Below are 72,089 nucleotides of genomic sequence, written 5' to 3'. Positions count from 1 at the left end.
AAATGAGAAGAAAAAAGGAACATGTGAAACATAGACGCTGGAAGGGGACTTGTTTTTTTCTAGAGAGATGATTTTCAACTATGTTTTGCAAAATCTCTGTTGTCTGTAGACTGTTGCACAGGCATTAAAATAAAGGTTTGGAGGAAATTCACGTTAATTTAATTTCTAAAGCAGTTTGTACATCTACTGGAGAAGTGCTAGGGATCCATAAGCCAAATAGTTGAAAACTGCTGCTCTAGATATCGGGCATGGAAACATTTCTCTCGCTGGTCATGCAGCTGTAACAGTGATAAATGAGAAATGGAAAGAAACAGGCAGTTCCATAAGAATGCAGATTATCTCTGACAGGGAAGAGGCAACTCAGTAGTAGCTGAAGTAAATGACAGATAGAAACAAAGAGAGAAAATAGGTCTTAAAGGAGGGGAAAATAGCTCAGCACAATAATTTTTCTTGATCTATGGCTTTCATAATGGTGCAGTAGGCAACGCAGCCATCTCTGAGCACCTAGAAAGAGAGTTCAATAATGAGACAGCTCCGACACTGGCAGCAGCCAGAAGCTGGGGAAGGCAGAGTGATCATTTGTTGGCACCTGAAGCCCAGATCAATGCATGCTGCACAGGGTGAACAACAGAGTGATGGAGGGACAGGAACCTTAATTGGAGCTCACGGCAGGGTGAAATACTCTGGCTAGATTTATGAGTTTTTCCCATTACTGTTAAAAGTTTGAACAGTAAAAAATTGTGTTCCCTCCTCTGTCTCTACCTGTGGGAGAAGAGGGACCACCCAGAGAAAGTCCCCTCTGGGGCATCCCTTAGCCCCTCCTGTTGCTTCCTGAGCTCAAGCCCTTAGCATATGTCTCCACTGGTGCAGTTAATTGTCTCCTGAGTATTTATTTCTGCTGCTGTTTAGCTGTAAGTTAAATACAAATCTTAGTTCCTTTTCAGACTGCTGAACTGCCACACTCCTCTCTTACCCCCAGAGCTGAAGGAGCAATTTAACAGCCTTAACTAGATGTTATCATCATTTCTGTTTTGATGTGTTATTGCTAATTTGCATCCTGATTCCCTTACCTTCAAATTTAATAGACGACAAGAGCTGTTCCCTTTTATCCCTTTTCCTTTTTTTTTCCTTCTCTTTTCTTTTTTTTTTTTTTTTTTTTTTTTCTTCCCAGGGAGAAAGACATAAAGCAAGCGAAGAAATAAATACAAATACTGAAACAGCTCCAGATGAAAGGCAGTAAAATGACTGCCTGCTGCTCCCTCTTGAACTGACTGGCAGCAACTCCAAGTTTCTCCTGCTACCCTGGCGTGCAGGATTGGCTGCTCATGGTAAGGTGGGACTCCTCTCTCTGCCCTGCTGGATCCTTTTAGCTCCTCCAGGTCTGACCAGGAGACATGGCTGCAGCAGCAGCAAGGTTCTCAGAAGCTTTGAAGACAAAGCAAGATGACACAGGGTTGTCCCTTGAACTTTCCCAGGAGCATTGCGGGCCCAACCTAGCTTCTATCTCATCCTCCATGACTTGAAGGGGCTGGAGCTGCCACACAAAGACGGAGGGGGTCTCATCTATTTTGTCCTTGTCACCTTCCTGGTGTATTCCTTCAAACCCTTTCCAGGACAAATGAGGCAGAAACAGCTGGCCCTTGCAAGGTGGCACCAAGAAATAGCAGTGGCAGAATTAAGGACAGAATGGAAAAGCCATATTTCACATCTTCTGAAGTGTCCTGAGCCACCTCGTACATCTCATAAGTGCTTGTGTATGGAGTCTTCCTTCCTGGAAAAATACATCATATGTGAGATGTGATCTATGAGACCCCATCACGGGGGTAAATGCTCACATGGCTCCCAGGAAAGTTCTCAGCATTTGGGCCTCAAATCTGCCTGGTGAGTCCTGCTCCAGCCCTGCCTTTCCTGTCGCTGCATGGAGGTGGAAAGAAACCATACATCAGGCTGGATTTGTGGGAGGGCGTGAAGGTATCTGAGGAGCTCTCTCCCCCATTTGTGTTGCCTGGTCTCATGGGGTGTGGAGACGAGGGAGTAGCTGCACAGCCCCTGCTCTCCTCTCTCTGTCCTGAGCTGACACCAGTGGTAGCCACATCAGAGAAGTCTCCACTAGAACAGTGCTGCCCTTTCCCCCCCTGTTTGGATTTCACCTGCCTGCCGCTTGGGCTGACTTTGCCGCCCTCCCGACACCGGGAGACTCATGATTCCCCATGCACATCATGTGCCTCTGCCCCAGAGACGGTTTGGAGGCCAGCGAGGAAAACTCTCTATGCAAATTATACACTTGTTAATGCTAGTGGTGTGCAAATTACACAAAGCAAAGCTGCTCTTTGCTGAGCTCTAACTCTCTGGGGTGCAGGACTCCTGTATGGGGGAGGAACAGACCAGCTGCGTCTGACCCCAGGCCACAGCATTGCATGCAGGTTAAGCCAGGCACAAAGAGGGAGTGGGAGACACCTCTGTCTTTGAACTGAATCCTCCCTGCCTATGCCATCCCTCCATGCCTAGTCCAGCCTTCCTGCCGATGAAACAGAGCCCTGTTTAAAAACGCAGCTGCAGCCATCACCGGGGCTTTTCCACGAACACAAATATTCCTTTGACAGTATGTCTGTGTCGAGTTAACTGGCAACAGAACTGCTGTTCTCTCCAATTTAAGTGAAACATGTGAGTCCCTTCATTTAGGACTTTGAGCCACAGACGCAGCCCTGCTCCCCCACGGTTCCTAGTCTGCATCCCCACCCACAGGCCTTGCCATTCCCTTTTCCTTTTCCCTGCCATGTGGGCATCGTTCCCCCCTTTCCCTTCCCAATCCCTCTGGACTTCTCCTGTCTCTTGCATTTTCCCAGATCAATCCCAGTGCCCTTGCACAGCATCACCCATTGTCCTTTTTTTTTGTGGCTAATAAAGCATATTCAAGTGACTGCCTTTGCTACCTATTGAAAACCATGCATTACAGACACAATGAGCTTTATCTTTCTTTTTTTCTTAATTCTAATGGGAAAAGAGAAAAAGCCAAAACACTCATTTGCTTACTGAGAACTCGGGAAACCTAAACCTCAGGAATCCTTAGAGAACCAGGAGATGAGATATAAATTAAACAAATTACCCCAAACTCTTTCCTGACACAGCTCTAGGAAGTCCAATGCGCACAAGGGAGGTGAGCTGTGGGATGACAACATCTCTATTTATTTTCCTTGCCTTATACAATCACTGCTGAAAGCAGAAGGGATGTCCCAGCAGAAACTTCTTCAACAAAGAAACAACTAAAAAGTAGTCAACTCCCCTCACTGTTCTCCAAACACCCCTAAGGTCTTCCCTTGGGAAGGGGAAGAAGGAAGGTCTCATCCAAAGAGGAAGACACTCTGGTGCCTGGGACAGAATAAAACTCCCAGACTTCTGCTGGCCTTCTACAAGTCCTTGCTTGTTTTGAAAATGGAGCTGTCTTTGTTGCCTGGTAGTTCTTGGAAACGTTTCCTGAGCTAACTCTAGAACCACTAAAAGCCCCACAGTACAAAAGTGTTTGCATCCCACAGGTGGTGGTAGGGATCAGTGAAAGCAGAGCTCCAAGCTCCATGAATCCAACTGGCAACAGGTTGCTTAGGAGATGTGGTAGACTTGGCTTGGAAGAGCAGGTGGGAGCTGTCTTAGCTCTTGCATCTGGTGACGGACCTGGGTCACCGCAGCAGATACCCAATTGCTCATTTCATAACGCCTGCTTTTCTTTAACACTGTGGTTGACATACCAGATATCTTTGCTTGGGTTGTCTTTCCTGGTGTGCCTGAGTGGCTGCTAATGAGCTCAGAGCTCCTGTCCCATCATTTTCCTCCATGTGACACTACAACTCAAATGCATTTTCTGAATCATGAAGGTGCAAACACTAGTTGAAGCCACAAAATGCCATTCTTCAGTTAGGAAGAAAGGCTGTTCTAAATGGTGGCAAGAGCTGCTTTCCTTGCAGACACTAACCAAGCAATGCTGGGTCATCCTCCCTCCTGATCTCGGGGGAGCAAGAGGCTGGGACCTGTAACTGAACTCTTGTTCCCTCCTGGCAACGCAGCATGCTGAACCCCTCACCCACCACTTGGCTCAGGGAATAGTTTCTGCTCTGTGCTCTGTCATTAATAATTCATTTGTCATGTCATGTAATAACTTTCTTGATCATTATGAATTCATCTGGGGCTAATGTGCATGTCATATCCACTGTGACTGGAGACAGTAAAGCAAAACAAATCAACCAGCCAACCAATATCTTTCTGTCTCTGTGTTATCCATTTGTATGTAATTGATTTGCAGTTGGTTGATTTTTCAATTCTGCTTTTTGAGGTTTGTTTGCAATTATTAATATCTTTCTTTTGAGTGTTGGGCTTTTTTAAAAAGAATCTGATTTGCATCTTTCTGTGACTCCCTGCTGGGCATTCTCCAGATATGCAGCATCATCAGACAACATTTTTCCTTCCCTTTTTTTTTTTTTCTTTACTCACAGATGTTTACAAGAACCAGAATCAAATGTTCAAAGGGATAAATCTATAGGACCAGATTTTTTCCAAAGTAGATTATCTTTGCACTGACGTACTACAACAAATAGCCAGAACTTCACAACACTACTCTGCACAGACAGCCAAACTCCTTTGGAAATGTGCTTATAGGCAGTCGTATGCTGGTGAAGATGTCAGGCTAATTGCTGTGTCTATGGAGTACTTTCCATTATGCAGCGCAAGAATCCCTTTGTCAGCACTCCCCAGCAATATCTCATTGATCGGACTATCTCTCAGAATGAGTAGGCTACAAAAACAGCTTCTTCTTTCTGCCGAGAACTCATCAGAAATGCAATCTGCATCATGGTCTTTTGTAGCAAGGATGCCTTTCTGCTACAAGTTTGACCAGGGCAAGCCAGTGTGCAACTGGCATTGACTCCTAATCTTTGCAGTACTGAACTACTTAAAAGTGGTGATAAAACAAAACAAAGTTAAGGTAAAAGGTTTGGCATTATATTGCTACCCCCCAAGCTATTCCCTGTCTCTGTTTCTTCTCAATATGGGGAAAAATAATCTTTCAGAACATTTAATCAAGTACTGCTAGTTAAACTGAGGTGAAGCAAGGTGCTTGGTTAGCTGGTAGTAGCTAGAAACTCAGGATATGATTTACCACTCTGCTGAAGCCTGCAAAATGTAAGAAAAGTCTTGGTTTGAACAGTACAAGGCAGAAATGTCCCACAATTTAAAATCCTATTTCGTGGGCCTTCATTACCTGCCTCCACAATTTTCTGAATCATTTTCTCTACATTTCCCCAATAAACTAACTCTGTTGCCTTCTCTTTTTCAACCTTTTCCCTTCTCACTATGGAAGCAGCGGCTGGCTGGACGTGCTGGGTGGCTAGACCGATGAATGAACATCTCCCAGTCATGAGTGAATGGAAGACAAAGGCAATGTCTCTAAGCCCATAGCTTGAGAGGGAAATGGAAACAGTGGCATGTGGAGCCCCAGCATTGACAAGGGCAGAGCTCAGGCTTGCTCCTGTACTAAGGTTGTGCCACCCAGACACAGCAGGCAGCGGTCTGACCAGCATTGCTGTCAATGAAATCCCGCAGGAGGCTTACATCCAGCAGTCGGGAAAAGTCAACAACAGACCAAGACGAAATATCTACGTCCCATGGTTCATCTGTAGAGTACGCTACATGGTGATGGGTGTGATGGGTTTGGGTGTCAGGAATGTTTCTGCTGGGCAAGGCCCTTAGCCTGCAGTGCTCAACTACTGCTGCCAGGTCATCCAAGTACCTGACCTGAAGTGAGGCAAGCCAAGACCCTTGCAGAGAGCCACTCTTCCTTGAGCTTCATCTTCTGTGCCCCAAAAGCCAGATGATGCAGGGCAAAGTGGTTGCCAGCAGGCAAACAACCCTGACAGTCACAGCATTAGACCTGAATGTCACAACTGCCCAACATACATATGCATACATGGTCTTTTTTCCCTTGTGAAATTAGAAAGTGAATCAATAGGAGCTCTGCCTTAAGCAAGGCACAAAGATACATCAGGGGCATCCAAGAGGAGTTCTCCAAAGTTACGTGAGATTTAGGGTTGGGCTGTTTCCTCAATGGTTCTCAGAGTAGAAAAAAATCTTTCTATTCAAAATTCCTGCTTGGCAGGGATTATGAGTCACGGCCAAGAAATCCACTCTTGTTTGACACCCATTAGGTCCCCGAAATACATCCTCCAGTCTGAACAGAGCGAGCAGAAACAAGGGGAAGGGATACACACCTACACAAGCACCATAACATTGAACTGCTTCTTGCATTGTGGTGGTGTAAAGAAATCCCCATGGAGTAGCTGAAGTTTTTGCAAAAGTACTCTTAGCAATACATCGCTGGTAAAGAGCTTTCTGTGATATATAAGGTCTGAGAGGCTGCAGCATAATTCACTACTTCTGCTTGAAAATAAATCTTACTCCAAGTGGCATGAAATGAAGGTAGGGAAAGGCAGGGAGAGTGGAGATATTTCAAGGAACAGAAAAGGGATAATTGCATTTCAGGACTGATTTTGTCTTAATTCAGCTTATATTTTACAGACTCAGACTCATCCCTCCTTCACCAGCCCTACCGGGTCACAAGGTGTCAGATTTCTTGCAGACAAGATAATGCAGATATTGCAAAAGGACCTTACAAAAGGACAGTCTGGACTGGGTAGCTGTTGTCTGGATTCAGAAGATGTGAATTTGTTGGTTTTTACACAAGATCCCTTGTGTAAGCTTGGGCAAGACATGTCACCTTTTCTTTTTCTCCATCCTTTTGGGGTAGGGAATGTTTCTCATTAGCTTTGTGCAGAGCTCCTGGCACACACAAGCTGTGATCTTGGTGAAGGTCCTTGGCTAACAGCAGAACAACAGGGATGAGAGGAGCATACAGATAATAAAAGCCATTGTTCTGAGTGAGTGCATATGATGATAGATATTGAACACTTAATTCACTCCCCCTGAGCATAAGCATTCAGGAACATTTGAAATGCCCCGGGAGTATCTGAAACATTCACAGAGAGCCGGCAGACATGGCGCAGGACCTGTGGGATACCCTGAAGCAGCAGCTGGAAGCCAGGCAGAATACTGTAGGGCATCCCAGATGGCTTTAGATGTCTGCAGTGAGAGAAATGAACAGAGCCCTGGAGCCTTTTCTCCTTAAGCTGGTTTGGAGGCCCTCTGTACAATGAATTGGCATACACTAGTTTACTTTCCTAGTCTCTTTTCTACATATGGCAACTAATATGCCTCTACCTACCTCCAAACCAAAGGAACGATATACTGTGGCTCACTGAAAGGAAGAAAATTCATAACTTCTTCTCCAGGCCATATCATAATAGGCAATATCTAAACCAGGGATGATCCTGCAAGCACCACTCTTTCCATTCCATATGGCCATCCTGTAAACAAGGCTGTAACTTCCAGTGTTAAGCTCACCTTTGTTGTAGAGGACTAGTGCAGCCTAGAGCCAGGGTAAAGGGGCAGCAGAAGGGAACCATGGGTTGAGCAGCAGTGGTGAGCACTCATTCTGTATGCAGTGAGTTGGCCACAAACTTGTAGGTCATGTTAACAGGGATACAGTAGACACAAACTCTCATTTTTCCCATGAACTGAACCAAAAGAAAAGGTGCTGCTATTCTAGCCCAACCACCAGCATAGAAGATACACGAAGAAGAAAAGTGGGTCTATTCCTTATCCCATAAAAACAGAGGTGAAGATCAATCATCCAGACTTGCCATCACCTCTCTGTAATTGGATAATCTTATGTCTAGGCTCAATAAGGAACAGGAAAAGTCTGTTTGTGTAAAATGAGGATGTCATATTACATATTTATATGAAATAAAATAAATTAAGGATCAATAATCCTTGAGGGGAGGAAATGAAGAGAGAAAGGAAGTTAAGAATCTACATGTAGCTCCAAGGAAACCTGGAGGGAATAATTAGATATAAAATCTAACATACTTTTGTAGCTCAAAGATATCTCCTCTAAATGTAAGTTAAGATGTAGATTGTCCCCAAGGACTGATTCCCTAACCACGTGGGTTAAATAAGTGTCTAACAGCTTGTCAGCTAGATGCAAAGGAAGAGACCAACCTTTAGATTTAATCTCAGGATAAGTAGATTAAATGTAGTTTCCTTTCCATTTTGTCACACAAGTATTTATAAATCTTTGTAACGGTAGCGTCTATTTCGAATTTTGTAAATAAATATTTTTTTACTTGCTTTTACCTTCAAGACCTGCTTTGAGCTGAGGGTGACTTCAAGGTAACTGCATAGCATCAGTGTGGTCTGCTCCAAGAGATGATGTGAGCCGTATAGGCCAGTTCCTTGCCCAGCCTGAGTACCCAGTACCCCAGTGGAAAGCCTTGCACACCAGAGGCTTAGTCAGGCCCTTCACCATGGGCTTCCTCAGCTTGGCTTGGGAGTGGATAATGGAGAAAAGCCACGAAAAGGCCATATGACCACCACTAGCCCAGAGGATCCCTTGGTGCATGTCTGGTTAGTGGGAAAACTCCATGATCCCAGGAGCTGCTGAAGAGCTTGCAGTATGGATAGACAGGGAGCCCACTCAATGCAGGGAGGGAGCGTGTAGGTTTAAACATTCCCAGGCCTTCAATGTGCCCCACCTCCCCTTATAAAAGTGGCTGAATTTTCGACACAGTCTCCAGCAGAGGCAGCTTACAATCTCCATGCTGCTGTGAAGTTGGCTGGGTGAGACCACGGGCTCGTTGCTCCTGGGGCTCTTCTCACTTAGCCTGGTCCAGTATAGATCCCCAACAGCTGGCACAGCTAGTTACATCCCATATCTACTCACCCGCCCCTGGTGCTGTGACGAGCCGCCACTTGTCCCTTGGTATCAGCTAAAGAGCCTTAAATTGCCGTTGCAAGTGGAGTCAGTGTACAGGCCTCACTGAAGCAGTGATCATGTGCAGCCCACACATGCCCACAGAGGCAGGTGCTTTCCCAAAGCTAGAGTTATGGGACCTAACACTGTGAAGAGTAAATGGGTATTGTCTCCCTCTGTGCCAAGTATTCCCTGCAGCATGGCAGGAGAGAAAAAAGAATAGAAATCATGGGGCCAGAATCTATCTCTTTGTGTTTTTCCTGTCTGTGAGGCATTATTCACACCTTTGAAATCGTACACAAAGGTTTCCCGATACTAATTAATAACCTGTAGAGTTAGTTTATTGCCAGACAAGGTCATCGAACCAAATGCAGTGAGTGTACTTTAAAAAGGAATGAATGCTTTTAGGGCCACTGACAATATTTATAGTTTTATTAACCCAATAAAAGGGAGGTTGAATCTCATCGGCACAGGGTCAGGAAAGGTTCTGGCCTTTCATACATAGCACATTGCAACTGGTCAAATGCATTAGATATTGCTTCCTGACTGCTCCAAGACCATGTGACATCAGTGTGGTCCCATAATGTTACACAGTGCTGATTTTTTAGTGATAAAAATAAGATAAATTCCTTCTTGCATTGCATGTAGATGAGCAGAATTTAAAACAACTGACTTCTGTTTTTCATATGGTGGCAAAAAGACAGCAGCTGTAATGAAGTGCGGTTAGAGTTTAAGTATTTGTTTAACCCTTCAAACAAAGACCTTAACTCTAGAGCTTTTAACCTTCATTAACTGTTAATGAAAGACATACTTTTCAGTTAGGTAACTAATATGTGTGAATCATCCCAGGAAAAAAACGTGGCACAGACTAGACATTTTGGTAAACTAAATCTACTCATATGAATCCATTTGTAGGCTCATAGCCTGAAGCATGAGATACAACACTATGTAAATGACAAAATATCATAAGTAAGTGATTTTGTATGATGATATTTACAGCCACCTTTTCAGAAACTCCACCCCAAAATGTAGTGTTTTGGCATGCAAGAAAACTGTGGAGAGATAAATCTAACATGTCTCACCTCCTCCATCCTAATCTTTGCATTTTTATAATATGAACATTGAACTTTCCTGGAAATAAGCTCTAGAATCCAAATTGTCAAATTTTAAATAATTTCAGTTATTTTCATTCCTGAAATATTACACGGCAGGCAAGAGCACCACAATAGTTCCCCTTTTTTTTTCTTTTCATGATTTTAGAAAAAAATGCACTGGATGTCATATCTGGTGTTCCACATATCACTGTGGTTAGTTTATGAAGATTTAAAGCTACCCTGTGCATGGAATTACTCAGGAAAACCTATTCCACAATTTCTGAACAGCTCTGTATTTGGACATTTGAGACAGGATTAATCTTTCTTACCTTTGCCTTCTAAACAGTAAGTGATTTCTGCAGCCTGGTTGCCTAGATTTGCTCTCTAGCCAATAGTGACTCCCTTAGATGCTGTCTTAGAATAGGATGAATTGCCTTTAGGCATGGCTATATCTCTCCACCACTTTTACAGGCTATTGAAGAAACCTAACTTAGGCTAGATGCCTAGCTGAACTGCCTAGTTTTGCCTGAAAAACTGATTTAGGTAGAGACCTACTCAAGAGTAACAGTGCCTCACTTCACTTTAATGTAATCTGCTTGGATAGTGGATTTAGTTGAATGGATGTAAAGCACTATATGTGGACACTGAGTAAGCATGTCCACATACAGGTTATGGGCAGAAAACCACTAATTTTCATATCATCAGCTGATGCTCAATATTAAGCCTCGTTACCTGACAAGCAGCAAGAGCACAAACTGCCCCACTGGAGGTTTAGTGTAGCTTGACCAAAAGTCAGTGACTTGTTAAACTACCACAGGTTGCTGGTGGTGGATCATATGCTTGCATTCATAGATTTATTCCAGAATATTTCCTACACTTCAAATGTACATGCTACTTTAATCTGAATTAACTTTCAGATGGAGATATGTCCCTAATGCTAAATACTTAGAGTAACATTTTCACATGTGCTTGCTTAGATTCAGAGTTCATGTCCTCAAAGGTATTTCCATTCAAATGAATAGAAATTACAGGACTAAATATCTTTGAGGATCTGGAGTTAAGTCCAATTTTCAAAATAACAGGTACTTAAGAGATTAAGCTTTATTGAGAGTCAATGGAACAGAGGTTCCTGAATTCTCTTGGTAAAGATACCCAGGTTATAAAGTTTGTGCTGACATGCTGGAACATTTTTAAAAGATTTGTTTTAGTTGATTCCCAAGGCACAAATTCAAGGAGTGAAGACATGCACCTCTTGTCTCTACCTTTTAATATCTTCTTCTATATAATTATAGCTCATCTGAATGTAACAAAGACTTATCCTAGAAATAACCACAGAGTTAGTCTTCTCAAAAACACCACCTAAGGATATGGTGTTTGAGTCTAATGCCACACTCTTCCATAAAGCAGCCATACCCCTAATTCCAATAATATATATAGACACATACACACATATATATACTTAAAAATATACACCCATAAGCCATTTCAGTTGTCAACATTTTTCATGCTAGATCTCTGGCACTTGAGCTTATTACTATAAATGTAAATAGTAAAAATTATTTTCTTTAAGTTCACTTCCATCAGCAAGAAACTCATGAAAGATTAATTTCAGCTGTGGCCAAAGGAAGGTGGGATTGCCATCTTTACTCCTATTCCCACTGCTGTTTGCTGGCTTTTATGAAAGATGTGTCAAAAGTGCTGAAAAAAATGTCAGTTTGACACTTTTACTGCCAAAGGTCAGACAAGATACTCTAAGCTACATCCAACCTTCACTGTAGCAACAAGTTCTATGTTAGTGGGATTTATCTGATGGCCACACGGGAAGTTATTGTCATCCAAATATAAAAGCAAATTAAACTTGTAAGACTAATGAGCAAAGTCCTACATTCCTTTTTGATTTTTATCTTTCTTATCCCTCTCAGATGTTCAGGTCTCATGGTTTATAAGTAAGTCCATTAGGAGTCATCAGGACATCTTGTCTTACCTTCTGTGTAAGCAATTTTACTTGCTCAACAGAGGCCCAGCAACAAGTTTTCTTTTTTTCATTGTTCTGCTTTTATTTTGCATATTTTGCTCTCATGGGGACAAAATTTGCACCTAAGCCTGATGGGATCACTCATGGTGTAAGACCTACTCTGCGCAAAGTAACAGCAATAGATGCAAATTAGAGTGGAAAAATGAGATTAATCATAAATCTCAGTTTTCAGGCACATGATCAACTTCTGCTGGTCTACTGAGTTGTCAGTCATCTGGAACTCTTCCTGTGTGTGTCCTTACCTTATGTAAAATGCAACATCATGATGGAGCTCAGTCTACTTTTATTGCATTAGCCATAAGCTCAAGTGCACAAGTGTGGACCTTTATGGCCTCTGCCATGCCACAACATTTTTACACTGTGGAAATGTGACCATTTGCATGAACCATCAATGTGTTTTGCTGGAAAGAAACGCACTGCATTTTTCCATGAAGAAGCTGGATGTGTGTTTGCCCCTGGAAGAAAGGTGAGCCGAAGGTCTGACTGTATCTCTCTACAGTTAGTAATGCATCGCACACTTTCCTTCAGAACTCTTCCAAATAATGCTATTTCACATCCTCCTGATGCTTCCTGGTTTGAATTTAATTTGTATGCAGTTCATGTCACTTAGGAACAAGGGGAAAGGAATAACACAGTTGTAGTACATGATAATAATGCCTTTCTCTCACTTTTTTTCTGTCTTGACTAACTGAACTAGAAATTCTCAGGGACAAGGAATGATTCTTAACATGTCTATTCAGAATGGGCAATACCCCTCAAGGCAGAGGCTTCTGGGACTACTGGAAAATATGCTGTGAAAAAGTGGGAAGAGGAAGAATTGCTATCTAGTCTCCACGAGCTGTATTGACCAGGTCTCAATTAGCTATGAAGGGAAGCCAAGGTCATTAAGTCAGATATATCCAACTGCGTCATAGACACTGCTCTTTAGTCAAATGGAAGTTAGGTAAGATGAATCCCTCCAGAATGCCTCCTTCACCAGTATTTAGGTATAAACCAGCAGATTTTGTGCTTGGCTGGTCTTCCAAATTTGCAATGGGAACTTTTTCCCTCTAAAGCTATTCACGATGTCTTGTGGTAGAAACTGACAGCTCATCTCGATCCTGTGTGGAATTAGAAGTAGCATGACATTGCCCAAGGTTATAAAAAAGCCACTATGAAAACAAAAACACATCATCAGGGCTGGCACAAAAACTAAGGCCTTATTTGATCTTTTTGTGTAATTTCTGCTTTGTCTGTGAATCTAGCTATTTCTGGACAACCACGCTTGTGGATGTGCCACAAAATGTCAGAGGATATGGAGACCTGGGCCATAATAGTGGGGGGCAAGTTATTAAACTACTAGGTCTACTGATGTTAGTGGTCCTCAGAAATATTATTTTTCTATCTAACCACACAGTTAACCAGGTCACACTTTTTCTTCTCACCTGATTTTCTATTAAATACCCTTTCCTCTAGTCTGTGTAGATACAATCTTCTGCCTTTTCCTAATAAACTAGTCATCTCTGGTGTGGAAGTGAAAGAGCTGAGCTGGTGCAGTGCCATTCATGAAATAATTTGCCTTTTTCTCTTCACTTTAAAACTCGTCCTGTTTACCTTGTTGAATTTTTAATTGTGTTACCAATCTCTTTTTTTTTTTAAAGGATATTTGCTGCTTTATTTATTTGCATGAAACTGATCAGTGCTCTGTTTTGTAAAATGTAGCTAACCTCAAATAAAATCTCCTTCAAGAGTGGGCCCTTGATACAGTGTGGGCCCTTGATGCTGTAGCTGTTCATCCCAAGATACTTGACTTCAATCCTCCTTTGTCTCCCATTGTGTCAGACTGACAGTTCTGTCCTAAACCTTGTTTGTGCCCATCACAGAATTAAAGCACTTGAAGGAAAACAGAGAGACCCTCTCTGTTCAGGAGAAGTCCAGATCTGCAATAGCTGTGAGCTGAATTTTGCACGTCTAAGGGTGAGATGCTGGCCACTAATAGTAAGTCCAATTCAAGTGTCAGACAGACAACAGCACTAAATTAATTTTATAGGAGTTTCCTGGGTGCTGCTTCTCAACTCTGAGGAGATCCTCTCCACCTGCAATCTTGTGCAGATAAATCTGTTCTATCAACTCCCACTCTGTGAGCAGGAGTATTTTCTGTGTTTTAGCCACATTTTTCTCATGAATAAAGGGATGTGGAATGTACTAGGAAGAAAGTCTACCTTATGGCATCCTAAATCAGTTTCCTTTCAAATAGCGTTTTTCCTCTCCACAGCAATTTAGAGAGCTTTCAAAGAAGATTAAGATGAGCAAAAATGCTTCTGCAAGTATTACAGTGAACATCTGTATGCTCCTCCATAGCCAGATTGCCAAAGGAAGGAAAGACAAGGGATGAATACTATCAAGCAAACTGTGAGCAAGCAAACGTGACCATAAGCTGGCAGTGACCAGCACTTCACTTCCTTTTCCATGTCTGCAGCAATGCCTCATGGCTCTGATGATGCACTGCATTTTTGACCTGGGAAAGCCTCTGCAATTATACCAGCTTAGGTCTGTTTCAAAAACAGCTTCCTCCATGAACCACCTGCAGTGGTCTTTGACAGTCTTTAGTTTATTTGTATTTTTAGTCAAAGCCATAATTCTTGTAAAGTCACAAGTGAAATACTGAGATAACTGTTGTCTCCACCTACCAAATGTTTCCAGCCCAGATAGGAAGACCAACAAAGGAATAGTTTTGCTTAAGTAGAATCCATTTCTTGAGGCAAATGCAGACAAGCAGCACCTGGCACAGTCTGCCAAACAGTAAGATACTGTGTTTCCTTCTGAATATAGTAAAAAGAGAGGTAAAAAAATTGACCTCTTCCACTTGATAATTGATTAACCTCTCCAGCTTTTACTAGGCTAGTCAGCAAGGCCTGGCAACTGAGATCCCTCTGCAATTTTCATTGCAATATCTAGGGCTTTGTAGATATCAGATCAGAAATTCCAGGGCAGAGGCTTTAGACTTTCAAGATCTGTCCATGGAAAAATTAGTGCACTGCAAAGCAGGGTTTAAACTTACAGCCGGCAATCTACCTTGTGCTAACGCTTATAGAAATATTGTCCATACAGTGATATTCAGAAAAAAAAAAAATCTGTGTTTGTTTTTAAAGTCCGTTTCACTGCATTCAGACCTGGTAAGGGATGCTTCTCCAGAACAAATGTAGCCTTTATTCAGTTCAGCTTACTCACTTCCATTTTCCAGAGGCTGTGCAAGGATTTAATGCAGTTTAACTAATCCATTATAAAGGCACTTGGTTTTTAAAGCTGGATTTAACTTTCTTCAATGTCACTGTGTCAACAAATGCTCTAGTCATGGTTGTATTTACAAGAATAATGCTAATATGGGGCAGGCCAGCCTCACTTTACAGCCTGTGGAGAGAGAATGGTTATACTTAATGTTAAATGCCATGAGGTGGCCTGCTTAGAAGAGTTCTCTCCCTTCATTGACTACGGAAAAAGTCTGAGCAGACTGATTTCCTTTATTTTTACCTAAATTAGCCTTTAGGAGTACCCTGCAGTCTGCATGCTAATATCTTAATGTACACACATAGGTTACTACATTTTGAAAGTAAATAGTCTCTCTATGGATCTGTTGGCACTAGTATAATAATATCAAACAAATCGCAACTGCATTGAATGAAAGAGTATAACTACTGAAGAGACAAACAAATTATTCTGTGCTCTCGGGAAATGTAATAACTCTCAGTACTCCAGATGAAAACCTTTTAAGATGTTTGGCAACAATATTTTCTGCTCCTATTTGTCTTTACCCTAAGCCCATCAGCTGCATTAATAATGAAAGAGGAGAAAATAGCAACTAAGACAATCTTTGTCTTCCTGAAGACATTGATTGCAATTCTGTTACAGCTGATTCTTGACCTTATAAAAGCTTTTCCTCTCCTGAGGGCTGGCATCTGAAGATTAGAGAAGGTTGACATTTAAAGTAAGTTTAATGAGAATTTTAACTTTAAAAAACCACACTCGAAAAAATATATTTGGAAAACAGAGTTTGTAGAAATTTTATAATCTTCCCAATCAGCAGTGAAGTTATTGGAAATTCATCCCATTTCCATACCAAATATCAGCTGGTTCAGTCTTTGCTGATCTGGAGAAGAAAGGGTGATCTGATTCCCATTACTCTAGGCATTGGGTGGCTGTTAGAGGCAGAGCACGTCTTCCTTGGCTCATCAAATGTGTTTGTTTTAGCCTTATAATTACATATATATGCCTATGACTGCTTAGCAGCATATGGACACCTCTCCAAGACTTCTGTGGATTTCTGCCCAGAATTCCAGGGGAAAGCCATTTCCAGCGCTGGTTAGGAAACCTACAAAGAAGCAATTCCTTAAATGTTGTTGGGACAAACGACCTATCAGTGATGATTCCTGCAAAACCTTTCTCAGCGTATCTTCAACTGTTTTTCTCCTGCAGTATTGCTGAATTCCTATAGTTTCTGCTTTGTGACTTCTGTTTTCTCAGTCACCCACTTAGCTCCTGAGTAAGAAGTTTATGCTTATTATAATCATTAGGATATTACTGCATTGAGGTCATCATCACTGCAGGGACTTGTCCTTGCATTTTGACATTGTATGTTCCTAAGTTTTAATTCCCATCCCAAAAGAGCAATCAGAAAACAGCTATAAGAACAATCTTGAGAATCTGAGCTATAAGGCTAAAATAAATACAAAAATTGGACAAGGGAAGGAAGCTTTATTTCAGGTATAGAAAGATATAAGTTTTTCCTTCCAGTACATCTTTGAGCATAGGGTAGTTCATAAGCCAAACGACACTGAGAAGTCCTTCGGTCGTTGGACATAGACACTTTTCTGACATATTCCTTTCTAGCTCCTCAAAGGCTGTAGCTCAATGGCCTCTGCTCTTCCCTCTTACCTTGCATCTGGCTGACTTTCCTGTCTAGCATGCAAAAGAGCTCTCAGAACCTGCCAGAAACAATGTTTGGCCAGGTCTCCCACCAGAGTTTTGGAAAGGGGGCACGGCACTCCTCCCCCAGCTCGCAGAATGAGACTGCCTCGCCCAACACAAAAGAGATGTGGTCACAAGATCTGTCAGCTCAAACTTCCCTCATATTTCAGCAGGTAGACACTTTCTAAACACTGATAACAACCTTCTGGTGAGTGAGGTGCAATGGACTTGATTATCATGGCAAGGCCTTAAAGACTATGTTTTCCTGAGAAGAGAAACTGTACGCATCTGTGTCTTCAATGATGATGCTTTGTGGGAGGGTGTGGGGTGCTGATGCCATGAGGGACTCTGGGATGTCAGAGGTGATGTCCTTGGGAGCTGTGGGTAGTAGGACATAGGTGCACCTCTCCTGGGCTGGGAAATGTGAGTGCTGAGAGAGCAGTGGTGACCGCAGTCAACCCAGGTCCCTGGTGCATGGAGAGGGGAGATGCCACCACCACATTTCCAGAGAGCTTCCCCACAGGGCCTTTGGTGATGGCTGTGAGAATATACCAGAGAGATCACTGACAGCAAATGCCTACTTGATGGCTGGTGCCCTCCTTTGCCCATTCAGGACCTTGCTAGTGCCTGGGCCGCCAGGTCTCCAATGGCTCACACAATCCAGCAGGCCCCTGGGACAGGCCAGCATTGTTAAGCATTGCATGCTAGCAGCTCCACTCGGAGGAAATATGTTCTGGGGGCTTTCCCAGATTTCTCACTCTGTCATATATCCTCTCACAAAGCCATTCATAGGATGCAATGAGCTGCCCTCAGACCCTGGTGACTCTAGAGGCTAGACCTTCAGAGGACAAACATGTCTACCTCAGAGGCTTTGCGTCCTGTTCCCAGCCTCTGGCCATGTAGCTGCTGTGTGGTGGTTTCAGTGCCGCCCATGGCTCTCTGGCTGCCTGCTCTTCTAGCTCTCCTCAGCTGGCAGAGTGCGCACTCTGCAGCAGGTTACTCACAGCACAGCATGATTAACGTGGCTGGGAACTCCTGGCACAATGTCCTGAGAGATTTTAAGTGCCAGGGAGTCTAATACCTGCAAATATATTTATCTTCGTTTGAATATTTCATCAAGTTGGAATTCATGAACTGGATCTTTTACACAGAAGTTGTATGAATTATGTACCAGAATCGCTGAGTTCCTACTTTGCCCATATTTTACTTTGTCTCAAAGCCACGGTGGGGATCACAGCCCATCAAAGCTGCTGCAGCAATTAGAGATCAAATGGCACCGAAGGAGGCAGGCATGCAAGGCCTACAATATTCCCCCTATTCATGGCCCAGGAAAAAAGCTCTGCTTGGTTGTACACTGTAGTCTCACTTCTCATTTTGCTATATTTCAGCCTTACTTCCCTGTCTGCCTTGCTGCCATGGGGAACATGGGGTCCCTGGGAGCAGACTCGCCACCGCCACTCATCAAACACACCTACCTGGCCTTTACCTCTCACCTATCATACCAACATTTTTGCCTGCTCTTCCTGCAGCATTATTAGGAAATGGCTCCTGTATATTCCCTGCCAGCGCTGACTATGCTGGTAGCTTTCAGTATATATATATATTATTTTTTTTTCAAAGAAGAAATAACTGTTATGTGTGAAGATGTTTCATGTTGCCAGAATGCTTCTGGCTTAGCCACTAGCAACCCACCATCTTCAGTAGCAGGTACTGAAGATCTATAAACTTATAGTTCTGCATATAAAGTATTTAGCTAAAAACAAAATCCCCCTGTGCGTAGAGGGGTGGGAGGGAGGAGAAAGAGGCGCAGTTACAAGATGCTAATTGTGCAGCTTGTTGTGCTAGCGGAAGGCATACTGGTACTGTGCTGATGAGAGCAGTACAAAAATAACCCAGATAGAAGCGAGACTTCCACCACTCTCCCCCTCCTCACCTCTTCCCTGAGTCACTTTTGCAGGCTGCTGCCTTGCCTCCTGTGAGGACCACTGAGACTGAGTTTTGAGTGGAGTTTAATTAAAACTGGGATCAGAGGCATGAGAGACAGGCTCGTTCAGGCTGGCATGTAAAGAAGATTGTGCCAAGTGATTCATAGCAAAGTAAAGAAAACCTTTCCCCTAGATGTTTTCTGCTTCCTAGGTTTTGCTGTTGGAACTCAAATGTTCTTTCTCCCCCAAATATCCAAGTAGAACAAAATCAAATCCAGATTGCAGTTAAAGACTAAGTGGATTCCTTATAAATATTTCTTCCCCATATTCTTCTTGCTTCCCAGAGCTCTGCCAAACTCACTGAATCCAAACCAGCTCAAGGGGAGCTTGCCAAATTCTTCAGCTATCTGCACAAGTCCCCTTTCTTACAGCGGGCAGCTCTTTATATGCTGACAATCCCTTCCCCCCCAAATCCTAAGGTGAGACTCTGACTTCCTATGGTCCTGGACAAGTTATCATAGGAAGGTAATTTCCTTGCAACTTCAGACCGATCAGTTTTGCAAGAAACTGGATTTCCCCGTTACCCCCTCCGCACTTCTCACGTAGTGGCACAACACAGCACTGTGGCGTTTCCCCAGCTCTGTTGCTGGCACAGCAGGCTTGTAACCCAGGACCTATCTGGACACTGCACTGCCTCACAAGCCAGAAAATCCACTTGAGCAACAGGTTACACATCTGGAGGCTCCAGTCCTGAGCCCTAATACCTAACTGAGACCACAGACTATCAGCAGAGGCTTCCCTTGTTTTAGTGGCTTAGATGTGGAGCTCGGCATGGATTTCATATTTCTGCAAATGCCATTCTATTACTAGCATGGCCTGGCCACCTAACTTTTGTTTTCTGGCTACTGACTTGGCTAGAAAAAAGGAGAGATGATGATCCCAAATGAAAGTGGGTTGCTTTTTTTTAAATGCAAACCTCCTTCTTCCCAGAACAAATCTTTAAGCGAAGAATGACAAAGGTGCAATCTGTCTGCAGTTACAATGCTAATGAGTCTTGTATGGATTGGTTCTTACATGGCCAAAGTCAAGCCACCTCTGAGAAATAATTGACTGTAGAGAGACGAAAGTGCTTCTTAAATTGAGTACAGTAATAATATGGTATTGGATCTCTCCCCTAGGAGATGATGCAGCAAACAGATATGTTAAGCCTCCAAGTTCCTGCCTGGCTACTGCAGTGAACACTCACACTGAAGAATATGTCAGAGACTTGTGTCAGAGCACAATACTTTGCCAGCTTTTCAGATGAGTCTCAGGTCAGGGTGTGGTTCAGGTAAAATGGAATTGGCAGCCTCATCCCAGTCCCTGGTCAGCTTTTTGTAAACATAACTCTTAAATTACTTGTGTAGCACTGATTGTGTTGCAAGAATTTCCTCTGACTGTTCTGTATGGGTTTTCTTCATTTAGCTTGAAGTCTCTGCTTGGCTGGCAGCCCGTGTTGTGTTGTTCTGTGACATGGGCAAATATGTGCACAGCACGTACCACTAGCACATTATTTTCATCTAGTTCTCAGTACCATTCAACCCAAGTCCCTAAAATTTAATGGATGATGCTATGATGCTATGTGAACACATAGTTCCCAGCTCTCCAGTTCTTCCATAGACATCTTTAAGTCATAGTTCATGTATGTCTTGTGCTGCAGAAAGCCCCAAGCAGCAAGATGAACAGCAGTTTTAAATGTACATGAGCAATATAAGTGAAATAAAAAATAATAGCACAAAACATTGTCTTAATAAAAAGCAACCAAGCAAGTGACAATAAGCTAGTCAGCAAAACGAGGAATGTAAAGTCTTTGTCATTGCAGGACAAATGCCATTTTCTGTCACAAATCTGATGGCTCCAGAACTCTATCAGCAACACCACTGCCAAAGAGACCTTCCAAGCTGCTAATAAATGCACAAGACACACGGCATAATAAGACATCTTCCCTCCTTTTTATTATTATTATGAGAGGGCAGTGAATATAAATTTCACTGACTGGTATGTATAATAAAGGAAGCTGAGTGCCAACTGAGAAACGCCGAGGAATGAAAACAGCCAATAATAAATAGCTGTAAGGATAAAACCATCCAGAAGGCAAATAAACACCATACTAAAAGGCTGGAATTCACAATGCTTTGTCTATGCCCTTTCATATACAGAAGAACAAAGTTATGGACAGAAGAAGGGGAGAAAAAAACATAAAAATATATGGCCAGATTCTGAGATAGTGAGAAGCAAGGTGAGAGAACTGGTAATGGGATCTTTGTGAAAAGGCAAAAGGGAAGTGTGCAAAGGGGAAGAAGGAAGAAAGCATAATGAATCCTGAAAAGCAATATTGTGGAAGAGAAGCAGCAGCTCTGGGGTTTGTTAGCAATGAGTTATCACAAGGTTCTTGCAGACTCAGCCTTGTGTCTCTTTCTGCAGCTCTGCATGTGGTCAGAGCTGGAATAGCAAACAATTCTTGTCTCTTCACCAATTAAGAGATCATAAAACTACACTTATGACTAAATAATAAACTGCACTTCCTTTCTTTCTACCTAAGGGAAATGTTGACTGTAGTAAACTGCTGATAACACAGGAGAAGATGGCTTAAGAGGCAAGCATCCAGAACAGAGACAACTCAGCTTCTTGCTCCCTGGGAGGAAAGCATGTTGCTTACTACCTTACAGAGGGTCCCCTCCTCTAGACTACAACAGCTCTGAGAAACCCTCCCAGCCACATACTGCCTGTCATATTTTCTGGCAGCCTCACATGTTGCTGCTGGATCAGTATTTTAGGATAAGTTTTCCTGCTGCAGGTGGGCAAGCTAAAAGTCATCCCAGAACTGGTCCTCTTTTTTAAACTTTGCAAGAGCACACTGTTTGTCAACCTGCCACACCACATACTGTTCCAAAAGCCTTGAAGTTTAACACTGGCCGACATACCCAGAAGGACACTGCAAACACAGAGAGCGCAACACCAGTGCTTTGTTGATGTCATGAACTGCAGAAGCACGTTCCTTCCTAAACAGGTGGAGTTTACTAAATACCACCACAACACGGGCAAGCAAAACAGCAGAAAGGTTTCTGCACAGATTGAGCTCCAGCTTTGTTTTTCCTTTTTTTTCCGGGGACTTTGCCCTGTCTAGAGCTTTGCAAGGCACAAAGGGACATCTAATGGTTTGTTAATACATTGCAAGCAAGCTCAGTGCTAGAATTGGTGTCATGTGATGAATTCTTCCAGGCCTCTGCTAGGTACTTACATCTTTCTACTGGGTTTTCAGTCTATCAGCTTATTTCTTATTTCTTCTTATTTCTTTTCTCATTCCTGAGAAGAAAAGAAATTTGTATCTCAGAGTTTTACATATCTACCCCTTTCTCAAAACAGGGTTACAAAGTGAGAGACACTGAGGTTTGTTGCTGCTGTGATAGAGACAAATCAACTGGCTCTTCATGCCTCAGCCCACAAATATTAGACCACTCCACCCTCAAGCCCTGAGCTCCTACTTTCATTGGTAAGGATACTGATGTCAGCTGGACTTGTGTCTGTTTTCAGTCCTCTTAGTACAAGGAAAAGAAGCAGTAATTAAACATATGCCCACCTTTGTCTCAGAACAATGTTCTGAGCCATATAGAAACTCCTGCTGGGAAAAACAAATGTATTCCCAACAGTATGTGTCTTCTCACACCAGTGAGAAGTACAGTACGTGTATAGGACTTTGCGTTGCACAAGGAGTGTCTATCAAAGCCAGCAAAGGAACTCAGGCATTGGTGGGCTCCTGTGTCCAGACTTGTTTTTCTCATTTGTATTTATATAAAAAATAACTTTCTTCCCCTTCTGTCCTCCCCATGGTAAAAAAGACTAGAGTCAACTTCTGTGGATTCACTCACTGAACAGTGTCTCAGCCTCTCCCCACCAGCCTTGTTCCTAAGGGGATGTTCCCACAAATATCAGTGTGTTTTGTGGATCGTCTTATGGCAATGTAAGACTGTTTTGAAACTGGGAGCCAAGGAGATGTTTCAACTGAGTAGCATCCTGGAAAGGCATGTAGTCATCTCACTTGATTTCTCCAGCTTCCCTTCTCTACTGACAAGTGGGCTGTGTTGGGGAAAATTCAAATCTCAAATCAGGTAGACTTATAAGAAAATCAGTTTTCTCCACACAGTTTTGGAGCTATTTCCCACATTTTCAGATTGAACCATCTTTTTGGAAGCATTTTGCCTCCAGCAACACAATGGGAACCCTCATGTTCAAGAGATAGTTTTGCCCTAACAGTGATTGTCTCAGGGCCCAGTCCAGCAGTAGAGCTAGTGGGATGGTTTTAATATGAAAAATCACATTAAATAAAATAACTTTTTGAAATTAATCTTTTTATTAAGAGGATAAGTATTGGTATTTTCAGTGAGGAAAATATTTTCCACTTTTTTGCAATTTATTCATTGAAAGCTTTCTCTAAACCACTCGGATGTTATTGAATGGCCATAAAGCCTTTTGCCTCATTAAAAATGGTTAAAGACTGGTTTCCTGTAAACCAAAAAGTTCATATTTTAGATTTTTTTTCAAGGGCGATTAAAAGGAGTTCTATGAGGACAAAATATCCCTTCATTATAACTCTGTAGATGCAGAATCTGCTAATTGATACTGTATGACATGCAGGTTACTGCACCCTAAACAGCTGTGGATAGTTATGGCACACACCTGGTGACGAGATCAATCACTTCATGGTAGCGCTGTCCCACACGCAAAGGGAACTGTGGGCATTTCAGCTCCCACTGGAGAAATGCACAGTTGTGAGTGCTTGGCACTTCTCTACACATGGCCTTTGCTCCCAATTCAAACACAACTTCCATAAAGGGCCTTCTAAGACCCATTAGTCTTTATATCCATCCTGCTCCTGTGATGTGTGTTGTGGATTCACACACTTGATGAAAGAGATGGATCAGCTGCTAGAGAGCAGCAGCTTTATCGGGCATCCAGTGTGAGTTTGCACCTCCGGGGAACAGAAGGCATTGGCTGAAAGAGCTGGATAATGTGTGTTTGATTTGTCCTTTGTCAAGGTCACACCTGGCTAACTGCCTCTGCAAGAATCCTGGGTATCAGTAATTTACAACATCCCCCTTTTCTCCGCAGATGAGTTTTTGTTCTTCCTTTGAAAGTTCTCTTGTCTGCTCCGAACTCTACGGAGAGGAAGCGAGTGAAGGGGCCTCATTATTTTAAATGGGGCTTGACAGAACCTAACAAAGAGCATAAAACAGAGCAATTTTCACAGGCAATCGCACCAAGGCAGTTAAAGCAAGGCTGAGAACTCAATTACAGCCCATTACTGTCGGAGCTGTCTCTCGCTCTCTTGCGCTTTCCCTGGCCATTGGTTTCTGCAAGACAAACTCAGTATTGGCAAAGGTCATTCACTTCAGCTGTAGCATTTTGGCTAGCGGTTCCCATGAGGCACAGATCAGTGAGGATCCCAGTGTTCTCACAAATAAGAGGGGAAAAAAAATTCAAGAAAAATGTGTTTTCCTCTTTGCTAATACTGCAAAATAGTAAGACCCAGTCAACTGCAAGGTAAAAAAGCAGCAAGTTCTTATGCAGAGTTCTTGCAAAAAGTTATGACATGAGCCTGTGATACATCACGTATACACGCACACATATACATCTCTAAACAATGCATGCACATATCCTGGTTGCACTTCTTCCTGATCAAACTGTTTATCCAAGGTCTCAGAGGGACAATGAAGATGATATTATAATATTTTCATAATTCTTCTGGTGAAGAGCCAGCGAGAAGCAGATTCAAATCTTAGCATAGGCTACAGTGGCTTAAAACCTGCTTGATTACTCTGTGCCCATGAACAGCTCCACATGCTTATCAAGACGCATTGCAATATGTGTGAGTGTAAGGCTGAGACACTGGAATGGCAGGGCTCCTGGAGACAGGGCTGGAGCAGAATGAATAATTGAGCTCCTTGTGTGCTAGATTAGCATTGAACAGCCTGCTAACAGGCATTCTTGGGTATGAGAAATGGACCCATTTCAACATGTATCAAAATGGTTTTGGAAAAAATGTATTTAAAGAGATAGCAGATGTAAGGTGAATTGCACAGCATAATCCACCTTTCCTCTATATATTAATTATTGTTACACTTTTGTCCAACGTCCTGTAGAAAGGTGGCAGCTGAATTTGGAATAAAACTCAGCCATCCTAGGTCCCAGGCCAGCTTTTAAAGCAGAGAACGTCCCTTCTGTTCTTGCCAGCTTCTTTCTCATTCATTGCCCATCCTGTGTACTGAGCAAGACAAGAATCCTGGGGGGGAAAGCAATGTATGCTTGTCAAGTACAATTTTGACATTTCCTCAGCTTCACAATTTGACTTTGCAAACTTTTAATATTGGCATTCTGGCACATATTTTCCTTGGACTTGCACCCTGACTCCCACACCAAAAGTCTCACGTGGAAAAAGTCCCTTTCCTGCCCTGGGAGGCGGGGTGCCAACATGAGCCTCTGTTGTTTCAGCTAATGGAGTAACTGGTATCGTCAGTAGACTCTCGTTGTCTATGTGAACTAAGTACAGGAGGAGAAGATAACACACATTTAGGTTAACGGTTGGACTCAATGATCTTAAGGGTCTTTTACAACCTTAGTGATTCTATGATTTCACTGCTGTAGCCTAAAACTATTTGCTGGAAGGGTCAGGGTCTCTACATTGGGGAAGTTCAGACCTCTGGATGCTGTTCCATATTTCTGACAGGGGGTAAGGTTTAGTGTTATGACACAGTCAAAAAACACAGAAGAGATGGTTTAGGGGAGCCTAGAAACATGCACAACACATAGAGAACATGTAAAGAGCATTTGGTAGCTACAAAGATTTTCTAGTGAGAACGTAAAAATTCTGATTTACAAAATGTACTAGATTTTGCCAGTCATAACAAAGAGCTTTTCTTTCTTCCCCAACTCCCCCTAGCAAAAAAATGTCATGTCTCTGTTGCAAAGTATGCAGGCATTAGAAGACTTGCTAAAAAAAAAAAAAAATTAAAAATGGAACAAATTATTTAATGAAAAACAAAAGAATAGACTATTTCACCTTAACAGCTTCCTTTTAAAAGGGTTGAAACGTGTTTTGCTGCAATTAGAGAAAATATGTAATTGTCATTGAGTATATTGCTTCACATGGATAGATTCTGGTAAAATTATAAAATAAAGAAAATGCAGACTTAGGATAGAAACTGGTACTTAACATTTAGCAATGAGCATTACTACTTTTTCTGGCTGTTATATAATTATATTACTGTTACTACAAGGGCTTTAGTACCTGCACTGTGTACTGGTTTTCCCATTACTTGTTAAACCTTAGAATCAGCTGTTATTTCTTTTTGCAGTCTCCCCCTCACTGTCTTTCCTGCAGATTCTAACAGATGCATTAAAAAATCTTGCCTGCTGCATCCAGAGTTTTCTGAGCAAAGAAGAGGTTTCCTGCAGCTTTTCAGATAAACGTGTTTGCATATAAGGGCTAAATGTTCCTGGAAAGACACTTAAAAATTCCAGTGAGCAAGCACAATGCTCATTTTTCAAAGAGTCAGCAGAGTGGAGCTGAACTCTGACCGGCTGCTTGGAAAGACCAAAGTGCTGCCTGTGACGTGATCCTTGCACAGCTGCCGGCAGACGCTCGGTCCTTCCTCCTGCCTTTACCCCAAAGCCGGCATCCAACTGAATGAAGTCTCTGCCCCAGCAGCTGCATGCATATTCCCAGGGTATGTCATAAAAGGAGCCAAGATCCCAAAGGGGTGGAGGACCAAAACCTCAAGGAGGAACATTTGTTTCAGAATCTTTTTCATTCTGCTCATTCAAAGCAGGCTGCATGGTTTTGACTTTGTTATGCTGGTATATCCCACAGTGGTCAAATACCTACCCTAGGCTAACCCTATTTCTTCTCTTTTAGGTAGTTGCTGATGCCTGCAAGTATTTTAGCTCTGCAATCAGATTTTGGCATGTTGGGTCCCAGCCACTAGAAGATTTTTTGTGCCATCAAGCATGCTGAAGGCTATTTTCAGTCAGGATAACTTTTCTCCCTGGCTTTTGATGGGGCTGAAAGATGTCTTGCAGGACTTGAATGTTGTTGAAATCTAAATAGGTTTCACTAAGAAGCTGTGCAGTCCTCTTTTATGATACCCATCCCTTAAAACATGTATTGTTGCTACCAGCATTTTCAGAGCTCTGACAGCAAATCTGATTCTCCTGTTTCTTGCAGGATTTGTTTATTTTTATGGTCCCAGGGTAATGGCTGTATTTCTGTAACATTTGAAATAATGGCTAGCAAAAGGGTACACAAACATGAAGTGGGACCTCCAGGCCATGCCACAGTGTAACAAATGTCAGTATTTCTCTTGCTGGTTTGTTCTCCTTCTGTTCCATTTTTTCCTCTGCATAACCTCTATTTCTTCTCTGTTTACTCTTGAACAATGATGTCCCACTTTCGTGTCTCATTTCTAGTGACTTTTCCTTTTCCTGTAAAGGCTGAAGAATGGTGGACTGAGGGGAACTGATGAGGAACTGGCCATCCCACCTCTCTCCTTCCTGTCCTTCCATCTCCGACACATTATCTGTTGTTTACACAGACTGGGTAGATGGGGATTTTCCACCAAGTCTATGGTCCCTGTCTCATGTCAGCTACTGGTAGGAAAGGAAGAGAACAAATGAGGCCAGATGACCTGATAGCCCTCATGGTGTGTGACTGCCAACCCCACTGGTGGGACTTATATTGTAAAACAGATTTTAGTCTGCTCTCCCATCTACATATCAATAACTCCTTCCCCTGAAATAATATTTTCTGCTTTTAAGCACTCTTCATCTTGTCAAGCTCTAAATTAGATTGCTTTGGAAATCACACATTTGAAAGCCCCAAATCTGACCTTATTTTCATGTAGATGGATGAGAGTAACCAATAATCTCCATGCAAGTTGTATTTTACCTCTCATTGAAAACAATGAGAATCTTTAAGTTCAGGAAGAGCTACAGAAGTTGTACTTCATGAAAGACTGCATCAGCAAGACAAGCAGGTGATTTTCTGATAGTCAGAACAAAAAGGAACTCAGGGAAAAAAGACATATGCTTCTTTGCCTTTAATGTCAAAGACACTATTGAATGCCTTCTCAGAGAACAACAAGAAAAAGCTGCACTACCAGCTCTCTTATTTCCACCCCTGTTCCCTAGAGCTTTCTACACATTTCGCAATAATGAAGAGTACAGGAACCCAGGTAGACACATCAGACACAACCATGGTTCTAATAGAAGTAGGATACACAGAAACTGTCTTTCCACTCAGAGAACATTTTTTTCTCTGAGACAAACTATGCCTCAAAAACTTCTCAGCATAAACCCTCTTTCTTCACTCTGAGTATCTTCATCCATTATACCAGAATCCTATACCATCACAGTCTCACCTAGAAGAACATGGCAGCAGTCAGGTTTTAAATCTGGGCATGCTGCAAAATAGTTCATTTGTTTCTCATTCCCTGGTAGCTTCACCAATTCCTATGCACGGATATCAGCAGTTATTCTTGAACGAATAATAATCAGAGAAAAGTCTTGGTTTAGGAGGTTTATAAGGAGTTGCATATAGCAGGACATCTGTCTTGTATGAGGATGACTTCTTCATCTGACCTAAAATCTTAGAATCCTATAGCAATTTTCATCACTAATTTATTAACAACCACTTGTCCATTAAAGTGTCCATGGATTTCACCAACCTCAACTTTCTAGTTACCATGGTCAACATTACAAAATAAATGCATTTTACAACAATCATATTCAAAACCCCTCAACACAACCACATACTCCTCCACAAACCAAGCAACTGTAAAGAAAACCAGGTGAGTGTGACAAATAGCTTTAAATAGCACCAGATTGTGCTAGAGAAACAAATGAGAAAAATAACCATTTTCATAGATTTGTAGGATTGTAAGGGATCCTATAATAGACACACTGAAATACACGAATCCCTACCTTTCTCAAAGTACAAATGAAAACCAAACAAGTGAAGTTAAATGAGCACCCCACAATACAATGGATTCCCACAGAGCAGAAGGACCCAGTTATGAATGGGAGGATGTTTCTAACAAAGCAGCCATTCCAACTCTGATCACCAAAAAGTATTTGTGTGCTAACGCTCACAACTCATGGAGTCACCAGGTGTCCACCAGCAGCCTCTCTTCAATTTACCTCTTACTGAACTGCCTATTCCAAAATGCAAACTACCAACTTCCCTCTCTACCCCACTTTCCTACCAGACTCGCAGCTTTCCCTTTTCCTCATAAGTTACCCACTGTTTTCTCAATTTATTTAAGAGAGCATGTCCTGGTTTCAGCTGGGATAGAGTTAATTTTCTTCTTAGTAGCTGGTATAGTGCTGTATTTTGGATTTAGGATGAGAATAATGTTGATAACACAATGATGTTTTAGTTGTTGCTAAGTAGTGCTTACACCAGTCAAGGACTTTTCAGCTTCCCGTGCTCTGCCAGGTGCACAAAAAGCTGTGAGGGACCACAGCCAGGACAGCTGACCGAGACTGGCCAAGGGGCTATGCCATACCATATGACATCATGCTCAGTATATAAGCCAGGGGAAGAAGAAGGAAGGGAGGGGACGTTCGGCATGATGGCGTTTATCTTCCCAAGTAACCATTACACGTGATGGAGCCCTGCTCTCTGGGGGATGGCTGAACACCTGCCTGACAACGGGGAGTAGTGAATGAATTCCTTGCTTTGCTTTGCTTGTGTGCGCGGCTTTTGCTTTACCTATTAAACTGTCTTTATCTCAACCCATGAGTTTTCTCACTTTTACTCTTCTGATTCTCTCCCCCATCCCACCGGGGCGGGTAGTGAGAGAGCGGCTGTGAGGTGCTTAGTTGCTGGCTGGGGTTAAACCACGACAGAGCAACATAACTAGATCAAATGAAAAGCAATTGTTTCTAGTCTATACTTCGGCTTGGGCTTCGGTGCTCATCATGTCTGACAAAAAGACTGTGACAAAATTTTCTGTGTTTTTCAACTCTGTACAGAGTGGTAATATTCTTTATTAGACAAGCTGACAAGCTTCATTAAATTTTTCATTGAATTTTAGCTGGACGTGGAGCCTGTCTCAAGATAGTAAATTTACAGACAAACAAATTTTGTGCTGGAATTCAATAAGCGTTACATACCATCCAGCCGCATTTAATGGAGTCTCATGGGTGTGAGCAGGTCCATAACCTATTAATTAAAAATGGTGTAGCACAAAGGGACCCAAAAGACTGCAAGAGTACCTGATAGACAGTTGAAACAAAGTGCTCATGGCTTTGTTGCTTGCCTGTAGTGATAAAATAGAACAATCAGAAAACTCAATAAAAATCTATCAGTCTGTGTGGAAAGACACATGTTTTGTGCAAGACTGGAAAATGCTAATCTATTTGTGAGCAGTGTTACAAATATGCTTTTTCACGTTATGAATCCTTTGGTGGCAGAGCTAGTTTAAGTGATTTACGTCCTGTCAAAAGTTACTCCTTCACTTCCATCTATTCTACTATTTGTGTGGGCTTGGTCTAAAGATGTGGAAAATAATCTATTTAACACATACACACACACAGAAAAACCTCTGTGTTTTTACCCCAAAACTCCCCATAAGACTTTGCTTTCTTTTGGCAAGATTATACCCACAGATGCAATTTAGAGTAGAGCACTGATAAGGGGCTGGTAAGCACCAGGAGAGTCTTGGGGCCAAGGGAGGAAGGGAAGCACATCGAGGGCAGAAAGATCTTAAGCAATCTCTTGTGCTGAAGACTGCCACATGGAACATTACTCTGAGTATTTCCAGAACATTTTCTTTTACTAGCTGACCCAAAAGTAATTACTGGAATCACCTGGATCCTTTGTACCTCTCTAGAAAAAAAGATTTGACTTAGTAAACCTTATCAGAGTGAGTTGACAACATATAATGCCGTCCACTAGTAAACAGGTCATAACTTGGCACATAGTTCAGCCAAAATAAACCTAAGTTGAAGTTTAAATTGCATGTCAGTTTAAAAAAATATGTATTTTACATTCTTTTTTCCTCTTTGTTTTAATTGTGATCAAATGTGTACGCACCCATTTGAAGAGAAAGGCTAGGATTAGCTATTTTGGCTTTCACTAAAACCAGAAGTGACTAGATGTCATTACAGACCCTGTTTTCATTCCAAGATATGTAGATCCCGTTGATGTAGATAACCATCGTAACTTTTAACTGCTCAGTCTTCAAATCTTTTAAATATGAGGCTGTCAGGTCTGATTCTGCAATCAGATCCTGGCTTTGATCAAGGCAGACTTGAGCCATTGTGATCACTACCCAGAAGACATACCTATTTTGCATACAGTATTTTTCTTATAGAATTCACGCCAGATATTGTGCCTGTGTTTCCATCAACTTTGTGGACATCTTGGACAAATAATTTAATGTTCTTAGTCTTCATCTCTGGCAGAATTTTTAATGTGGAAAAAGCAGGCAATTAAGTCTACTTTGTCTTTGGATGTTTTGCCATAGAGCTGTTGAGCTTGGGATACATTTCTAATTGCCTGCCTAGGCCACTCACGTAAATTATGTCAGAGCTCATTTAATTATCCCTAAAAGCTTCCCTCAAGATGAAATTCCAACCTAGCCTTAGATATCTCTCACTATAAAGCATGCCAAATATTTTTTGCTGTCCTTAAAATAACAAAACAAGTCACACTACAGAGAGGGTTCTCACTCTGTTTTCATGCCAGGAAGGCAATAAGTACCACAGTTCTGTGAAGTTTTCTGCTCTGTTATCCATTCCATTTCGTGGTACAGGGTATTCCCCAGCCCAGCTTTCATACTAAGCATCCTTATTGCTGAAAACTCCTGTGTATTAGCATGCAATTACCTGACTCATTATTGTTTTCTAAAGAATCAAGCTGAAAATGATTTTTGCTCCCTGAAGTAAGTTGCTAAGTATTCGTGAAGAATTAAAAACCATATATTTTGGTGCAAAAAGCATTCAGCTCGGAGATGCATTAAACAGAGCCATACCACAGTTGCCACAGTATAAGGTATAATATAGCTATTTGCCTGTAGAATGCATTACAGTCTCTTATACCAGTTGAAATGATATATTTTCTCCAGGGAACTTCAGCTAATATGCAGAATATGAACTTCAAGCAACCAAACTCTCTTTCCCACAATGCATTTTTATGACTATTGATGTATGGCAGCACCAAAAATGACGTCTACTTAGACATGGATAGAGATAGAGATTTATAGATATGTTTCTCCTTAAGGAGCTTTGTTTTTCTACAGAATCAGCATTTTTCCAGATCAAAAATTTATGTGCACACATTTGTCAAAGATATTTATCTCTGGAAAACAGTCCCAATGGAAATTTTTCAAATAGCTGAACTTTGAATCAGTACTGCCAAATACCTGCCTTTAACCACCTTCATACTGTACCAAAGGTTTGCTCATGGGCTCCATTCTCTGACGCTCATTGCATGTGGCAACTTTAGAGTTAAGTGAAGCTTCTTATATGTGATGTAAGATGGCCCTAAAACTAACATACAAATATGTTCCCGGAGAGGTAGGAAACTATGGATCAAAGCACTCTCTTATCAGCTTTATTATCCATATCCTTAATGTGCCTGCCATACATACTTTTACTACCTGCTCAGGATCTGCTAAATATAAAGGTGAAGTCTGATATTGTTTATCCTTTTTAAGATATGTAATATGTAGAATATTGCAAAAATGTTAAGAACGTTGTACCAAGGTTCTTTGAATAGCAGAGGACAATCTCTCTCTTGTCTCCCAGATAAGCTATCAACTTGGCATTTGTTTCTAAATGTCAGCAAGACCAGAACAGGTGAGATGAGTCACTGAACTTTTTTTGCTGTTGGGTGGGGAGCAAGGACGGCTAGTTTAAAATAAGAGTATGGAAAGGAGAGAAAATATCTGTAGTGAGGAGAGGAGAGGCTGATTTTTCCTGCTGTTGTCTGCCCATGTCAGGTTATGGACACAAAGAAGCAAACAGTTCATTCTTAACTAGCCAAATCAGAAGCTGAATGGATGTTTGTAATGTGACAACTGGTTTACATACAAAAAACTGGGAATGATGCTCAGCCCCTGGGGGTGGTTTGGAAGGAGGTAAGAGAGGGGCCTGTGGCTGAAACTCATGGAGTTGTCCTTCATTGAATCCTACCTGGAGACAAGCAGAAAATGCAGAATTCAGGGCATGTGTTTTGCATGTGAGAGGAGTGAAAATGGTGGCATAGGAAAACTGATAAGGCTCCAGATCTATGCTGCAAAGGCAAGAGCAAGCTTCAGTCAAAGGCTGCTGCCTGAAATGCTTTTGAGCTAGCTCTTGCAGAGCAGGGTTAGCAACCAGGACAATGGCTGTAGTTTTGAGAAGCTATAGAAACTTCAGAAAGGATCTTTAAGGAGTATATTTATGCAGAATCCCTGGCAGGAGTCTTCAGTTTGTTAACAAATTCAAGGAAAGATGGTAAATTTGGATAATTTCATCCCTCAGGACCTGTCTAATGTGAGGCCCCTCACACTGAGGCACACTTGGCAAGCCCAGAGCTTCAGGAGCCTCTGCAGGAGCTAGTACTGCCAGAGTCTTGGCTTTGGAGGGGCATCCTTCCTGGCGGACACCAACTGGAGCTCCTTCTACATGGTAAGAAGAAAAGAGATGCTCTGCAACCTTGGACAGTTCCAAGCATCTCTTCCTCCACCCATTTTATTTTTATACAATTCATTTGCCTCCTATACAAACACAGCCTACTTCTAGTTTAGCCCTGCTTTTGCAGGTTTCTAAAAATGGTTTTAAGAGGAGCTCTTACTGAATTGTAATTGAGAGAGTCGTTCCAGGACTCTTCTTGAAATTCTGGCAATAGCTCCAAAATTACTTTCTTTGATAATTTCATTTTTAATCTCCCTATTTTATCCAATTGTTCTATCTCCAATAAATTTTTCACCTTCTTTTTGGTCTCTTCTTTACCACCTCCATGTCTTGTGTTGCCCACCATTGTGTTCAAAAGAACAACATTGACCATACACATCTTATCCTCCCTTGGGGAAATAGAGGACTTGGAGAAAGATACCGTATTGGTCTATCTTTTATTTTATTTTTTGCTTTGTTTTTCATTCCCCCCCTTATCATTCCCTCTTATTCCTTTTCTCCTTCTCTTCTCTAGTCCTACTCACCCTCTTCTTTTTCTTACTCCCTGTTTTCTGTTTGTGTGACAGATTCCCTGACAGAGTAACTTGCTGCATGTCAGTTGAAATCAGGAGAATTTGGTTTTCCATTATCACTACAGTTTTGCACAACACAAGTTTATGTAGCATTGTGGTTGTGATGATATTGCCAATCTTGAAAATGGCATTTCAATTCTAAATCACAGTCATTTATAACTTTCTCAAAAACATATTACCTTTGGGGCTCAAATTTTTCATGTTCGGTCTCAGTCTAAGACTGAATAGGTTTTAGAAACTTTCATAAAAATCAGTCCAGCTGTTTGTATTCTTTTTCAAAATTATCCAATCAGGAGGAGGAAAAAAGTGATTTTCACCACTTAAGGTATTTTTCATATGCTTTTCATCTCCAGTAACTCAAACCAACTTTATTTTGAAACATCACCCTTGAAAATGAATGTACTCCTGAATGATGCATTGCCTTGTTTGAAGAAATTTGGTTTGGAAATTACATAGTTATAAACATTAGAACATTGTGTGCTGAGCATGCACAAAACATTATTTCCCTCCTTTGATTTAGACCTTTACCCAATAGTGATTAATGTTCCCAGGCATGAATATGTGTTTGTGCACTCATGAAAATTAGAGGTGGAAAAGATCTATTGCATCATCTAGTTCATCTTACCTCCAAAGGCTTGATACCTGCACTCTCTCTTTGTACATGTGACAGGAGCTGAGAGTCACAGAAAGGTCCTGTCTTGAAACTTCTCTGCAGAGCTTTAGTGGAACAGGGACAGTAATTTTAACTCTGAAGCACATCTCTCTGTTTGTACCTTGGCTTTGCCATCTGAAACATTTCCTAGAACTTCCTGATATAAATTTCAAGAAACAGTAAAATATGTACTCAGCAGGTTGGACTATTGCCCAGTTTAGCCTCAGGCAATGGGACTTCCTTCACCTGCTTTGTAATTTTGAACAACCTGAAGATCTCATTGTCAGGAAGTTTCCCTTGCTAGGCCTCTTGCGTTGTCAAGATCTTCAGGCTATGGCAATAGTCAAGTCATGACCAGTTATGTCACCATAAACAGTACCCTTCTCTCTTTGTTATTTGTTCCTTATTATGAATACATATAGTCTATTATGCCATTGGCAATTCACTTTTGTTAGGCAATCTAGTGGTGCCTAGCTTCCTTCATCTTTCTCCGTAAGCCAGTTCATCTAGTCATCCAGTTACCTAACATGATGCTTAGCTCTCATTGCGCTCATTGCTTTCATCCCTAGCTCTCATATTATCTAAGCATAAATGGTTTCTATTGCTTTTATTTGCACTTCCGCATATTTGCCAATAAGTTTCTTTTTTAATAGCAGTGCCTGGAATGGAAAACAGTTCTCGTTGGTACCTAACAGCATCCTATGGCAGGTCTACTCCAGGAAAACATTTCAGCTCGTTAGGAAACAGTAGGTATTTTTCCTATAAAAAAAATAAAATTGGTTCATAATTTAAGTTTGTTCTAAACTAAAAATACGGAATATTTCTGTGGCATTAAAAAAAAAAAAAAACAAGAAAAAAAAACCAGGAGAAACAAGAAATAATCCACAAAAAAGTTTAATGTCACTGAAAAATATTTTGAACTGGGACATTTCAGACTGTCAGCTATGTTTTTAGGGCAGACAAGCTAATACGCTTATATAACAGAATTTTAAAACTAGATTTGTATCTGTACAGGAAAAAAAGAGGAAAGAGGATGTTTACAATTGTCTTAGCATATCACCGTTAGTCCATCATTCCTCAGAAGAATTACTGTGACCAAATGACATATTTGAAGGAAAATACCAAAAGAGAGAGAATATTTCTTCTTAACTCCCTGATATGTTACTTCTGGAAGAGCTTATGCAATTTAAAAAATAACAAAGTTTTTCAAAATGACCATTTGTTTTAGGGGCCTCCATTTTCTGAGACAGTGAGCTGGAACCTCATTTTCAGAAAGAACTCAGTAGTGCAAGTTTGAAAAGTAGACTTTTTTAGTTGTCTCAGATTGGAGATTGTAAAAGGAGATACCCAGAATCAACATTTCTTTTGAAAACATGTCCTAAATTGTATCACTGGGAGACAGGCAGTAGCATAGCAGGTACTATGCAACATAAACAGTATCTTAGTATTTTCTCTTTGCCTATTTGAAAAATATCACATCTGTTCAAAAAAATCTCATATGTTTGAACAGAAGTAAAATGAAAATTTGGCTATAGCTGGCAGATTATAAGTTGTTATTTTTCTCTAGTTTATTTATGTAAAACCCAATAAACTGTTCAACATATAATTGCTTACGTGACCTCTGTGTACAGAAACCAGTTTTCACATTTCTTAATTTCTTCCAAAAATGAACAGAAAGTGGAAATTTCCTTCTCAAGAGAATTTTAAATAATCTCAAAACCAGGACATGCTATTGAAAGTGTAAGCTGTCAGAATATGGAATTTTTGCAATTAGATGGTTTCTAAAATGTAATTTGACAGTGACCCTTTAATCCTATTACATCTTGTTCTCTCTTTGTTGGCTAATTAGAATGATTGGCCCTTGTCATTTTCATAAAATCCCTTTATACATCTAAAGTGCATTATCTTTCCTTCCCATGATCTCACCGTAATCATCTTGACTCATTGGTAAATATATAAGGCTGTTAGAAACTCACTCAGACACATACACGGTGTGTATATCCTCTTAATCTGTGTGTACATAAGTAGGAATACACTAATGCACTAAAGTGGGTGAAAATTTTCTTCAAAGTGCTTTTTGCATGACAAACAGTCTTTTAAAGGCAGAGAAATTTCCATGAAACGTCTCATGTTCTTCAAAATGTTATAATGTGATTTGAAAAAACAGACACACCTGAAATGTTCTCTTTTTTTAGAGGTGTGAATTTTATTTGTAGCGTTTCTGTTGTGATCTCTTGAAAGTGTATCAGCTGGGACCTACTGCAATGATATGATTTTCATGCTGGCTTTCTTTCTGGACAAAATAACAGGTTGGAGTGGGAACATTTAAAATTGCTTCACTCTTTGCCAAAATCAGTGATACTGCAGTCAGCAGTGGTAGTAAAGTGGGATGGATGCTGTCCACTTTCACAAATCTTACATTTACATTCTGTCTCAAAAGGAAGATATTAGCTTTTTCGGGGACTGGTACACTTAACAAGAAATATTAGCAGTTAACACTCTAGCATGGTGGTTTAGTAGGCCAGGCACACCAAGATAAAAAAGCTCCTTTACTGTGCTTATGACACAATAGCCTTTCCTGATGACTGCAGTTAACTTTCAGCAGAATGAAGCGCGTAGCACAGTTGCAGAAGGTAAGCTGACCCATGGTAGAGAAGTTTAAATGGAGGATATTTTTTCTTTCAACCCATATTCTTCAACCTCTCAAAAGACCGATTCATAGATATCAGTTCCCAGAGATCCTCTCAAGAGAAACGGGGCTTAAAATGATTACATTTGTATTGCATGCACATGATTGCAACTGTGTTTTACAGTTTTTTCTGGAAGGTACCCTACTTCACTGTTTTCAGAGTACGTCTACATGATGGCAGGGTTCTTGACCTTGTGGTTGAAGTAATAATCCTCAGCTGGCACTATCACAGTTATTACTCTCACACATATTTATATCACAGCTGCTGAAGCTTCAGGATATTACTGCAGTACCAATAATAAATATTAATATTTCTATAGCAACCAATTGCTCTTAATTACTTTCACCACAGGAGCCAGGTGAAAGAGGAGCCAAGTTCTGAAGAAGAGAGATCATTATTCAATGCAGTATTTCCAAAGGAGAGAAGTAATGCAGAGGGAACTGGAAATTTGCCAACTAAAGGAGACACCTGAAAGAGGAAAAGATAAATATTTAGCCACTGAGATCTGTTACAAAACATCATCTATAATTCAGATTCAAAATTACTATATTTAAATATTGCCACAGCTGTACTACAAATAGGCCTATGCTGGCAAATTACAAGGTAAGTGTGAAACACATACCTAAGTCTTAACTTATTTCCTGTCCCCTGAAAGTGGGGCTGTCATTGGAACACTTTTTTGGATTGTTGCTAAATTTGTCCTTTTTTCATGCTATAGTTACATCTTTATCACAACTGCAAGCCTGGACAGTGGGAAAACTGGAAAAAGAGGTAACTCCAGAATGAGTCATCAGTTGGAGGCCTTGATCCAAATTTTGTGCAAAAGCGTTGAGCATTGAGCATCCTGTGACTAGAAGAAAGGCGACAGAGTGAAGCTGCTGTGGCCAGCCAGCAGAGGCAGCTGGCGCACGGTACAGCACGTGCATGCAGAGACTTCAGCTAGGGGATCTTCTCACAGACGGTGCCTGTAGCTTTCAAATCTATCCAGCCTGTCCATGCCAGCATCACCACCTGGTGCCAGAAGGGGTGGGTATGGAAACCCCCCCAGAGTTTTAAACACCCTTGTACTCCAACAGGATTTAGGAGTAACTGGCTGAGGGGCAATTTGTGCCCTTGTGAATAAAACGGGGAAAAAGAAAGAGAAAAGATGGAGCTGGACTTCCCATCCTCTGGCTTCCTAACAAGACTGTTAGTGACCTGTCACCTGGCTGTTCATCAGGAGTTTAGACAGGGAAAAGTCATCAAGGAGTGTTCTCCTCTAAGAGAAGGAAAGAATTAAATTCAGTGGCATAGGAAAGCTAGTCCATCTGGAACAAGGAAATGATCCTCTAGAGAGATGGAGACATCCGGAGAGGATTTTAAAGGAGTCTTCATTCTTATAGAGGATCTGATCTTGTCTTGTCTTATCTTTTATCTTATCTTATCGTTTTTAACATAAAGCAAAGCAAATAATTTTGCAATATTGACAAATCTCGCCCTCTTGACAAACCATTCTCCATCTTTCATTGTTCTGAATATTATTCTTGTTCGGCTATCACAGAGCACACCCTTCCTTTTTTTTTCCTTCTTAGGAATGAAATAACCAGTTTCTCATGTACGTGGTAAGAGCAACAGGGAGAAACTGATTATAATCCTTACAAATGTGTCTTCACTGTGTCAGTAATTTCCTTATCTAGCAATGGTCCAGCAGTCATCACAGCCTCTGCAGTCACAGGAAGCATAATTTCTGGTGTACCACTGGTAATGGCAGTGTGGGATGTATCGCAGAAGAACATCTCAGCTCCAGGCCGTACAAGAGAGGTCTCTAGACATGTCCTATGAAGGTGTGTACACAGACTTAAAGCTACTTCCAAAGACTTTACAGTGCTGCAAGGCTTGGTTGTGTTTCTCAAGAGCCTGGAAATGTTTGTATCTGGAGCTTCAGTGGAGATAAAGGCAGCTGTGGAAAAGCCTGGAGTTTTGCAGTCAGTGTTTGGCCACTGGAAAGGAGACGGGTGATGAGGGCTGCAAAAAGCACTGGGAATGTGCTGAAAGATCTTAGCAGGTATAGAAAAGTTTCAGTTTGTGTTCTGGAAAGAATGCAGGGTTTATGTGAAAGGAAAGGCTGCTTTTATAAGCACTGCAGTGCAGAGGGGTGGGTAAATTCAGAGCTGACTGGGAAAGAAACCTTAGTGTGGGATTTATCTGAGATTGGCAATCATATAAAGGTGAAATATCACCATGGAGAGAGCTGTTGTTTCTCTGTCATAATCTTTAAGAATCCTTTGATCATTGTGGATGGTTCACATGATAGTCCTTGCTCAGTCTTTATTAGGCGAAAAACACCAGTAAGAATATTTGGATGTTGAATGTGGGGTAGGGGAATATGAAGAGCTCTTGTGGGAGGTTGTGAGAAGAAAAAGAAATGGAGCTGTTGTCTCTCAGCTGTCAAGAAAAAGTTTCCAAAAACTACAGCTTCCTTACAGTTCTTTGGTAGGCAACAGTTGGAGAGCTCAGCTTAAAGACACAATTTGGCTGTTCAGCTAGCTGGGCAGTGCAGCACTGGGGTCCTTGCCCTGGAGCCAGGCTGGTGGCTGGGTATTTTTGCCCTGCTTGGAGAAGTCCCTGCATCTTTTGCATTGCCGTGCTCCTCCCAGCTGGCACTTTGTCAGTTCAACTTGAAAGGTTTGTTTGATTATCACCAAGTGTTTGGTTATTAAAAACAAGCTGTCAGCCTCACAGTCTACAACTATAATGTATAATTAAATGCATCCTATCCTCTGTTTCCAAAACACTATTACAATAATGTCAAGTTGTGATAATCTAGGAAAAGGTGGTGGGGAGCAGGGAGAGTCAGATGCGTAGGACGTCTCTGCAGCTCTACTGTGTTCATCAGCTGCAGTGCTTACCCCAAGAAAAGGGGCAGTGACAGTGGGGCCAAGGTAAAATAAAAAGCAAGTGTTGAGATCTGTGTGGGAGCAGGGGGAGAGAAGGATGAAAGAGTGCAGATTTCTTCCTTTTCCTTCTGTGGGGTCTGGTTTTCCTACTGATGTTAATGATGTCAGGACTTTGTCCCTCTTTTTTGTAACGGCAGTGTAAGTGTGGAAGCAGACTTCCTGGGAGAACTGGAGGACCGCATCCTTTCCTCACAGAATGGCTCAGTGGGGTATGTGCCCTTCCTCACATGGTGCGGCAGTCATCCCGTGGCTGGATGGTCTTCCCGTCCCCTCAATCACACAGAGCCCATCTGCAGGATGCTGGTAGAGGCCAAGTAGTTCTGAGCTTCACTCCTCTGTGGATCCTCTCCTGAAGTCACCATCCTGCTGGAGCTATCAGCAGCACCGGGGAATGCACCTCGGCCTCCCTGGGCTAACAAACCCTGTCCAAAAGCTGGGACAAGCCAAATCTCTTCTTTGCTCCCTTTATGAGCTGAGTTTCCCTGTTTGCTGGCATGGAGTCCACATGTACCACAAAGAAAGAAGTCAGAGGAAGATACAGCAGTAACAAAAATGCAGCAGCATCCTGACCATGTAGGAAAACAGCCTATCATCTTCTGTGTTGCTACCAGTTCACACAGCAGATATTCAGCTAGGGTTGTCTCTAGTCCCTGGAAGAAGTGGTGCCTGGCTCTGTCCTCAGGCTCCCCCATCTTCCCCTCTGAAATTACATTGCCTTTATTCATGGTAGGTAGTTGATGCTCACTGAAGTTCACTTAGCCTTTGCCTGTTGCAGCTCAGAGGACAGGCTGGGCTGTGGACACCTCTTTCTTCGAGCTATCTTTCAGCCAACTTTTTGAAACGTGTCTATTTAAAGGAATCAGTGGTCTACAGCACCTGTGAAAAGAATCTTTGACATAAAATAAGTCTTTGCCCCTTCTCACTCCCTCTGCCCTTCTTTCATCCTTCTGTCCAGTCCTACTACCTTATCAAACTGGAATTCTTGTGCAGTTATGGTGGCTGCCATCGAGTCACTTGAAGGGTTGGGTGCTAAAACACTTAAGGCAAATAAAGGTTCTTTCCCAGTTGCCCTTGGCTACAGTCACTGAGCAAGGTTTTCCATCTGGGACCTTTGCATATTGGATTATGCAGCTGGGCATCTCTGTGTAGCCTCTCACTTCTTGTGTGTACCTCTTACTGTACCTCTTGTTTAGCTCTTTGACCTGCCACCATGCCCCCTTGCCTGGCCCCCTCATAGAAATTCAGAAGCCAAACAACCTGTTCTTGAGAGTCAGCTGTGGGACATACTTGCAATAAAATGGAAAGCAGTGATTTGAGCCTCTGTTTTGGCTAAGCTCCAGTGTACATCTCCAAGATATTCAAATGTTACATCTCTACTCCCTGCTATGGGTGGTCTTTGCATTCACAAACATGATTTTTTTGTTTTGTTTTTTACTGGAGAGCAGAGAGATGAGAAAGAAACATGAAGATGTGGGGATTTGCTTCCCCTAGAAAATCTGAAAATCCAGCTTTTCCATCCCAAATGCCACAATCTCCCTGACTCCCTGCTGCAGAGCAACAATCCTGACTATCAACTACTCCTAAGCAGGACTCCGATCAGAGAGCAGCAATACCTCTCTTGGAGGGCTAAGAGGTACTGAAGAGACATGACAGCTTTGCACTGGCCTTCTGAGGAGGGATACTTTCCCCTACAGAGGGGATAACAACACTGTAAACTGATGTTAGAAAAGATTGCATGGAGGCTTTCATTCCCTGTTGTGTAATTGAGTTGCTCATGGGAGAAAAAGCACAAACTCATACAGGACTTCCAAAAAGGAGGATTACAAAGCACCAGTGAGCCGTGTGGCAGACTCTTTTTTATGTGTGATACAATTAAATGCTTATTTACAGCTTTGTTTTTTTACCGTTGTTGTTTTGGACTCCCTCCTCCCTATCTAATTTATTATTATTTCATTATATAGTTTGTTAAGCGTTGACAGCCTTTCGGGTTTATTGCATTTATGTTTCTTTGCCTCTCCTGAGCACCCTAATTACATTAGGTGCTTTGAACAAATATGTTCTTGGTGTATAGCAGAGGAGTGACATCTCTGGATATAAAGTCTTTTTGTATAAATGATTTGGAGGCAGCACATAGCTTTAAAAATTATATCTGAGACTTGCTTTTCAGGTCTGCATGTCAAATGTGGGTAAATAGTTACTGCATGTAAGAGAAAGCGATATAGGAAAGGGAAAGAACCCTCTCAGTTTGCCATTTAGTGCAGCCTTTAGGGTCTCATAAAGTGCCTACTATGTCAGGAACCATCTGAAACAATTTTACAGATCTTTTCAGCCCAGTGTCCCATCTCCCCTCCCTGTCTCACCTTCAGGTTTTCTTCTATGATGAATTAAATGTTTCTTTTTTTCCCCCTTGTCTCCCTCTCTCCAATTACCAGTGCAGGGCCATGAAAAGAGGATAATTATTCGTGGTCAGCAAAAGGATGTCCTTACTCTGATGAGCTAAGTTCACAAGCAGTTTAGCTGAAGATGGTTCAGAACCTTTTTCAGCACTGTTAGAAAAAGCATGTGGGCAAGGACTTGATTCAACATAATGTCAGTTACGTTTTCTTTGCCAGCTCTGCAACCTGTTTTGCTTTGTCTTGCAGAGCTATTTAACTGCCTCCCAAAATGCAACAGCTTCAGAACCCCCTAAGCATCTTAAGGGGGTACATCCAATTGAAAACCAGTGAAGCTGACAATCCTGAGTGCCTGTGGTACTTCCAAAAGGTTTGGCCAGCAGAAGCTGAGAAAACCCAGAGGAAATTTCTTGTTGCTGAAGTTTGTTCTTCCTGAAGCAGTGGGCTCTCAGCCTGAGTAACTGTCCTGGTTTTCAACACCTAGTAACGGTCAAGAGGGAGATGCTCAACATGTTCTCAAACTGAGGATGCTTGGAGTTCAATTCAAGCCCTAAACATGGACTTCCAGTGCTATTATTGTGCCTTCAGCTGCACAAGAGGTCTGCTCAGAGCTGGCAGGTATGGTGAGGACGTCCAGCAGAACTGTGTCCCTCTGGAAGGACAACTGGAAGTCTTGCAGAGTACCTTACAGTAGTCAAAATGACAATAATGTTGTATGTATATATTTTAGCCTTCCTTCAGTATAAATAGGAGCAGCCACTGGAAGTCAGGAGCAAACAGACTTGCTTATGCATCAATTCATCAATTCGTTTTTATGTCCTGTTAACAGGCTTATTTTGAATAGCACTGGATTTGTGCAGGTGAAGGAACAAAGATGTTGTTCACTAGAATCGTAGGTCAAAGTCTAACATAGGTTGAGCAGGATCTCTGGATTTAGTCCAACCACTGTTTCAGAGCAGGGCCAACTTCAAAATTAGATCAGATTACAGATTGTTCATCAGAGGTTTGTGTATCTCAAAAGATAGAAACAGGGAGCCATCCAGATTGGAAGGGACCTTTGGAGATGACCTAGTCCAACCTCCCACTCAGACAACACCATTTAGGACAGGCTGCTCAAGGCCTTGCCCAGTGGAGTTTTGAATTTTTTCTGTATGTCAATCTTTCTTGTACTGAGGAACTCAAAACTCAACACAACAATCCACATGCAGTCTCAGAAGTGCCAAGCAGAGGAGAATAATAATTTCCCTTGACCTGCTGCCTACCCTCTTACTAATACAACCCAGTACCTGGTTGGCCTTCTTTGCTGCAAGGACATACTGCTGCATCATGTTCAGTTCCTGTTGACCAGGACCTCTCGGTCTTTTTGTGCAAAGCTGCTTTCTAGCCAGTCAGTCCTTGGCCTGCACTGTGGCATAGGGTTATTCCATCCCTGGTAGGGGACTTGGCATTTGCCTCTCTAGAACTTAATGGTCTTGTCAGCCCATTTTTGCAGCCTGTCTAGGTCCCTCTGCATAGCAGTCGTACCCTCCAGCATGGCAGCTGATCCCTCTGTTTTGGTATCATTTACAACCTTGCCAGGAGCGAGCTCTGTCTCATCACCCTGGTTGCTAACAATCATGATAAATGATATTGGCCCAGTATTAGTCCCTAAAGCATGCCACTAGTAAGGGTCTGCCAGCTGGACTTATTACTGCTGATTGCCACTGTCTGAGCGCATCCAATTTTCCACCCTCTCACCAACAATTTATCCAGTCCATAGTTCTCTGGTTTGGTTACGAAGAGTCCACAGTCTCTCTGGACCCCTGTTCCAGTGCTTAACCACTCTCGCAGTGAAGATTTTTTTCCTTATATCCAGTCAGATTTACTTTTGCTGAGACTTTTGATCACTGATTCTTTTATTTTTGCTGTGCACGTCAGAGATGGGATCTGTATTCCCCAAAAATCCACTTTCCATTGTAGCAGACAGAAATTAAATCCCTTTCCACCATCTCTTCTCCAGGTTGAAAAAAATGCAGCTGCATCCATCTCTCCTTATACAGCATCTAGCCATCTTCATAACACTGTGCTGAACTTGCTCTAGTTTTCACTCCCTCTCTTGAAACAGGGGATCCAGAACTGGACACAGTGCTCTAGATGCAGATTCAGGACTGCCAAGTAAAAGGGGAGTGAATGCTTTCCTCAACCTCCTGACTATGCCCGAGGTAGTCTCTACCTTCAAAGAAGAAGAGGCAATGAGAAGGCTCTGCAGGAGACGGGAACTGTGATATGTCCTGAAATCCGAGCCTCCCCATCACCCAGCTTGAAGAGCTGGCTGATGTGTACCACAGCTTTCATTTGGAAAATGTGGGTGCATTTCATTCCTACAGAAACCAGGACACAGAGGTAAGGAGGTGTGTATCCCCCAATCTTGCTCCTATATGGTGTTTGGAGGCATCTGGAGCTAGATACTCCTGGGTCCTGCAAGTTATGTGATAGTCTAGAAGACTGCTCAAAATGGAAGCTGGAAATCCCTAGCCTGTATAAAGAGTATAGGGGTATGGCTGAGGAGACAGAGGGCTGGGGAGTCTTGTTTTGAAATGCACAGCCCATGCTTGTGGGAGTTATATGGTAGCTGTAAATTTGAATCGGCTGTGTATGAGAAATCTTATCTGTACATTGTGGTTTTGCTTGTGCAACAGAACAGCCCCAGTGGGGCCTAGATTAGATTTTTATGGGAAGCATAGTCAAAACTAGGCATTTTTCCTTTGGGAAAATGTGCGTGCTTTGGGCAGACATCTGTGGGAAAGACAAATAAGTAACATTGTGATCCATTGGGTGCAAGGATAAGAACTAATTAATTGTACTGGTTTGGGCTGGGATAGAGTTAATCTCCTAGTAGCCTGTGTAGTGCTATGTTCTGGATTTGTGATGAAAACAGTATTGGCAGCACACCAACGTTTTAGCTGTTGCTGAACAATGCTTACATAGTGTCAAGACCTTTTCTGCTTCTCAGATTGCCCTGCCAACGAGTAGGCTGGGGGTGCACAAGAAGTTGGGAGGGGACACAGTTGGGACAGCTGACCCCAGCTGACCACAGGGAGATTTGATACCATATGACGTCATGCTCAGCAATAAAAAGCTGGGGGAAGAAGAAGAAAGGGTGACATTTGGAGTGATGATGTTTGTCTTCCCAAGTAACCGTTATGCACAATGAACCCCTGCTTTCCTGGAGATAGCTAAACATCTGCCTGCCAATGGGAAGTAGTGAAAGAATCCCTTATTTTGCTTTGCTTGCATGTGCAGCTTTTGCTTTACCTATTACACTGTCTTTATGTCAACCCATGAGTTTTCACACTCTTACCCTTCCAATTCTCTTCCCCATCCCAATGTGGGGAGTGAGTGGCTGTGTGGGGCTTAGCTGCCTACTGGGGCTAAACCACAACATTAATATTTGTGATCAGTTCCATGGACAGCATGTTAAAGACTGGTGCAAGCTACTTAGTCTTTTTTCTTACCTGAATTAAGTAGTTTGGACTTTACTGAGATTTTCAGTCTTTGGGAGAATTTTAGGAACACTTTCCTTTTAAAAGGACTAAGTCAATAGCTGTAAAAGGAGGGCTGCCACTGAGCTTGCATATTGCTGGAGCAAGGCAAGAAAAAGAAAAGCTGAGATCTAGCAATAAACATCAGCTCAGGAATGGTAATATTTTGTTCAGCACTTTATTGAGTAGTCATTCCAATGTACTGGTTGTGGCTGGTTTATCACTTTTAGATTGGTATTCATACACGTTTTAAAAAATAGAATGATGAGGAAGATTTTTCTGTTGTTTGGGTTGGTTTTTTTTCCCCAGCTTTCTTCCTTTTTTTTCCCTAATGTATTCTATGTAATCCCACACTGATACCTTAATAAAATATTCTTACCTCTCATATAGAAGATTTATTGTTGTTTTTAATTAAGAAATCATCAGCCCGTATTTGACAGGCCATTTTCAGCCTCATTACAAATGTGTTCTTGATTAAATTTCAGGTATATTCAATATCCTGTAAATCAGAGAAGAGTGTTTTCTCTTTTCTACTATTCTATAGTAAACATGACAGATATGAAGTCTGCCAATAGCATGTGTTTAGCATAAAGTACAATAATATTAATGGGGAGATGAAAACTGTATAAACCTGCCTTCTCAGAGTGGAGCTGAATTCAGTATCTTCCCCAGCTAGAGAACAGTTAGGAAAGTGTTGACTGGCACATCAAGAAGATTTCTTCCTACACAGAAAGCAAAAAAGAGGGTTGGAGGTCCTTAGTCTGTGGTCTTCTCAGAAAAGGGTGTTTGGAGTTAGAGAGAAGGAGGAAGAAAGAAAAGTAATAGAAATCAAAGATGAGCAGAGGAACTCAGTATTGCATGCTATGTGATGGGAGTGTCAGTGTAGAAGCAAAGTATATTAAAAAGATATATGTGTGTGTGTTTGTTAGAGAGATAAAGGGACTATCTGGAGAGGGTAACAAGCACTCAGAGCTTTGCATGTCAACAAAAGTGAAATGATGAATCTAGAAAGTAAAAAGGAAAATCAAGACCTGATGGCAGGATGGATAAAACTTACTAGTGGACCTCACAGAAACTGCCTAACCCCCCTGCCAAACAGGGATAAAAGGAAAAAAAAAAACAAACACAAGACTGCTTCCTTCTATTTTGGAAGATGCTAGGCATCTTCTTTCCAGTAAGCTGGGTGTACTTGGATAGTCTGACATTCTTGCGTGTAACGTCTATGGCTGGTTATATCTCACACAACCTTTTCATGCTGGCATCTCCTCTTTCTCCTTCCTAATAAATAACTACCATAAATAACTACCATAAATATCTATTCTTCACACCATATTTTGATATGTTTTAGGTCCTACAACACAATCTGAGGGAGTTTGGAACCTGTCTGGTGCTCACTGCAGTAATTCTCCTGGTCTGGTCTGGTCTGGAGTGACTTCTGAAGTATTGATAGTCCTACTTAACTGCACTCACGTGATGCTCCAATGTGTTTACCACCTCCAGTCTAACATGCTCCACCCCTTCTGCAGAGCTTAGTACAATTTCTAAGTGGTGCATGTTTTAAATAAGGGTGACCCACGCTGGCATCAACATTAGTTTTGCTGACACCCAACAAAAAGCAGCGTACAAGCTGAAAAACACAGAATTGATTTCACATTTGTTCGCAGCAGCACGTCATAAAATTGCAGTGGATTGGAAACAAAAGGAAGTTCTGTGTCTAGAAGAAAGACTCTGAAAGGATGTTTGGAAGTGATGATAATGGAAAAGTTAACTGATGCCAGAAGTGATTACACAGGAGGCTTTGTGCAGTGTAGCCACCTTTCTACAACTTTATTCAGCAAAATTCGGTACTATCCATTGCTTGATTCCCCCAGCTGTCCCAACAATCTTTCACACTTCTGCAAATGCTGGTTCATATAGAATTTTCCTGCTCTGCTGCTTAAGGACATATATCAAAAAGATGGCTTAATTTCCAAAAGGCTGTGAGGTGTAATACGGAAATAGTGCCACATGTAAGCTCACTACTAATACTTTGTCCAGTGCATTTTGTTTGAACATGCTTTAATCTGTCAGCTTTTATTCCTTATTTGTGCTACAGTTATGTTTTTACTTTGATCAGAATGAAAATAAAGAGAAAGGAAAAGCACAAACTGGGTAGATAAATCAATTCCTACTTTTACTGGGACATGTGATCTTAAAATACATGCTATTCTGTACTGAACCGGAATTTTAAAACCCACTGCAAATAGAGTTAAATTTCTAGGGTTATATTTAATTATATCCACTCCTCTTTCTCTTGCCTGTCTGACTCCTTACCCTCCTTTAATCTCCCCAGCAAGATAAAACTGAATAGCAGAGGTGGGTAAACATCTTAGCTTTCAAATGGCAAAACTGAACTATGTGCATGAAAGTCTAATCAACAGAGCTGAGCAGGAATTTTGTGGTCTAATGTTTTCTCATTAGAAAATGCATATTTGAACATAGTCTAATAGGACAGAGAGAAAGACAAAGGAAAAAAAAGACATTTCCATAAGGCCAAAAATTTCTATTTAAAAAGACTTGTGCAGTAACATTCTAATGTTTCATTTTGAAACAACTTTTAATTTGCTTATTATTTTGGTTAGCAATTTAAACTGCAATAATTATAAAATAGCTCAACACCATTAAATTATTATGTTTTAAAAATTAATCATAAGCTTGCTATACTCAAGTTTAAAAATATTCAGCATCAAAAATGAAACCTGATGATGATATCAAGAAAAGTTTTGACCAAACAAAAATAAAAGCCCTGAATTTGTTTTATGTAGCACTTTAAATGTTGTTTGCTTTCCTTAACTTTAAGTAAACAAACAAACACCACAAAATCTTGTGAAATATCTTGTGGCATGGACAATTTTATTCTTGCCCAGCATTTGTTATCAGTGAAATTTACCAACACAGCTTCTTGAAACAAAATAAAGTCACTGGAATTATTGGTGGATTAGACAGGATTTACTTTTACTTTCTTGCACATATACCACATGATCTCAATGAAAACTTTCATCTTAAGGCTTCAAATTTTGACACTGGAAATAATTTGAATTGTGGAGACTGGGGTTACTTATTTTGGGTTTTGTTGTTTCTTCTAGAAAATTAGCTGCCTATGAAAATTAGATAAAACTGCAAGCAGTAGACCAGGGCTGGCTACAGTCAGAGATGTGAGCTCTTCGAGGAGGGATAGTGAGTCACTTTTACCTCAGTCTTCTGTCTCCCATTAGGTCTTGAAACCCTGGTATCATTTTTTGGGGTACTGCAGACTCTGTAGCACAGAATGTACATCAGTGCTAGCCTGGGCACCGAGGACATCACTTGCAACCACCAGCTGCTGTACAGCTGGCCAGGCTCCTCTTCCCACAGCACCTTCCTTAGCTTAGGGGGCATTTGGGAGCATAAACAGTGATGAAGAAAGAAGACAGGGTGAATGCAACTTCCTATCTGAAGCCATCCTAGGTTAGTATAATGAGATGGATTTTAACTTAGCCTGAGGCTGATTTATACTACTGTGATGCTTATTGCTCTCTACAACTACCTGAAAGGAGGCTGTAGCAAGGTGGGGGTCGGTCTCTTCTCCCTAGTAACAAGCGATAGGATGAGAGGAGACAGCCTCAAGCTCCGCCAGGGGAAGTTTAGGTTGGATATTAGGAAAAACTTCTTCACCGAAAGGGTAGTCAGGCATTGGAACAGTCTGGCCAGGGAAGTGGTTGAGTGTCCATCCCTGGAGGTGTTTAAAAGAAGGGTAGACGTGGTGCTTGAAGACATAGTTTAATGCTGGACTTGGCAGTGATAGGTTAACGGTTGGACTCGATGATCTTAAGGGTCGTTTCCAACCTTAATGATTCTATGATTCTAACCTGATATGCATCCTGCATCAGGGTGTGCAAAGATGGTAGTAAGTACATCCCAAAATGTAAACTCCAGTCTGTAGTACTGTAACAGATAAAATAAATCATCACATTAGGCTCCCACACAAAGTACTCTGGTTTAGACCAGGTTGATTGAATTGAATTAAACTGAGCTAAACTGTATTTTGAAAACAATTCTTGCTTTCATGCACTGTGATTTGCCTTTTAAAGGAAAAAGATATTAATCTATACTTTGAGAACATAGTGTGGACTTTGCTGAGCTAATTCTCTGCACAGACTGCACTGTGCATTTTCACAAACCATAAATGGGAATTCAGAGGCCTCAGTGCTTTCTGTATTGAATCTCCATCTGATATTAGCACTTGGACAAGAGCTGTTGAACGCTCCCATCAGCAAGGGAGGCCTTGATCTCAAGGAGACCTGCACGGACAGAATCTGTAATAGTAATATCTTTAACCTTAGGGTACCAGAGATGGATCTAATAGCACTGGTGTTCATGCTAGCCTCAGCCCTTAAATCATCCCTTTCAGTTGATATATAAGGCCAGATTCTTTAGTGTCCTCTGGCTGCTTTGAGCTGTTCCTGTAAGGCAACAAGCCCTAAGCTGAAGTTGACTGGCTGGTTAAACCAAATTTATAGTTGTTTTTCACTGTCAGAAAGACACAGTTAATCTGAACCATAATTTACAAATACTGAGAGAAGAGTGTCATAACATTACCAACCTTTAATGATGATGGAATAGGTAAGCTCTCATAAGCATGTTCCTAAGGGACACATATAGACATAAAGAGGTTCAGGTCCAGCGGTTACCCCTCCATGGACTGGGGATCTTGTGTACGTAAAAGATCTGACAAGAATACGGTGCCCTGATACTCTGTTTTATTTCACTACTTAATGGCTAAAACCTGGAGTTGGTGGGTGAGGGCAGAACATTTAGCCCTTCCTCTTCCTCATGATATATTCTAAGGGAAGCAGCTCTGCATTTTCAGAGGTATCCTGAATGTTAAAACACTTCTAACCAAGATCCCAAAACAACAGCAGCTCTCAATGATATTTTTCCTGGGTGAGTAACTGAATCTTTTCCAACAAATCAGCAATGCTAGAGATTGTCCATAGGGCCAGGTTATACCTGTCAAACCCCTTTTGCTCTGATATAGAATGCACTTATCTTGTCCTTCTGTTTACCTCTTTCTTTGAGAAAGGACATGTTCCCGGTGTTGCTTTAGATTCTATTTTAAACTGTAGATGAGGTCATAATGTTAGGCCATAATTCTTGGTATTGCTTTTTAGCCGAGCACTTCCATCTCTCACAAGTGACAGACCCTCTCTTGCAGGACTGCTGGGCTTTTGCCTACTATGACATACTTTGAATTCTGGGGGAAATCTGCAGGATAAGAATACATTTGAGAGACTGGCACTTCAATCAGCTAACTGAGCTAGACTTTGCTGTGTCTGGCATATCCTAAGGCAGTCAAAAGGACTGGTTGCACCTTTCTCCCCTTACCCCTGGAACAAAGATTACACCATCCTATGCTTTAACAGCTTTGGGGAGCTTTTCTAGTCTATTGCAAATGATAGAAAAGTTCAACAAGTTAAAAATATCCAGAATGCAACATGTATTGCTTCCATCACATGGCTTCAGAGGCAGCAGAAGAATATGATAAAGGCTGATATCTAGTGGGTGGCTTTTCCATGCGTAAGGAATCTCTTGTCAGGGAGACCCATCAGCCTTTGAGATCTGGAATGCTGCAAAGTACAAAGTACTCCAGAGATGTCCTTGCTGTTAGCACTGCCGACTAAAACCCTGCAAACACTGTATGTTCTTGCATTCCTTCTCCAGGTGCTCAGCTTTAAGCATACACTCCCTCCCTTTGATTTCAAGGCAATGAAAATGGCCAAGAGGCACAATGGAGTCTCCTGCTCCTCTAAACACAGCAGCAAATCAATAAATGCATACTGAGACAGGTGTGTCTTCTCAGCATGTCACAAGTAAGTCTTCTGCTTCATTTGTGAGGTCTTCCTGTGAGTTTTGAGACACACTTTCTGGTATTTGTATAGTGGCTCAATTCTTTATCTGATACATTTCTGAGAAGGGATTTACATGTGCTTAAAAAACAGTATTATCATTCTCTTCCTCTCAAATAAGCCATCAACTTGTGTTACCAATAGGACTCTGGGGAAAGGGGGCAGGGGGAATAACATTACAGTTAAAGCAAGCATCATAAAATACCCATACTTGCAACTTATGTCTACATTGACAATGTCTACAGCATGAATGACCCGGTGGATATTTTTTTCTGCAGCATTTGCTTCAGTCCATGCAGCTGATGTTGCAAGGCCTTGTTATGATCATGGCATGTAATGCTCTCACAGGTGTTGCTGGTTTCCGTTTGCCAGGCAGGACCAACAGGCGTTCCTAATTGTATCTTATTGACAGAAAAGGCTCCCAGGAGATAAGGGTCAGTTACCAATCCCTGTATAGCCATGCTTGTTTTAGAGAAAGAGAGAAGGGGGAAAAAAACATGTAAAGGAGAAAGAAGCTAGCAAGCTTTCCCAGCTGAAAACTTCGATGAATTTTGAATGTGTCTGTGCAAAGGAGAAAGTAATGCGATACAGCTTGTATTAGGAAAGGAGGCTTCAATGCCATGTATTTAATGCAGCATCCCCTTTTATCGCAGAACTACCTGAATGTTCTCTCTGGCATGGAAGTATTTTGCTTTCAAGTTTCCATCTTTTTGCGCCATTGATACTCCTTCAAAATACTTTTTTTCTCAAAGAACCCACAGTTCTCAAAAGAATTCCCTGGCAGGACAACAACTCTGAGAGATCAGTGTGGAATGAGAGATGAGGGACTGTGATAGCTGAGCAGTAGTGAATCTTAGTCATGAAAACATATGGATGTGAGAGAGGGTAGACATTTTTTTCCAGGTGGCTGGAGAATACAAATGCAAAACAACTGTCCAGCTTGTCAGAATCACCATGCATGAATATCCATGAGTAGATATTCATTATAAAAATATTTCTATGCTTGGAGTTCCTGATCCCTGTAGGAAAGCTTCAGAAAATTTTGTGTTTTGAAGTAATACTGATGCTATTTGCTATTCTGTAACCCATTGCTCTACTGAGCATAGATAGCAGATCTTTTGGAGGGTCCTGTGCATGTAGGATGTGAAAGTGCGAACTGGTGTATGGTGCTGTCTGTTAAACAGGTCTTGGAATTTACACCATCACTCAGTGGTGCCAGAGAATGCACTCTGACTTTCACGGGGACATAAGTGCAGATGTCACCCTGCTCACAAAACCAATTTCAAGAAGGACTCATGGCAAACATTCTGCCAGATTTTTTTTCTCTTGGAAATGCTGACTGATCAAAAGCTAAAAGTTTCAGGAAGTGGGTCAATGTAGAGCAGAATTTATTTTTTAAACACATATGAAGTGTTCCCCTGGCCCTTTCCTGAGCAAATATTAAAATTTTTCATTTGATACTATTTTTTCTTTTGCATTTTAGTGCCTTATTACAAAAGTCAGAACTTGAGTGCAATGATTTTCTTTTCACTAGTACTTTGCTTGCTGTGAAGTAAAAACATTACCTTTTGTTTTGCATGAAATTTTGAAGGTGAAGTCATCCAGGTTCAGTGTTGGTATTGTTTTAAAATCACAGTTTTTCCTGGGTTTGGTGCCAACAGAATGCTCTGACTTGGAAAAATTATTCAATGCACAAGGAACGTTTCTAGTGAAGAGTCCAACAGGGAAAAAAATGTCGTACGAGTATGCAGGCCCAACACTGATGTCCTAATCTAAAATCTAGTATATCAGTCTTGTGTAGATCCAGGGTCTTTCAGCATTCCTCTCCATGAATATTATATGTAACTAATTAAATCAGGCAATGATTTGCAGAGATATCTACTGACAAGCCATTGCAAATGAGATGCAGGTTGATGTGACAATTTTTATTTCTTTTCCAGGAATTAAAACACCATTTGGGGCTGAGTAGAGTCTCTGTTCTTCTCTCTGGTAAAAGTCTCCTTGAGCAGGAAGAGTGGATCTGATTCAGCCTTCCATTATGTGTTGTGGGATCTTCTGCAGACTTTGCCTTCTATTCCCAACCCTATCAAAGATCAAGCAAAATGGATGGTCAGCAGAGCTCTGCCTCCCACTAAATCTGCTATATCCTTTCCTTCCCTTCCTAGACTCGCTCCAACTTTGTATTCTGCTCTAGAGCACGCATAACCATAGACTGTAATACCAAATGCGCCATTATTCTGTGAATGCTTTTTTTTTTTGTCATATAATATGTATGAGAGAAATAAGATACATCATGGGTAGGGGAAGATGTATCATTATCTCTTCCCCTGAATTAGTAAAAGCACATCTATGAAAACAGAATCCTTTTTTTTAATAAGGATAGGATATAACAGTCTAAAACAGTTAATCTCTTTGAAATAGTCATGGCACATCCATCATGCTGGGCACCAGTCCTCAGGCATTGGCTGTTGAGATGGATTGCCAAAAAAGGTATCATTTTGCCACATAGTTATTCTTGAGGAGTGGTTCTTGGAAGGACGGTAGTTCTCAAAGAAGTGGTTTCAGAGCTACTTGTGCAGCACACTGACCACTCATCTCACAGGTAAAATAAAAACACACTGCAGGAATAAGAACATAGATTTGTGTGATGGCCACATATGCACTTGTGGGCACTCTTGTTATTCCAGTATAGCTCTCAACTAGAGTGCAAAAAGCTTCAGGATTCAGGGCCTCTTCTGCTTATGTGTTAGTAGATGACCTTGTATAACAAGGCCGTGACCTTTGTGTGATATCAGAGTACAAATTCATTGTATTTACCTGTTGGCCCCATTTGAGGAAGTCTTAATGGTGGTGGGTAGAGAGCAGGGACGATCTTAGGACAAGAAGTCTCACTAGCAGTTCGCTGTGCCTGCTGGAAACAGAGGCGCATTGTGGGTTTGCACAGCCTGCATGCTGCTTGGTTCAGTCATTTTGCAGCAGGAGAAGCCCCTTGTTTGGAAGTTGAAGTTAGAAAGTGAAGGACAAGCAATGGCACTTCATGTCTGGGAAAAGCAACTTTTTTAACTGTTCAGGAAGAGCCCAGAGAGAGGTGAAGAGAGCAAGACAAATCTGATGAGCAGAGGAACTGTGAGAGCAGGCAAGGAGAAGGAGAGATAGCACACAGACAGTCTGAGAAGGAGACAAGGCGCAGATAAGGAGCCATATCTATCTAATAGATATTCTTCCCCTAATTCTAATGGAAATTCTATCTCCCAGAGCCTGTCAGTGGAAACCTAATCCACCTCCAAGGGATACACAGCGTTGCTGAAAGCAGAATCTAGATGACAACAAGGTCATTTTGATCTCATCAGCTATAACGCACAGCCTGGCACCTTCCTCCCCCACCTCGCTCCCCCTTCCTTGCACAAACTGAGGAGAGGACAAGTTGAATGACAGGTAACATTTCTACAACACACAGTAGAATCCAGGGACGGCTCTTCTGCTGCTGAGGAGAGTTTAACTTTGCTTTTCTGAAGAGTAACTACTCTGTTGTTTGTTTTGGACTCTACAGGTGACCAAGGAGTTGCACTGAACAAACAGTTGCTGGAAATGCAAAGTTTAAAGAGCTGGCAGGTGAAATATCTTTACCCACCTTCTGAGAGACGGTCTGGAAAACAGAGGGTATATTACAACCTGGTCTCAGTTCAGTGTTAACCCTACTTTTAGGCCGGACTAGATGACCTTCTGAAGTCCCTTCAAATTGAATAATACTATGACGTCTTTGGATATATGAGCACTTATGCATATGGATACATATATATCTGAAGTTCTTTGGCTATAAAGATAGACCACACAGGCTTATGAACAAACAATTTCTCTATGCCTCAACCTTCTTGTCAGAGGTCATATCCTAAGAAACAGTGGTCACATTTCCAGGCATGACTGATCACCTCTCAGAATCAGGAAGAAACATCTTTCTTCATTTATTTCATTTGTTTTATAGGATCGCAAAATTTCCCCAGTTTGTTACAAGTTCATTTCTTCTAGTCTTCCTCCACAAGGCTACAGTCTTTCAAAAAAAGTGGCTAGATGCTCAGCTGTGCTGTTAAAATGGACTCCTCTACACTAAGGAAAGACTGACTTACCACGATAAGTGTGTTTAAACTCCAGCTCATGCTCCTGAGGATCACCTGCAGTTATATCCAGTGTGCAAACACAGTGGCTTGTCTTCTCAAGGTAGTTGGGGCTGATACTAGCTATTCTGAAACATACCCCGATGTCTACCATAAAAATGTGCAAAGTTTCCTAAACTGCTTTACAGTGCATTTTAGGAGAACTTGTTTCTCCCTCATGGTGTCAGAAGCAAAAATTATTTCAGCCTGCCACTCATATCACTGAAACTCTTCTCTCTTGGTAGGTTTCACTTCTTTCCCTTTATGCTTGAGGGCCAACACTCAGCTCTATCTGCTGAGTGGCTCTTCATGTTTGTTGAAAGTTTTTTTGCAGCAGGACAAAAACTGTACCACTGATGAAGACCAGTATTTCCAAAGCAGGTAGAGCATCCTAATCTTGAATAGCTGGGATGACAAGCAAAGGCTCTGCCACTTTACTTTATTCCCAAACCCATATTTAACTTCAATTTGTTGCACTTGGTCCTTGCCTTGGCTATGCTGTAAGTATGCTCACACAGATCTTTGTATCTTGCTGATCCTGACCTTGCCTTGCAGATTTGACTTCTTGGTTTGGCCTTGGACTTGCCTTGTCACTATGGTCTTTTCTGGTGATTGCTGAACTGGTGGCTGATCCTGGTTACCCTCGCTAGACTTGGTCTACTTGCCTTGCTTCGGTACTGGAGGACTGTGATCTTGTCAGTGAGGCCACTGTCCCTCCTGGCATGCTCCCCCCCACTCCTAGCCACCCTTCTCTTCAAGAGCAGCCTGCTCCTGCCTGACATGGACTACACTGAAAGTGCAGAAATGACAAATATTCAAAACTTTGGTGGTCAGAATGGAGCACATTTGGGCAAGCAGTTGTCAGTGAACAGGACATAGTACTGCAGCTCTGCAACCGCATAGTCCTGCTGTACCCAGTCAGGGACTCAAGACTATCAGACACTACACTCTTTCTCCCCCTGGGAATGTTTTAACTCCTTACTTTTCCAGTGCATGCCTACAACCATATCTTAGTCACATATGGCCATAGATCATTAATGCATAACCTGTAATCAGCTGCTTCCCTTTCTTAATGACCTCCAGGATCAAGTTCAGGCTGACCGATGCCAAAGTACTAACCAGAGTGATGGAAAAGCATTTGGTCTTGGCGACCTGAGTGTGGGGAAGAAGGATAGGATATTACCCAGTTTATTTAGATCGTTAATAAGAAGCCACAGACCCGTAACCATTATATTAATGGACACATCCATCTCTCTTGTTTAGGGAATCTGCTACTGAGAACTCTTGCCAACGTGATGAGATAACAACAGATCAGTACAGCGAGGTGTGAATACTGTGTAGTTTTTGAAGTTATCTTCTAAAATGCAACCTGGGCGTGACTGCAAGCAGGGCACCAAACCCATACTGTAATCTGAAGAGCTAACCTACCCGCTAAAGCATGACAGCCCAGGTATTGTATGATTAATAGGTAATTAACATGGACACAGGTGTGCCTACATTTTAGAATATAGTCTGGTAGGAGGCTAAATAGGTCCTAAGTAAGTGTCTGAAAAAACCCTGCATAATCACAGGCCTCCAGACGATAATGTCACCCCTCTAAGTGCTGCCTATGTTAAAACTAGGTTGGATTTTGGCTGCATTTAATCTACAGAGGCACCGTACGGGTGGCATTTGGGGTCAGTGATGGATTTCATCCAGGCATCCCCAAGATGTCCCATTCTACAGCCCTGTGGCAGAGCAGCATGCCAGGGCTGGGTGAAGAGAGCAACGGTGTTCCTGAGGGCAGCCGTGCCACATCTGCCCTCTTTGCTAAACAGCTAGAACTGCAGCTTCCTGGGAAACCTGCGGTTGTCAAGGGGAACACTGAAAATTGCTGAAGCAGGGACTGACGGGCTGACAGAAGTGGATACCTGGCTTACCTCTGCCAAAGCCCTACCGGCTTATTGAGTAAAAGCAGAATAGGAATAATGGAGACCAATCCTTTGCAACTTGATAATCACAGAATACTCCAGCTGGGTTTTTGCAGGGACTCTGAATCTCTCTGATAAGCTTGCAGAGAGCTGATAGCCTGTGGTGCCTATAATCTGTAGTATCCAGAGCACAGTTCTCTCTAAAGAAGTATGTGTGAGTAGTGTGGCATCAACCTGACCTAGTCACTCAGAAGAGTGGTTGCAGTAATTTATACTTATGACTCTGTGTCAATGTTAAAAGACTGAAATTGAAAGTATCAGTACTTCTATCTTTTACTATTCCTCTCCTCAATGGTTATTTTCATGCTTATATAGACAGCATGGAGGTCAGAGAGATCATTTCCATACCTCATTTTTCATATAGCTTTTACCCTGTATCAGAACTCAAGACACCCCAGTTCACACCATATTCTCCATAAAAAATATTGCTATTGGTCATAAACTAGAAATCCCTGCTTTCCTCCCATAGTAACCGTCCACACAGTAATAATCAAAGATACAATTATCACAGTGTCTTCCTTGCTTCCCCCCTGTGCTATCCCTCTCTGAGTCCTTTTCTAGATCTGCTCTGCAGTGGGTCCCTGGAGAATTCATTTGTCAAGCAGGCTAACTGGTGATCTTCAGGACTGGGCCCACTCTTGGGATGCTTCCTCAGTATGACCCTGCTGCCCTGGCATGGCAGTCACATCGGGCACATAAAGGAGTTGTGGGAGTCTGCTGCTTCTGGTCTTCGGACAACCCGAGTTCCTCTGAGCTTGTGGAGAGCAAACAAACAGTTTTGTGGGGTTTTTTCCCCTTAACTATTCCTTGTAGAGGGTTCGTGTGTTTGATCTGGTGGATGTGTATATAGCACTGCTAACCTCTCCGAGGTGGAACGGTAGAGCTCATGTTTTTCATCCCCTGATAAACTGTCTTACCAAGAACATTTTCTCCAGAGAATACCAGTGATCTTACTGCCCTCCTGTTGCTAGCTAGCTGTGTGCCCATACGTCTTCTCTTGTTTTTCAGAGCTGGGATACAGCCTCTGCCCAGAGCAGGCACCACAGACCACAAAGAGTTAGCACCCAGCTCAAAACTGGAAAGAAACTTCAAAGAAACAGGAGAAATGGCAAACAAGTGTATAGGAGCATTAGTATGAGCACAGGGACTTATGGGAACATCAGTGCTGTATTGTGCTATTGCAAACATTAGCACTTATGAATTTGGTGACTTCACGCTCCAAAGGGTGCAGACTGGATCTGGGCTATGTGTCCTCACGGAGGGTGGTGCTCACCCCAGCAACAAACACACTTCCTGAGTGCAAATGCCCCGGTGCTGCTCTCACATCATCTGCAGCCAGCACAGCAGCATGTGGGAAGCTGGGTGCTCTACCCTAGCTCGTCCGCACCTCTTCCTCTACATATTCCTCCTGTGTGGAAGGAAGATTCAGGGACGTATCTCCATCTGCATGGGGAGACATCATTACCTCTCCAAGCTGATTTTAGGTCACACGACTGATGGAAAAAGCCGGATGCAGAGCCAAGAACCTGCCTGCCAGTCTCCTTTGAAAGGCAAGATAGCAGGCTGGATGTCTCACTCTGCTCCACTCAGGAAAGTCTCATATTCCTCTGAGAGTGATCAGCTTAACTAATAAGAACAGAAACACAACTGTAATTAATAGAAATCACAGCTTAGAAAAAGATCCAAAGAGTGAGCCATGCTGATAGCTTATAACTTAGAAGACTCATCAACACTTAATTAACAACGGAAGCATTGCAAAGTTAAGTATATTTACAGCTGCAAGAGTCAGTGTCACTGGAAAGCTGGTCCTATCTGAATTCATTCTTTCTTCTAGTGGTAGCATTGGAATGTTTCATGGGAGAGGTGTGAATTAATCCAAGCCAAAGCTTGCCCCAATCCCATATCCCATACCTTTAATTATATTGCATAAATGTACATGAAAGGTAGCATTTAAGATACTATGTTCTGTTGTTATGGCAACTGATATTCTAAAAAGTGATTATAAAAATAAGCAAAGGAAAACTATATAAGAATAAATGCATCATGTCGTTATAGCAACGTTTTAATTCCAAAGAGGTTGGAATTACACATATGGTAAGCGTTGCTGGGAGCCCGCTCCCCGGTGTGGTTGGGGTCTCTCCTTTCCAATCATGTCTCAGGGAAAATCGTGTTATACTACATAGTGTATATTGCTCAAACTTTAACTCTCTTGGAATTATAGGGTACATTTTACATAAGACAATCAGTAAACATAAAGCAAAAATGATGGGTTTATCTCAGTCTTGTGAATTTACAGGGTTACTGCTCTTTAACATTTGTAATACTTTGAAAACTGTTTTTCTTTCTGTATCTCTCTTTTAGAAACACACTCACACGCAGGGTCCACAAGATTTGTCTTAAAATCATGAGATTCCCCCAGGAAGAAATACATAAATATATCTATCTATCTTCCTCAATCTTGTTTTAACTACTCCTAGCTGCCAATCAGTTTGTGTCACCTTTTTCCTCATTATTTTCTTCCATCTCTTCTGGTTGTTTCTTTTTACCCTCCATTCTCCTGGAGCTGTACTCAACCTGAGACAACAAACGATTTTGCGCCTGGCAGGGGTGAAGCTAAATTTACAGGAATCTTGAGCTCTAAAGGGCTATCGTACATCTATTAACAAATCTGGCCTCTTTGCTGATTTCGCTCAGCAAATGTAAGAAAACAGAATGGGGGAAATGCAGTGCTGAGGAGAGATATTTTGTGAGGATGGAACCAAGCGAGTAATTGCACTTAAATATATAATGAGACTTCAGCCACTGTAGTCAAGAATACTCTGAAAACACCCCATTAACAATGAAGCGATAAAAAAAAAAAAAAGCATCGTTGCGGAGTGCTCCTCAGTCACAAGCCACAGGACCAATATATTTTTTGCTTACTGCAACCAAGAATAACTTCATCATCCTGTAAAGCTGCTGTGAGAGGGAAATTGGGGCCCAGTGCCTTCTCTTGCTTCACATGCCTGCTGGGCACAGATCTATTGGGAGAGTGGGGAGCATGGGGGGTTGTTCCTTCCCATTTGCTCTACCCAGTGCACCAGCGGCGCTTGCAGGATGGATGACCCAGTCACAGCTAAGCAGTACGCTTTTTTTTTTTTTTTTGCTTTTAGCTGGACAACATCAATTTCTGCCTCCTATTGACACAGCAGGAAACTGGTCATTCTTCCTATGCAGATAGATGCTTGCTTTTTATGCAAAAAAAAAAAAAAATGCTTACTTGAAAGCTGCAGCCTTTCTTCTTGCTGTTGGCGATGGGGCAGGATTTTCATCCTCCTGAGGGAGATGGCAGCTGGTGAGGATGCATTTTAGACCTAGCTCTTCCAGGTCGGTGGGTCACTCAGAAGCAGAGGCGCAGCAGGAATATGGCATGCACCAGTTGTATGTAGCAAGTGCAGCACTTAATCTTCCTTCTTTACAAAAAATAGAGGTTAATTCTGATTCAGGAAGTCAGCAGAGGAACACGGGCATTTGCAAATCCAACCTACATGGGTGAACTAGGTCCTTCACCACAGGGGGAGTGGGATGACAACTAATCTACAGGGATGGCCAAAGGGCCGGTCTATCATGAAGGCATGTAGTGGAGCTGCAGAAATAGGGATGGGTGCTCTGGGCTCCTGGGGGTTACAAACTGACAATACAAGGACCTAGTCAACGCTAAGGATGGGATTAACCTCACCAGGGTTTTGCTGTGCAAACATGTGTAGTGCAAATTGTGTCGAGGCTTCTCAATAGGGCTTTCTTCCTGCTCATGTTAGAAACTTGTTCACAGATGGAAAGCCATCTCTCATCTCACTTTACTGGTGAGAAAATGGAGAGAACTGGGAAAGACACGCTGTTTCTGGATGTTACCTGGGTACGACCTAACCCGTAAATTTTAAATAGGGAGTATAGCCTGCCTGGGCCTCTCTAGAAAGCACTCAGCTTGAGGAAGAGAAAGGTTTACAATGGGAAGATGTGACCCTAGGGTACCAAAATCGTCACTGGGAAATGCTGGGATAACAGCTTTGTTAGGCTCAGGTACAGCTCAGCTTTCAGGCACTTTTGGCTGTGCTGTGCATTTCAGAGGGTCCGCAAAGACCCTGAGGACCTGCACAATACCTGTGGAGCATGCGTGTTGTGCACATCCAGCGCAGTGGCACGAAAAAATGTCACTAGGGCTGTTTGCTGATGCCTAGACTGCCCTGGATGCTGACCTCAGCAAGGACTAGGGAGTAGCTGGTCCAGCCTCAGAAAGCATTGCAAAAAGAAAAACCCAAAAGTGGCTGAAATTTTTAATTCATGGTGATCTGTTCCCCTGCCTTGTTTTTTTTTTTTTTTATTACCATGGTCATTTCTATGGAAATTTCTATGGAAATGTCCATTTCTCCTCAAATCTGGAAGCAGATGCATGTTCAGTTTTCTTTTTTTGTCAATAATAACAGTCAGCATTTGTTTAGATGTGGTAGGTGGTTCATTTTTTTTTAGTTAAAGCCTCAAACAATGATCCTCAGTCTGGGTTTGTTCATTTTCTACCAGAAAATATATGGGTAAAAAAACAATTTTCCAATCAGCTCTTGTTCTTGCTCCTGCATCTTGATGGCTGTGATTCATTGACTTTCATACAGGCTTCTCTTCACATTCAAAACAACTGTGATTTTCCATTTTCCCAGTTTTTCCCTTCTCCTGTTCATCCTCTCATTTTTCCTGTGTTGCCCAACACCTCCTTCAATGCCCTCATTCAGTGGGAGGACTTTGCTTTGTGACATTTTTTTTTTTCTTCAAGTTTCAAAGCTGCCAAAGCCCACCTGCTCTCCAGCCATGACTCCAGAAGGTTGTGGGTCTCTTGGGGAACTGCTGGCATATTTGCCAGCCCCTTGCAAGGATACTAGATACCATTTTAGACACCTGAGAGTATCAGATGCTCATGTTTAGGCAACTTAATCCCTTCTCAAAATCAGCACAATGGTAATCACTTCCCTTATGGTGATACAGATATATCTATTTCAGGATATCCATCCTTTGTACAGATGGGTATAATCCTACCCCATTTCAGAGCTCCATTATGGGCTTGTTAATTCTGGGGACTGTATTACTGTAACAATTGCATAAGAAAAATGACATTCACAACCACAAATAACTAAATTATTACTGACACTGAACACAGCACCCATCAGTACATGGGTCGTGGAAATGATGGCTCTATTTTGACCATTTGGCGTCCACCTGTGTCAAGTAGAAAATGGGCACATAAATGCACTCACCACACTGAGCCTAGCTCCAAGATCTGGAGAGATTTCACTGGAGAAGAGAGGGATCCCTCTTTCCTTTACATTCCTTTGCTAAGCCTGAGCACACTCTTGCCTGGAAATGTAAGGCTAGCTTAAAGTTTAAGTGGTAGGAGCACTGTGTATGTTTCTGTTTGTTTACTGAGATCTTGAAATGCCTCTGCAGAGTAGTCTACTCTCAGAGCCACTGAATATATTAAATTCTGACAAGACACCTCTTCTCTCTAATCAGAACTGAAAGACTGGCTTCAGAAAACAAATGGGATATTATTTTGTCATAATGGTGTTTTGTATTTATATCACTAGGTCTGAAAGGAATTGCAACAAAAAAAATTAAGGGAAGAAAAAGAAAAAAAAAATGTCCTAAATGGTTAATGATCCTCAGCAAGCAATCTGTCCAAAGAAGGAAAGATTTCTTTGCCAGTCTGACAACTGATCTATAATTTTGTTCTACTTGGTTAGTGTTCCCATCCCCTCCCGACTCTGCCTTGTAGAACTTCTAGGAAATTTCATGGAAAGACAATTCTTGTTCTCATTGCACCCCTACTCTGGTCATTTTCAAGATAGAGTTTAGCCTAGCACTCCTTGCACTGACTGCTAATGCCTTCCAGGATCAAGCCCAGCATTTCCAAAAGGGGCCCAGATCACAGGCTACATACATCCTCAGCTGAAGTCCGGGATTAGGAGGGGCATCCAAGGGATCTTGGAAAACCCAGTCTGTCTTTCCACCACTATTTAGAACAGTCTTCACATTGCTGTAACTTGGCCCAGCTGCTGTTGTGCATTCATCAGCTGGGCCACGTCCAGTTCTAATCTGCTCTTGATATGAGCCATTTCTTCTTTAAAGGTTCTACTTTAAAGGTCTTCTTTAAAGGTTCTTTAAAGATTTCTTGATTCTTCTGACCTTTTGCATTGCTCTCTGAAGAAACCTTAGGGGTGTGGATCCCACTGCAGAGTTACTGCACCCATGAAATATCCTTTCTATGCAGTGATGACACTTCTCTGGAACAGTGACGTGGCTTCAGGATGACTGAGTATGGATGAACCAGAAAAATCAGAGGAATGTAAAGTCCTGTGTGAGTGTGGTATCTTCAGAGAGCTACAGGGCAGGGTTTTGCTCATGCCAAAGTAAAAGCATTAGTTTGAAGAAAGCTGAGTATAATTAGTTTCATTTTAGTTTTGCACTGGTTGGATGGTCCCCCAGACATACATAAGAAGATCATCTTCTTCCTAACTGTGTCTGTGTCATCTTCACTGAATTCTTTCTGCCTCTGGAGCTCGGAATTAGTTTTTATTACTGAGTTTACTGTTTGCCTCTCTCATTCAGCATTCCAACAGGCTTCTGAGGGTGAGCTGCAGGATCTGTGATGCATACATTCCTGTTACATCTGCCTTGTTCCAGAGAAATTCCTACTAAAAAGCAATGGACAGACTATTTGGTTCGAAGTCCTCCTATTAGGTAGTTTTGACGACCAGTGGTAAAAGAAGTATTGGTAGGATTGCCCACTGCTAGTGACAAGGATGTGTGACTAGCCCGGCAAGTCCTGCAGGAAGGGGAAGTGCCAGCCAGTGTGCACATCGGACTAACATAGGGAGGCAACACTGTGACATTCAGGCTGGAGCAGCAGCATCACAGAAGCTTATATAAATGTACTGGGATTAGGGCAAAGCTTTGCAGAATGCAACAAGAGATTTAATCAGAATTGACATTTTCCAGTATAATTGAATGACAACGGAGGCAATTGCTGCTGCCAGCAATGGAGTCAAAACCAAACCAAAGGTGTATTTGTGGTGGATTTCAACAGCTGACTGTTCAAGCTCCCAAACTTTCTGTCTCTGGAAGGGTGAGGAGTATGTCAGGAGGAGGGATCACCTTCTGAGTGTCCTGTTTCTCATATTCTTTCCGTCCATCACAGGGCAATACTGGAGATGATAGGATCCTGTGCCATAAAAATCTTAGCTTGGTCTGTTCCAACACAGCAGTTCTCTTAATTATCAGATTCACCAACTGTCCCAGAGAGGATTCATTACAGGGGACTTAGAAAATATCACTTAATTGTGATGAAAAGAAAGGCCTAGACTAAAGCTTTGAGATACCTGAAGGTGCACAGCTGAGTAATAAAAAAAAAAAAATCAGTTATAAAGCTTTTCATTACTTTCCTCTGGCATCACCTCAGTGGGCAAAGCTCTGCTGGCAATTTTTTTGAACACAGGCTGCAGCTGCGACCTAGCCTCCTGCTCCAACACAGAGGTTCTCAGACTGTGTCTCACCGAGCACGTGGGACTGGATGCCAACAGCAGCTGCCTGCTCACATGGTTCTGGCTCCTTCCCTTCATTTCCAGCAGCTACAGATGAGTTAGAAATAGTTACAAATACATTTAAGTGCTCTTGTAATGGTACTTTCCCATACAGGCAATTACTATCGTTGGCACAGGGATGTAATATATCTCAGTGAATAGAAAAGGCACTAGCTACATACTTGCGGACTGTAGTGCTGGTGGTCCACAAAAGCTCTATATTTAAAAAAAAAATAAATCTTCTTATTAACACAAAGAATCCCTGCTATAAGGACATCATAATTAGCTGGTAATGCTTAATCTTTTCAGGTCACTGACTCCTATCAGTGCAAATACCCTTTGGGTTTCTGGATGTCAGACAGACCTAACAAAGGCTCTAGGTTCATTAATTCTCATGCTAATAATGTTTTTAATTTGTTGTATTCTTTTCATAACTAGTATTTGGCTTTCAAAGCTGCAAGTATAATGTCTCCCCTTTAAGGGAGTCTCTGAAAAAAAAAAGCCAGTAATTGCATGATTTGTAGATCAGCTTCACTTAGTTAAAAAGAGAACAAAAGAGAAATTTTTTTTTTTCAATGTCACAAACTCAAGAAAGAGATCTTAGAGGCAACCTGCATCATCTTTTTCTCACACTTGGCAACTGAGACTGTACATGCTAGGAGTGAAGCATCCAGGAGACTTAACGTAAACCGTTCCCACCAATGTCTTCTCTTGCCTCACAGGCAACACACCTGTACTTGGACTAACACCAAATTTCATCTGACAGACATGAAGAACCATCTGAGGAATAAGTAAATAAGTTGTTCAAAGGCACAAACATTTTCTCAAATCTTCTTTATCCTGAGATTTCTTTGCCCAGGCTTCAGCTTCCCTTAGAAAGCCTAGGACAACCTTACAGCCTACATCAGCTGCCAGTAGCTCCAACAAATGTGTGTGTAGGACAAGAACTGCTGTGATGTAGGGATATCACAGCCACTCCAGTTCCTTTGGCTTTGTCTGTGTTCTCCATGGTGAGGAGGCATGCTGCAGGAATGAGAGAGTTAACTCTACAGCACTGAGGACTGGATACACAACATTGAATGCTTGCCAGCAAACACAGGGGAAGATGGGTTAGCCCAAGGTAAAACGGTAATGACTTTGAACATCATTTAATATTTTATTTTTGCTGTTGGGAATAGGAACTGTCAACAAATGCTTAAGACAATTAATTTCAAGACAGAGAAAGAACAATGATGTTTTAAACGTCACTTTTCAGCAGACATGGAATATAGAGTAACTGGATTTCAAAAACAAAACCATAGGATGATTTATTCTCTATTGCTATTGGTCCTTCTGCTGACCTTTACAAATAGAGGTAAAATCTTTTCTTCAATGCAATCAGTGTGGCCTTCACTGCCACACTGGACAGAGGCAGTCTGTCGTCCAATGGAGTTAGCAAAACTCTCCTCAAGAACATACCTCACTTCCAAACCCAGTTGTGTGGATAAAAAAAAAGAAGACTTTACAGCTTTTCCTCAAATAAATGCAAAAATAAATATGTAAAAAGGCGTTAAGAACATTCTCTTCCCTCTCACACCAGGCCTGAGCCTGTCAGCACAGTCTGCAATCAAGCCTCCAAGGACGTCAGAATTATCGTCAACTCATGCAGCTCTCCAGTCTGAGACTGCTGGAATAGATCGAAGAACCCTAGACATTGATCATAACTCAGGCTTGCCAAAGGATGGGTATTTAGCATGGAGCAGCATCCTTAGCACAGTCCAGATGGCTCTTTGAAGAGCTTTTATTATGCTTTGTTCCACTGCAACAACAGCTCTCAATGGCATTTTTGTTTTGTTTTGTTATCAGGCTCTGGAGAGCAGGAAGCACATGTTTCTGCTGTGTTCCTCATATATACAGTTCAACTACCACCCTGTCACCCTCTTGTTCCCAGTGCAATGTGCTAAACACACTATTAACAGATGGCTATTACAGGATCAGAGAGAAATAGCTCCGGAGTTCAGCAGCCCTAAGGGGTAGCAAATGGTCCCAGCAGGAAAATGTCAATTGAGCTTTATTTTCCTGGTGTGGCCAGGCTCTTTTCAGCCTACAAGTGAACTGCAGCCTCAGCAAATGCATGATCTCGTCACAGTGGGGGCCTCTCAGATTTTACTCAGAATCTGGGTTTGCATCATCATGGTTATGAGAAGCAATAACTAGTTATTCTGGCAGTTCTGAACACACAGACGTGCAAACAAGCTGGGCAGTGTTTTAATGTGCATTTCCTGGGGCCTTTGTGTTCTGCTTTACTGGATTTTCTTGGCAAATCTAGAAATGGGTCCATGCCTGTAAGAACAGATGGATAGAGCAATAAATCTTTACATTTATTTTTATCCAAAGTAGCATTCAAGACAGCAAAAACTTACAAATATTCCTACTCTCAGTATGAACCTCCTTCAGATTCCTGCAAGAACACAGGCTTGATTTGTGCATTGGAATTGCCCATGATCTGTCCTTTACAATTTTTTGAGCCTGTTGCCAATTCAGGAGCTATTTCTGAAATCACATGAAGGCAAACTCCCCCCCGCCTTTGCTTGGGCACAGCAGTGCAAGATGGAGGAAAAGAAAGATGATGACCCTGACAGAATTATTTAGCGCCAGATTTGAACTTTGGGTCACCATTTGAGCAACATTAATCTAAGCTGTAAATCTCTTTCCCAAATACCTTTTGAAGATAGTTGTCAGAGCAGCTTACGATGTGTTTCTTTACCACTTGTTTGCACATCTGTCATTCCTTAATGTGTTTTCCTGACATTTGTTGTTTTCTCACAGCACAATTTTATAAACAGGAAAACTAGGAAATACATGAGACATGAGAAACTTCCTGGCAAAAGAGGGGAACCAGTCTGGGAGATGCCACAAAGCAGAGGACATACATATATTATGACCTCTTCTTCCTTAAGCTGAGTAAGAGGTAAAAATATATTCAGAACTAAAAACAATCTGCCCATTTAAGCAGCAACCAAAAGTATTGCAAGCCCATCTGAAAAGCCTTCTGTGATTTTTGAAAACCTTTCTCACCCTTTTAATCCTGTTCAAGTCAGAAACTTTTAAAATCACTACATGGAAGTGTAAAAATCAGGGCTTGCAGCTGTTTTTATTGTGTATCTTAGTAGTGTCTGGTGACTCTTGTATTTCCAATGAAAAATATATTGTTAATGAGAATACCTGGTTTGTGAGTGAAAAGAAATAGCTTAACATGTTGCCCCAAATCCAATTTGAGCAATTATATTCTGCCTGAATATGTTCTTCTAAAAGTGTAATTAGGTACAACACTATATTATCAAACTAGCAACACTGAACATGCTGCACCAGCACAAATTGGCATGAGCTGTGGAGAGTTTAAATGGAGAAAGATGCAAAATGGTCAAATCTAGAGAGAATACCTGAAGGACCTCTGTGAAACAAGAATTCCAACACAAAAGAAAAACACCCAGCTTCATAAGAAAAAGAGCAAACTTGAAAGACCAGTAATGACTGTCATGTCGTCTTTGACACCACTGATGTATTACAGGAACAAAAGGGCAACTTCTGCAAATTAAAACTCTGAAAATTATGTGATGTCGGCAACATCTCAAATGAGCTTTCAAAACGTGAGTCTAAATAAACACAAGATTTATTTATTCTAAACCTTCAGCCCTAACATGTTTCAGAAATACAGTGTAGCAGACTAATTTGCCCAATATATGCAAGCAGAGATACTCTCAAGCAAAGTAATTGCACAGATACTTGTATTAATAGCAACATGAGCAGACTATCCTGTCCTTTTCCTTCAAAAACCTGTTCCCCTAGACTATTACTCCAAAAAAGAATGAAACCGTCTGTGGCCACTAACAACACAATTAATAAAAGCCAAGTTAGTTTCCTTCCTGAAAAGTGAACCATGGGGAACATCTTCACCTTACAGATACCATTAACAGAAGTTTTAACCTCCCCCTGCTTACCACAAAATTAAGAAGTTATTTTCCCCTTCACAGACTTTCTTAAATAGGTTCCATCTGGTCCTTCTTCCTGCTAGAAAGTCAAACTAGTGGGCAGAGGTGGGATGGTGTTTGAATGCAATAGTAGACAAAACAAATAAGATAAAAATGGAAAACTAAAATCTTATTAAAAAATTAAGATTGACATGTAATTTCAACTCAAATTTCTTTGATCTAGCTAGGAACAACTTGCTAGCTAACCTGGAACAGCTCTTGCCCTAAAACCAAAACCTCTGCCATTTGCTCTTAAGTACAATCACCCTTCTGAGAGTTCATCCTGTCTCCCTATTGAAAACGAGGATAATTCAGTCATAGTTTACAAATGGGACCAAGCTTTTGCCTGTGTGGTTTTATGAGGAAAACAACCTGTACATTCTTAAGTCCCCAGTGAAAACACCAGGAAGTTTTAGCCTAGTGTTTAACTGCTGGAACACTTGCACTTTTGAACTGATTCGGTCTCCTGAGATACTGAATATATTGAAGGAAAAAAATGTTCGGGCTGCCACGTCAAGGAGAATAGCAGATGTTTTCTTTATGTCAAAGCTCTAAGGCAGGACCCTCTGCCTGGTGGTACTACATTGACTCTGAGCATACCCTAGGCAACACTGTACTTTGTTCTTCCCTATTAGCCTCAACTTTTCACCTTCCAAAGCCACATGCAAAGTCTCACAGCAATTGATCTTGGGGGATCATTGGACTACAGTAACAAGGGTTACATCCAAATGAGACACTATCTATCCACTTCTCTAACAGCATTGTACAGTGGGTCAGAATATCAACAAATCTGAAAAACACTCATGATGCCCAGGCAGCAGACAAAAATGCAAATCTTTTGGAAGAGCCCATTAAACACTGTAAAAGACTGTAAGATGCCACAGATCCCCATGCAGATTCATAACACTAGCAGACCTCTGTGTGCTATAATATACAAATGTGAGTCGTACACTTGCCAAACAGACTCAGTGGTCATAAACTAGATGTGGAAAATGCACAGCTAGAACCCAGAGAAGACAAGCCATATAAATCATGGGGAAAAAAGAGGAAGAGGTAATTTTTTTTTCCCCACCAGTATCCAAAATGTGAAAATGCATGAAAATTATACTTCCTTAGACTAGCAGAGAAGTGAAACACCTCTGATCCAAAAGTCACAAAGAGTATTTGTTAAATCTTGGGGAAAACAGAAAGAAGGTAAAAGGGGTAATACTATGCAGCAACATATCATTACATTGGATTAAATCCCCGATGGGCTGGCTGGCTGCTTGTCTTGGAAGAACCACATACCCCACACCTTTGATAGCTCCCTCAGGAACCTGTCCCCTTTTAGGCTTTGACAAGAGCATGTGCATGCATGTGAGAGCACTGTTCCCCCACCATTTCATCTAACAGCAGTCAGAACAGTGAAGCTGCAAAGGGACCTCATGGAATTTTGGGCATGTCTCTGTCTTCATGTCACTCTCTCACCACAGCATCTGGCAGTGACTTGTAGATGTTCACAGCGTAGAGGGAATGCCCTGTATTAGAAACACATTTTAGTCTGATTTGCAATGGAAATAAGGTTAATGTGATCATTTGGTCTATGGATATGTGCCTCTGTGCTGCTGCTTCTCCCCTGAAACTTTGGACTCATCAGTGGACTTGACTGCATTCGAGAGAGGGATAGAGGTTTCAAAATGAGCACCTCCAAGTTTCAGAAAAATAAATAGGGAGAAGAGGGAGTGGAATCCAAACAAAAATTTTTCGTTACAACTTTTGTTCTCTACAGTTCAGTTTGGGATCACGTGGTGGTGACATCATCACCAACACTTCAGTGGGACAAGAGATTTAAGGAGAAAATAAATATTTCAAGTTTACATGGAGATAATAGAAATTCCATTTAAAAAAAAAATCATCCAATGAAAGCAAATTCTACTGAAAATTAGGTTCCCTGCTTCCCTTTCTCACACAGGTGCACATTTTAGTCTGTAGACTTGTGCTTGTTCTGCTAGTAACATCTCGATGATTCTCAGCTGCATGTTGTCTTTTCTGTTAATGCAAAAGATGTCACTTGTATGACTCATGCAGACAGAAATCATCTCCAAGTAGTCAGCAAACTCAGC

Source organism: Nipponia nippon, unplaced genomic scaffold, assembly GCF_047370975.1.
Source record: "Nipponia nippon isolate SJK-2023a ecotype South Korea unplaced genomic scaffold, ASM4737097v1 scaffold_3, whole genome shotgun sequence".
In the NCBI taxonomy this organism is placed as follows: Eukaryota; Metazoa; Chordata; class Aves; order Pelecaniformes; family Threskiornithidae; genus Nipponia; species Nipponia nippon.
The sequence above is the reverse complement of the archived record's forward strand: the minus strand, read 5'-3'. Positions refer to the sequence as shown.